The sequence below is a fragment of the Platichthys flesus genome, chromosome 7, assembly GCF_949316205.1.
Source record: "Platichthys flesus chromosome 7, fPlaFle2.1, whole genome shotgun sequence".
Classification (NCBI taxonomy): domain Eukaryota; kingdom Metazoa; phylum Chordata; class Actinopteri; order Pleuronectiformes; family Pleuronectidae; genus Platichthys; species Platichthys flesus.
In genome coordinates this window covers 5,429,013-5,489,960 of record NC_084951.1, presented here as the reverse complement: position 1 = coordinate 5,489,960, position 60,948 = coordinate 5,429,013, and the positions used below count along the sequence as shown (strand labels likewise).

The following is a 60,948-nucleotide window of genomic DNA, read 5'->3' as shown; positions in this document are numbered from 1 at the left end:
CAAGAACGTTTCCACCCTCCATCTACGTATTTCGCTGTTGTGGCTGTTGTTCGTTTCGCTGTTGGAGGGCAGCAGCACTGCTGTCTCAGGGAAGATTAGCAGTGAGGCCAGGAGTCCAACAGGAGCATCACAGCTGATTAAACCGACTACTTACTTGCAAAACTACAACATACATTTAGCAGATTCTACAATCCTTTGATATGTTCCCTCTTACAAGTCCGTGTCATTAGTTTCACAGAGATCTCTGTCCTTCTGATCCTGTGTACTTATGTATTGTGTATTTCGCAGATAAAGCTGACTCACTGAGTTCATGCCTTAAATCCGCCACTGAACATAAATTCTATTTGTATATTTCTATATATATATTTGTTTCTAGTAAAAAAGCCCCATCTTAGTACATTTTTGGCTGATTTCCTCATCTATAGCAATATATAAAAGAACTTCCCCTTTTGTCATATATCCTTATCACTTCATCTGTTCTTGGAATCCAATGTTTACTTCAGCGTCAAACCGGAAACCTGCTGCGAACTTGTTTGACATTGTTTATCTACACATCATTATAACAAGCAAGTAAAGAGTCAAAGGTTTCATATTTAAAAAAATATTTATTGAAATCGTATAAAAATAGTTTCTAACATAATTTACAATTTTCTAATTTAGATGGATGAAAAAGAAAAACATGCAACCAGTTTTCTCATTCTCACATCTCTGATTCACACATTCATTCACGCAAACATTCATAGTTCACTCGCTCCCGCAGCAGACAACATCGTAACAAAACCAGTTACCATCAGTAGATGTTCATTGTTTACATACATTAAGTTGGAAGTGTTTTCACGACTTATTACAAGTTATTTACATTACCAACACAAACAAACAAACACGCGTACATCTGCTCTTTTAAAATTTCAAGCCATAAATATGGTAAAAAAAAAAATCATCTCTTTTGTGTTTGTCTTTTTTTGAATAATCTGTGTGCCCTTCAGTGACTGTGGAATGAAATATATACTTACAGTCAGAATTCTCTCATATATAAATAAATAAATTCTGTGACCAAAAGCTTGTCGGTGTGAGAGAGAAGTCACAGCAATAATAATAAATATTGTTATTATTATTTACATTTCTTGTCCCCGCCAGATTTTAAGACCTGTGGGAGGCACTGTGTAGAGAAGAGCAGTGAAGAGCGGAGGATGATGTGTTTCTGTGTGGTATAAAGTTTTCGTTGTGGTGTGCATTCGGGTGGATGTCAATGGAGCAGTTGCCTAGACCTTGTGTGTGTATACAGTACGACACGTGAAGGAGAGGAAACAGAGGTTGTAGAGTAGAAGTGGGTGCTGTAGTAAAGAGCGTGAGGTAAGTCCAGTGTATCTTTTCTTTTTACGACTTGTTTGCACAGGTTGCTGCCAGAGCCATGAGGTTCTCTAGATGCAAACATTGGAGTAGTAAAAGTGGTGATAGTAGTGGTTATGAATGGCATAGGCTTTACTGATCTAGGCCCATGAGAGGAAAAAACTGCAAGAAAAGAAAGAAAGCCTTGTACAGAGCTAGAAGCTAAAAGGTTGTAGAGAAGCAGAACCTTTTTGCATTCAGGTATTCAAGTATTTTCAGGGTCCCCCCCTACAATCTCACAGAAGGCACTTTTTTGTTTTAGAATCACACTCCTCTTCGCTAATGCCTCTGCTCTTCCCACTCTGACCGTGGCCGGAGAAGGGAGAGAGCAGAGTACAGAGTGGCGAGAAGCTACATGACTCAGACTGTCCACCTGCCAATCAGCAGGATGGAGAGCGAATGCACTGTACTTGCTCGGTGCAGGTGTTTGTGCATGCAGAGCCATGTCCTCCTACAGGCTGCTGAACACCCGCTGCCTGGGTCAGAGTTCCGCCAGGACGACGTTCTGACACTGACATGGGCGGAGAGCTTCTGGCCTGTCAGGTTCAAACCAATTGGGTAATGGTTTTGTCGTGACCTCGGCGCGCGCTCTGGGTGTCGTCCGTTACACCTTGCCCTCGTCTGGGCTGGGACAGCTGGTCTGTGCGCTCAGCTTCAAGTCTGTTACACAAGTCTCTTTGTAATGGTCTCTTGTGTCAGTGCAGCCCAGTTAAGCCCAGGGTGAACTGGGCTTGTTTTCTCTGTCTGCACTGTGGATGGAACTACAGACGACGATGTGCCCTGCATCCACGAGTGGTTGAAGATGTCCTCTAGGACTGGACGGTCCGCTGGCCGAAGCGACAGACACCACTTGATCAGCTGCTGGCACTCTGTAGGGGAGGGGGACAAACAATAAGTGTCGAGCAATGTACTGAATATGACATATTTCCCATCTCTGAGCTAAAACCCAGGTGTGAACTTACCTGTGGAGATTGTCCTCCGGAAGAGGACCTGCCCTCTGGTGATCTCTTCATCGTGTTCAAATGGGACGTCCCCACACACCATATCGTACAGCAGGACTCCCAGGGACCACACTGTGGCAGAGCGCCCATGATAGCGGTGGAATTTGATCCACTCTGGTGGACTGTACACTCTGGTACCTATCATACAGGAGGGAAATAAAGAGAAACATCTTTTAATAAAACTGCGATCTTACTTAATGAATGTGCACACGTTTAAACTCAAACTAGCAATTAATAACATTTGAGTTGTACAGTGAAATAGAAACCGAAAGCCTTGCAGAGGGGAGTGAATGAGTAACTTTGTATGCAGCTTTATCAGCTGGGCCATGTTTCTCAGGCTATTATCAGGAATCAGGTGCCAAGGAGCGTGACAGGCTGTGTGTGTGTGTGCATGAGAGAGAGAGATAGAGACCGAGGAGGGTGTGTGTGGGCGGGGGGAACGGACATGTGACTTTGTTTACAAACTTTGAGTTGTAAAAATACCGCTTCCCTCCAGTGGGGGGCGTTCGAGCGAAGCCAATGCTGCTCGGGCTGTATTGCTAAGCTGCTCTCAGTGTGTAGGGAGGTAATGTAAAGGGCACGTATAAATAACACGGTGGATGCTGACTGTGGCGATGTTAACATCCACAGAATGAATCCACAGACAGGGAGCCAGTCTAATACACGATGTTTTCAGCCGCGACGACTCACCATCGAAGCCGGTATAGATGGTGTCCTTCAGCAGGGCCCCGGAGCCGAAGTCGATGAGCTTCATCTCGCCCGTGCGGAGGTCGATGAGGATGTTCTCGTCCTTGATGTCCCGGTGCACGACGCCGCAGTTGTGGCAGTGGCGCACGGCCTCCAGCACCTGGCGGAAGAAGCTGCGGGCCAACTCCTCGGGCAGGGCGCCCTTCTCCGTGATGAAGTCGAACAGGTCCTTGACGTTCTCGGGCCGCTCCATTACGATGACGAAGCTGCGCGGCCGCTCGAACCAGTCCAGCATCTTGATGACGCCGCGGGAACCGGTGCCGACCTTCTTCAGCAGCACGATCTCCATGGGCACCCGGGAGCCATTAGGCTGTGGGGCAGGAAGACCAAGATTAGAGACCAAAAACCTCACAGCAATACTCTGAACTGTGGCTGTATATCATTATAAAACACAACATGGTGTTAATTGCAATCATATAACCGCCTGTATGGATGAATCGTTTCTTACCAGCTCTCCCCACTCGGACACTCCGTCCTTGTCTACAACTTTGACAGCGACCTGGAAAAGCGAAGAAGAGATGGCGTCAAATCACTTGTACAACAAGATCCCACATGTAAACAAGCTTTAAAAAAAAACATGTAAGGTGTTGCGTATGATGTAAACACACGAGTCCTACTAACCGGAGTTCCGTCGGCCACCCTCGTACCGGAGTAGACGGTGCCGAAGCCGCCGCTGCCCAGCACCGGTCCAACCTGGTACAGCTTCTCGAAGGGCTCCCTCTCCTTCACTGTAAATACCAAAATACAACCGGTTAACACACGGAGACTCACTTCAAGTTGTTCCTCAGTAAACAGCGGTGCCGAGTATTGTCGGGAGATAAGAACAAGGCTAATATTATTGTTATGAAAGGCTCCGTCCTTGAACATGAGCATGCTGCTGCGTGCGAGGACGGAGCCGGGACGGGCACTCTGCAGCGGCCGCGTCCTCCATGACAACACAGCGCGGGGAGCAGAGGGAGGCTAACCTGGGTGGAGCTGGATCTTTGCCGGCATGTCTACGGTGGTGAGGTGGGCCTGGGCCAGAGCATTGAGCGCGGACAGCAACATTCCTTCCACGGTGTCCTCCGAGGTCTTCTCCTCTTTCACTTCGGGTGAGAAATTTTTATTCCGACACGACTTTCTTGAGTAGAGCTTAAGGTCCACGTTGCAGTCACGGAAAATGCGGTCGAAAGGTGAAATAAAAAGCCCGCTAGTTATCCAGGAGAACGAAGCGAAGAAAAACCAAACACGTCGTCCTGGATGAAGGAGTGTGCGTCAAACCCCAGCTGCTCCGCGGTGTTGTTGTAAACAGTTGTGTTGAAAATCAACAGACGCAGAGCAGCACGGACCGATGCATCCGTCAGACACCGGCTCATGGAAACTCAGCGCCGGGGGGGAGGACGTTATAAGGCGGTAGTAAGAGGGCGGCGCGCGACGTACCGACGTCCGCCCGCTGCTGCGCCCATTTCCGCCCGCTGCGCCAATGGGAGCGCAGGAGCGCACGTCAGTCTTCGAAATGTGATACGAGCCGGCCCTCACAACAACTACCGCCCCAGAGCCAGACACAGACGTGGCGGGAACCAAAAACGCGCCAAAGAGAGGGGAGACTAAAGCCATAATCGTGGACGCATGTTGGAGGGAGATGCAGATTCAAAGCCAAGTGCTCCACCCCGCACCCCCCCCCCCCCCTCTGTCTCCATCCTTCGCGGGAAACTGACCCGGTGCACACAGGATATGAACAGACCATTATTATCTATAAACATGAGGAGTGCTGAAAGTAGTAGGTAAAGTCTCTGTGTAGTTTTTCACTCTTCTCCTCAGGAAAAAAAACTCTTACAACACATTTTATATTCTTATCTTCAACAATATATATTTTTAGACTTAACACGAAATACAAAATGCTATTTATTTTCCTTTGTACTATATATTGGGATAGTGTAAACTTTGACCAAGCTGGAACAAGACTTTGCCTTTTGATCAATAAAATCGTATCTTATTATTCATGGTGGTACACGTGGCTGTATGTATGTTTTTGTTTTATGTTTTTAATATTGTAAAGATAATTGGACCAATAAAGGGAGGGTTAAAGATCTTCTCTTCTGTTGTTGTTGTGTCTGCCTGTGAGATCACAAACATTCTGTGTCTGCTGGCTGCACCCATCATCATCATCATCATCATCTCCATGGCCCAATAAAGACATTTAGAACGAACAGACATGTTTTAGGGGCCCATCCAACCTGAGATCAGTTCATCAGCTATTCTAAACAGTGGCCCTCCTCGGTCACTTACCTAATCATTTCCACATTAAACACAGAGGCTGAGTTCAGTGGCTGCAGAGCAGAGAGAGCAGGGCTGCGTTGGGGGTTGGAGCAGCTTGACAATGCGTCTCTACTGACTGCAGCATCAAAGCAGCAGGGGAGAATGGGCGCATTCCACTCATTCTTTCAAATTGGGTGGCCGCGTTTGCAGCCGCTCACAGGATGTGGGAAACTAGAGATAAAAAGATTCACCCCTCCTCCTCACCCACCTCCTCCCTGCGCCCCTCCTCTGCCCGCCACTTTTCCCGCGCATGCTATTGTTTGAATCTCTCTCTCTCTCTCTCTCTCTCTCTCTCTCTCTCTCTCTCTCTCTCTCTCTCTCTCTCTCTCTCTCTCTCTCTCTCTCTCTCCCTCTCACTCTGGTTTTCTATTGTAATTTAATGGATTATAAACCAACAACAACAAACAACACAGCTCGACCATATTTCACAAATATAAACTGGGGAAGGTGGTCATAAAGACATTGACGTTATTGTACTTTCTTTCCCTTTTACTTGAAATGTTATGTTACTTCTTCCTGATATCATGTTGCACTATGCACACACACCCACATCAAATACACACACACAGACATACACACTAACAAACACACACTACATGCATCTATCTATCTATCCATCTTTCTATCTATCTTTCTGCAGATGCACTTAATTTAATACTCATGTTGTATTATAAGCTGTTTTGCATGGGTCTGAGTATTTACATTTGTTTAAACACTTGATAAAAAAAGTCAGGGAAGTCTTTCTCAACCTGATCCCAGGTCACTGTGGCGGAGTGGAATGTGAGTGAGAGCAGCAGAGGAGTGTTCAGCCTCGGGCAAATTCCTGACATGTTTGAAGACAACATGCAAATCAGGCCCCGAACCACATGACTCCTTTTAACCAACCATTAATCACATCACATGTGTAAGTCATAGATATAATATTTAGATTATTAGTCTGTTAACACTTTGAATGCTAGTTTCTTATTTTTTGGGCATAAAAGTTTCTCAGACTTGAGCTCAGTTTAGAGCTCTCAATGCCACTATTATGGAAACTTAGACACAACATCATTTTTTCTGTTGCTGTTGTGTAACAGAAGTGTAAGAATGAGTCTTTACAGTGTCCTTGAAGGTCCAGAGAGGAGTGTGTGCTATGTTCAAGCTCCGTCAGGGGCATCGGAGAAGTGTGTGAAAATGGAGCGGTCCAAAGCAATGTGTGTGACAGTGACCGCAGGCCTCTGAAAGGCCACCGGTGAGCGCATCTCTCTGGGGCCGCACATATAACTGCCTGCATGATCAGCATGGCTCAAATGACAAGCCATCTAACCCCATCCGTCAGAAGGGCAGATTATTAGTCGTACCGCCCCACTTTGGGGCCCACCTGCTCCGTCCAATCTCTGGAAGTCTTTCCCGAGAGAAGACAGTAACAGGTTCTTACTGTACAGCCAGATATTCCGTTTGTTTTTATTTATTTTCTTAATGTCTGTGAACATCAGACATATTCAGCCTATAACGGGGAGCCCCGGTGGAGTCTTGGTCTGTGTTGTAGGCGTCTTTTCATTCGGGTTTCAGTTATACACTGCAAAAGCAAACATTCAAGGTCGGGGGGGGGGGGGGGGCAGTCGCAAAAGATTTGGTTTTCAAAATACCTTTATGAATTACTTCCTCTTTCTCGATAAATCGACACCCTGCCCACAGGACAGTTTCACAACACCTTTTTTTACACAATTCTCTGGAATTTAGTTTCTGAATTATTTGTCCTGAATTTGATATGAATACAGACTTATAGCGTTTATGGAAGCACTTTTCGTATGTATTTTGAGCAATAAAAGACTATCTTTGTAAATACTTCATTGAGTTAACAGCTGATGGGGTGGGATGCAGGTTAAAAATTGAAGATCTCTGTATGTTTATTTCACAAAGAAATTCAACAAGTCGATTGTGGAATAATCTGTGAACCACCACACTAACCAGTGCGAGCAAATGCTCAACTGAGCCTTGATGATTAGTTTCTTTTTCATGCAACATTTTATTACAAACTCCAGTGTCACATGAACTCGGTTATCTGCCTCACCATGCACTCTTGACCCTGTCCTCCAGCTCCACCCTTCTTCAGAAAGTCATAACACTTTCTGTGTAACACATTAACCCCTTCTCCTCTCAGGAGACATTTCACTTTCCCCCGTGTGGCCTCTTACAGTAGATTCCCTGCATAGCTCAACTCAAGGTTTGCTTCTTCAACCCCATTTATATGTCACACCTTTGTATTTTTGTTTTTCTATTAGTCATAGAGTTACACGCAGTAGTATCTCTGTTTGATAGAGGCTACAGTCTCCCTCCCTGTCTCTCCTCAGTCATCCTGGATGTTCTAAAAGGCTCAGCCACTTGTCTGCACACTTGTTCCTCCATCAGTCCTGACGGCCAGCCATCACCTCTCCAGCTGTACGCAGATCCCACCTGCTGCCCCTCTGTAGGTGGCAGGAAAAATAATTATGGAGGTGGAAGAGACAAGCGTGGGCTTGCATAGACTGTTGATGGCTCTCAATACTGCCAATGGATTAATGGATAGGAAATGAAATTTAATGTGCTTTAATAGCCTGAGTGGTAGTTCACAGGGAGACAGGGATATTCTCATGGCAAACTGTCATGCATGGTTATATAATCATAAGATCTGGTATCTCATGTGTTCGGGAATCAAATGGTTAGTCACTGGTTCTAGTCAATTGACACATGCCTTCATTGGCTACAACCATGCTACTAGGTTTCTGCTTGAAAATGGGGATTTTTAAATGAAAACGATCTCTGTTCTCATAAGCGTTTTGGTTTCAAATAGGTTTTAATTCCCGTCCTTACTAACGTGCCTGAAAACGCACATCACCTGGCCCCTCCCGTGCACTGAGCATCCCATGCTGGTGTGAACAGGAACTGCTTGAATGATGGCTCGTCTCCTACAACTAGTAGTGTCACTGTAAAATGCATGAGTTTAACTGCACAACAGCTGTTAGGAAAGTCAACGGGGTCACCAACACTAGTAATTGATTATCCATGTTGCTTTCTACACTGGTAGCCAAGGCTAACGTTGTTTTTTTCTTCTGGAAGGAGGTCATGTCATAGGATACTGACGATTGGCAAGTCCTACTGTACATCATGACCGAACGATCCAATTAGGAAACATTTCCATTTCTATCTGTTCAGACTAAAACACAGCCCTGGAGTTTAAAAAAAACAACAGGGCCAGTAGCATTTCCAAACTGCTTCATAGCAGAGTTAATGAATTTCGTACGAAAATGTACAAGTATGCATGAAGCCTTAAAATATCATTCATTCACATGTCATTCACAGCAGCAACTTAAAATTGCAGTGCCATAGACGTGTAAATATTCCCAACTGAAGGATAATTTATGTTTTCATGTTATTACTGCTTGGAGCTGTGTGAGCCTATGGCCTGGAATAAAATGCCACCTGCATATATGGCAATGCAGATTAATGTTGCTCCCTTCGCAGCTTTTAATAAGCCATTTACCTTTTGCATTTTGCACCTTCTAAAAGCAGCAATTAGACTTCATACAATACATGCATTAGTATAATTCAAACATGCAACCAAAAATTTGCTGGGAATTTTTAATTGAAAATCTAGAAAATAGGTGACATTTGTCATGATGAAGCTTTTATGCTCATGAAAAGGCTGTTTCTCTCAGGCTCAATAAAATAGACCATTAAGCCATTATGTTCTTATTGTGCTAAATTACTCAAAGCACCTTACGAGTATTTAGTATGCTCTTCACTGACAGCCTGTCATCCTGGATATGTGATGGGCAGTGTGGTCGGCAGTAATGGAATGATGCCAGGTGTCTCGTGGAGCTGTGTGCGTTCAAGGTGACTACCCCATAATTAGAGGAGGGTAGTAACACTGGCCCACAGCTCAGCAGGAGGAGCAGCCTCACTCCTTTCAGACAAACAAAGCCTGCCCATGTCAGTTAGGCTGATTGCGTTGCCAGACCTGATGCTTGAAGGGTTATCAGGGTTGTCACGCGTTTCTTTGCATTCGATCATCAGGAATTTCATCGATGATATACATGCAGAGACAGCACGGAAACCAACGTTTTTAACCTGCTCTCATCCACATGTCTGCGACTGGTTATTACCTCATCGACCCTCTCAGCCATGACCTCACTGCATGAAAATGTCTGCGGAGAAAGTTGTGGTTGGCAGCTGTCCACCCCGGGAACACTGGACCTGGAGGTAGCTAACCTGAGTAACCCCGCGCGGCTGCATGCTTAAAAAAACCACACACACTCAAAAACACTGAAACATTATCTGTTATGCCACCAAATTAGCAGCAAAGACTTTCTAACTCTGCCCAAAAAAGGAAGGTGTCGGCATGCGTGGAAGTTTGTGTGTGCATGTGTCTGCACGTGTGCTCGTGGGTGGTGTGAGGATGAAGGATTATTTTTAGCAGGGTCTTGAAGGAATAGGGAGAAGCTGTGCGGTGGGTAAACTCCCGTGTGGCCTGACCTCTCCTCAGGTAGTAATTTGCCCCCTTCTCTACTCAGTTCCTGAAAGGTCTTGACCGGCGGGGCCATGGGAAAAGGCTCCAGTGGACATCAAAAGCGGGCCTATGTGGGAAAACACCAAAGAGGGTCTGCAAGTAGCCTAAAGGTCACCAAAGGGGTCAAATTTCATGTCCGCACAGGCCTGGTTTGGGGTCAGAGGTTATTGGCATACCTGTCCAGCGCCACTCAGACTGTTCTTCCAAGAAATTATCCCTACTTGTCTCAATTAGGGATTTGGTTACTGAAGGGCCCCTGTAAGGTTTATTTATGGCCATTGTTGAGGTTGTTACGGAGGAGTGATCTGTGTGTAAAAGGAGGAGGATGTTTTTAAGTTTGCCAATGGCTTCAATAATAGGAATTCCGTCAGCTGTAGACTTGTCCATATGGGGGTTCAGCTCACAGGAAATAACACTTCCTGGTTTCTCCCTGCGATCCCTCTCAACAATAATGCTGTTGACGGGAAGGTGACAGTGACCATGTTTCGATCCGTTGTCATTAATACTGAATTATGCAATCTTGTGGATTTATTTATTGTTGGTGTGTAATAGTAATGTTTATACTCCTGTCTATTTTTTATTCTGTATAATAATGCAAAAACTAGTGAATGGATTATGACGAAACTTGGTGGAAGAATGTGGTATGGGTCAGGGATAAACAAATTCAATTTTTGTCTTGACGTTTCCTTCTTAAACATTGTGAGGTAATGACATTTTATTTTATAAATTTGTTAATTTCTCTGCGAATAATTTTTGATCTATATGAAAAAAAATGAGGCATGTTTAGTGAATTTAAATGTATTGAGTGTGTGCAATTTGGTGCAGATCCAGATAAAAATCCACATCTGTTGAATTTAAGTGTGGTTACACAAGGGGACTTTGGACCTTAGTGGAGGTATGTGCTCTACTGAGTGCCATTCTAGTGGACATTAGTACTTACTAAACCCCCTCCCCAAACAGCAATCTTCCAATCATTAGCATATATGAAGACAGGCCTTTGAAGCTTGGAAACATAATAGCAAAACGGATCAACCCTCTTTGCTTGCTCTAGCTGTTTTTTTAAAACTATGTTAAACTATGTTCCATAATTGTGGAATAAAAAAAATGGTAAATCGCCCATCACTGGCGTTTACATACATGCTAAAATAGAACGTTTGGGGGTGTAAGCAGTAGCTTTGGGGGACTGAACCCAGCAAAGGGTCAGCTGTTCATCTGGCATTTTTGTTAACCCTACCCAGCCCACGGTGACGTCTTCTGCATTGCTGCACCGCAACGCAACTCTCGGCCGTCACACTCTCAATGGTGACGATCAGAGAGAGAGAGCAGGGTGGATTGGTTGGGGCATGAAACCATGTGGCTCAGGAACGCAAATAAGAGGTGGCGAGGAATGTGCTGGACCAGGAAGAAGGCCACTCGTGTCACCTTCCCACGGAGGGTTAAGGAGAGGGGTGGGGGGGATGGGGTGGTTGTTGAGAGGGAGAGGGGGGCTGTACACATTTATCCACGTGGGAATCAAACAGTAGTGACATATTAAACTGCCGTCACACAAACAGCCCAGTGACACTGTTGCCAGTCACCTTTCAAGAATGTTGGTGGTGGGATTATTTGAAACTTCCCACAGGGGTAGGACAGGGCCTTTCTTCACATTTGGCAGTCAGCTGGGCTGTTCTCATTAGAGCGCAGTGAATGGGCCAGTTATTCACATGAGAAACAACACTAAGGACAGGTTACACTGGTGGCACATATAAATAGCCCTGTCCCCAATGAATAAGGCTGTTCAGTGAGGAACATGTAAATACAAAATCCCCACGACTCAACCACAGTTTTTCTCTGGCATTTCTCTCCGTTTAAAGTTCTTCACTGCTCTACTTTGTTCATGCCTCTCGATGCAGCCCCCACCAAACAACCCAGCCTTCGCACTCTCATTCCCACCCCTCCAGCCCGGTGCACTGCTTACAGTTGATTTGCATTTTGGCCCAGAAAGCGAGATGGGCGGTTATTGTTGTTGTCGAGATGGCAGAGGGGGGTTTTCCCAGCAGCTTTTCCCTCTCCTCCGGTCGAACCATAATACTGCTGCCGGTGATGTCATGGACCAGAAAAAAACACTCAAAGCTGCTTCCCTGGGAAACCCCACATCAGGAAGTGGAAGACGATATTTTGCCCTGCTTGATTGTTATACCAGAGCGGCTTGGAAGAGACGGTGAGGTTTCTGATTAGGTTCCCATACTTTGCCGGTTGTGATAGCCAGCACGAACCCACTGAACTCAAACAATTGGACTAAGCGACTTCTTTTTTTCTTTTCTTTTTTCCTCTCCTTAAAAACTGATGAGTTTTGCTGAACCATCATGGTCAGCTATTATAACAAAATGTAGATTTTAGCCCCTGTTCCATAATTCACTGTTGCTACTACATTTGCACATGCAGCCTTTAGCAAATAGCTGCAGGGGAACAGAGTTGTAGATGTGTTGTATTGCAAAATGTCTCACAGTTTTAACATTCTAAGCCTTGTGTAACATTCCCAGCATTACAACCGGGAGGCTTAGAAAAGGAGGTACAGGTCAGTTTTGCATGAATAGGTTTCTAACAGCTCTATTAGATCAACTGTATATTGGGGATTTCCCATCCACATTTGTCATGTTGACTCAGGATGGGGGATTTTCTTCCTTGCGTTTGACTGTCAGCTGTCATGGAGCACTGCAAACATGAGTATATATATAAATATACCTTTAATGTTGAAACAAGACAGACTATGTTCACATGCCCAAGTAGCCCAAATCTGAAATTTTACTCCCTATGTGACTCGAACTGATTGTTTAATGACAGCGTGAACAGCACGAATTACACAGAATCTGACATTTTCAGATCAGGTTTGGGCCACTTTGATATGTTATTCTAAATCAGATACACATCAGATTCTCTGAAAATGTGACCTCAGTCTGAACAGCCATGTGACCCGTATCCGAATTCGATGCGACATTAACGTCACTATACATCAACATTACTCATCATTTTGTGCAGGCCAACGGGCGGGGGAAGTTGCTTGAGGGGTTGTATCGTAACCGGTCTGTATTTGAATGCATATCAAGAGAAGAACTTCAATGTAAACGCTCACATCTATGGCCTCCATGTTTATTACCGACTTCTTCTCCTTGCCTACCGTCATACACAGCGTGCTGCGTGCAGCCTTCTATGGATCTGAGTCACATCATTGCTATGAACAATAAACACGAAACATATGAAACAGAACAAACATGGTTGGAGATAACATTTTGCTTACCAAATAAACTCTAAAACTCAACCATTGGTTTAATATGTTTATAATTTAAAGGCTTTTTGTTCTTGTCCAGTTCTCGAAATATTCTTCTCTTACGTTTCACACATGAACAACGCAGCAGGATATTCTCAGCTTCCACGTGTGTGGTCATTAATAAATCAACTCGCTCGAGGTGAATCCTCAGGATAATCTCCTGCTCCGTTCTCAAGTCATTCGGACACTCAGAGGTTCACCCAGGGGGCTGACTCTGATATTAGCCTTCTCACTCTGGCTCGTTTCAGGAGATTGTCCAGGTTCAGTGTCAGTCTGAAAACAACATCATTAACATATTGTTTCTCATTTGTTTAACCTTGGGGTGTAAAAAGGAAACATGAATATGATTAATAGGGGTTTTGTTCTTATCCAGCCCTTAGAATCTTTAGTATATTGTCTTTCTGTGGAATACAATCATGTTGTTTGTGCGGTCAGTGTAATCGAAGTGATATAACATGTCACTTTTTATAGTATGTATACAACTACACACATTTACTGCACAATACTAACACTGTCAGTTTCATTTAAGTCTTCATGCCCATCGAGAGCACCAATGTAAAAGAACAAATAAAACTGTTTTTGTTTTATCCTTTTTTTATATATATTAATAACCATTTAGACTTGAAATGAATTTACATTTCAACTCGATGTTAATAGCACCAGTAATAAATGTCCAAACTCCATGAAGATGATAAACTCTACCTGCTGATTAAGACAGGATCATCCATTCAAATGTTCAGAGAAATAAAAGGTTGGGATTTAATGTGTCCCTCCATGACTAAATCTTCTTTAACACTAACAAATACTATTTTACCTCAGAGTTCCCATCTTATCAGTGCTATTCATGTTTATTTGTGATGGGAATCGCCGAATATTCAGTGTGCCCCTCTTCATTTTAGCTGCAACCGCTATTTTGTAAATTGACTTGCATTTTACAATGTAAATCATGAACTCTATTGTCAAGAGTCCCATTCACATTGAAGGGGCCAAGTTTGTGTACCTGAGGATTATCTCTCTCTTCCCTGACGAGTGGATTAACCTTTAAATGGCTGTAGACACATAACATCATTCTGCCGTCCTCACCCATCGTGGCTCCGGCCTCCAGTCTCTCCTGGCATTCCACACGTGGTGGGGCCGGCACATGCAGCTGTGTGTGTCTGTGTGTGTATGTCTGTGTGTCTGTGTGTGTGTGTTTGTGTGTGTGTGTGTGAGTGTGTGTGTGTTTGTGTGTGTTTGTGTGTGTTTATGTGTGCCATTAGGCATTAGCCTTGGAGGAGAAAGCATTAGGAATCTGGCCTTACATTCCCCGGAGGGAAGGGTGGGAATGCAGAGGAACAAATTCCTTTGCTGCTCACCTTCTCATCCCATTACAATTTACTTTAAACTTTTCTCTTCTCTTCTCTTCTCTTCTCTTCTCTTCTCTTCTCTTCTCTTCACCCCCCCCCCCCCCCGATTAAAATGAATGAAAATATCAGGAAACGCGTAAATAAACATCTCTTGCTAATTAGTTTGGGCCTCATCGGACATGTTGTCTTTTCTTCTTATGTTCAAAGCATGCCAGCATCCGGTATTCTGTAAACAAACTGTTGAGGAAGTGAAGATTTCTCTCCCAGCGCTCACTTAATTCGTCTATCTCAGAGGTCTTTATGAATGAAATGCTCATAGTTTTGGATGTTTGTTTGTTCAATCCTCTCTCTCTCTCTCTCTCTCTCTCTCTCTCTCTCTCTCTCTCTCAGTCATATGCTGTGCGTGGCCTTCACTCTTATCTCTTGGCCACTGAACCAACTTTTTTACAGCCCTGGCGACCTGGAGGGTCACCGTGGGATTTAATGATGGAGGAAGCACATGGTGACGTGCAAATTGTTGGGGCAATCCAATGAGCATACAGCAGCTGGCTGGCCGGATGAATGATGGGAGCGGCTGGCACTTAAAACTTAGTTTGTTTAAAGGCTGCACAAGATGAGGGACACATCTCAACATTTATCCAGAAATTGAAACAATTGCAGTTATGCATCTTATAAAAGCTATGTCTTAGCATAGCCCAAAAACGTCTGCCACTATTCAGATATTTTTTCCCCAGTAAAAGTAGAAATAAAGTATACAAATCCTCCATTACACTAGAAGAAGTCCCGCATTCAACATACTAGTGAAGTGCCTGTTCTTAACATGCCTGTTTGAAATGTTCTGTTCTCTTGTCCTGTGTTAATGCTCGGGAGCTACTTAGAATTATTCCTTGTCATTAGTGAGAACAGAGCTTTTTTATAAACAGTCAAGGGTGCAGAGAGAAGTCAGAAAACCTTGTGTTCATCCTATCTGGTTTATCTGCAGTGAAGATTTCAAAGCATTGCTTTTCATAAAATAAAACTGAATGTATTTATTCATACATTGCATATACTATTTCAAAGGTCTGTATAAATTATTACTGTAACAACCAAGTTTCCCACCACTGCTCTAGTTTATCAGAGGACGTAGTAAAAGACAGACTGACCAGCCCTTCTAACTGATACACAGCGCTGGTTTGTCAGTTTATTAAATTTGTATCCCTATCGAATGTATTGCATGTCCAAATTGCACCAAATTTGAGACTGCACTGCCAATTCTGAAGCAGATAGGATGAACAATTCAAGAGATATTCATTCCACAGACATACATTTGTGGAATTGGAAGACAGATTTAATAATATTTATATTATTATTACTTGTAGTGATTGCTTTATATTATATTACTGGAACTGTTACTTATGCATCATATTTTACTGTTGGCTGTGCTCTAGTGCAACTATTTTAAATACTTAATACCAAGCTGTCACACACTTAAATATATAACACCGTGCGTCCTTAATCATTATTATGTTATGTCATAGATGTCCTTTGTTTTACGTCAGAGCAGTTATTTGCTTTGCTCCTCTCCCACAAATGATCGCCTGCCAAACACACAGTGCTTCAGAATTTGGACAGTTCAAACAAAAGCTACATGCAAAACCACCGAGTCCCGTCACAGCACTCTCTGGCCGCCGGGTGAATCTGAACAACACACACGGATGTGGAACTTTCCTCTCAAGCTGCTCACACGCCATCCCTGCCACTTGTGATCTGTGAGACCGAATATAAACACTGGCCAATGATGTGAGTAGAACGTGGGATAGTCACGGTCTGGAGTCCCAGCCTTTGTTTACATTCTGGCCCTGACGTCAGCAGCAAGCAGAGGGCTTGGTGGATCAACACTGGCCATACAGGAGAGTCCTGTTTACTTACCTGGGAGAATTACTGTACAGCTCTACTACATCCTTAGCAAGTAGGAGATAGGGGGTGGGTGGTGAAAAGCGAGAGAGAGTTTCATCAAAAAGAGAGAGAGAAGGGGGGGGGCAGAGTGGCAGTACAGCAAGGAGGGATAAATCCCACAGTGTGGCCATGCTAAATAAATACAGGCCATCACAGCAGGTCCCGTCAGTCCAAGTCAAGCTTGTAACCTGAGACCCAGACAGACGTCAGCTGCTGACACAAGAGATTTCCATGTCGGTTTCTCACCCCTCACTCCTCTTTGTTCTCACCTGTGTCCTCTTTATCTTTGTCAGATGCCTTTTTTTTTACACATGCACACATTTTCCTTTGGATCTTTTATTGTGAATTAGGGGCGTGGGAGCAGCAGGAGAATCACACGACAGTGACCCATCTGATGCAATAAATGCTGACAGCTGCGAGCCATCCATTAACACACTGGTGTGCATTGAACTTTTACTGCAGGTGAGCTGTTAAGGAATGAATGCACTTCAGTCCTGCAGGCAAGCCCAGGCACTCCGCTGCTCTGCCTTCTCAAAGGTATAACTCATTCGGATTCCATACATTTCACTTTGTGCATTGTCATGTCAGTAGTTGAAGAAGGAATCCTGTGCAGGCAGGTGGGGATGGTTGCAAGAGCTCGAAGCTAATTGACCCTGGGCCAGTGATACTCCCTCCATACCTCAGCCGGCTTTCACAACTTTAGGCCCCAGAGCTGATCATCTGTCTGGATCTGAAACTTCAGTCAGGTCAAGCAGTAGAATATAAGAGTGACAGCTTCTGCACCAGCAGAGTGCAGAGTAAAAAAGTTAAAGTACATAACTATTATCAGTAAAAAAGTACCTAAAGTACTCCTCGCGGTTCAGAATGACCCATCGTGGAGTTACGACAAATGCATAAAACACTTTTTAATGGATTAGTTAAATGACTTGCTTCATTAGTTTCATCACTCAGCCAGATCTGTGAAAGGTGTCCTCAAGCAACAGCACAACCTCCGCACCCACATGTCACATCCTCTGTGTTTAATGAGTAGAAACTGAGAAGGAGGTGTTATTGTTCAGCAAGCAGCCGAACAACAGAGTGAAGAGTTCACTGACCATCAACAGCTGGCTCACTGTTAGCATTAGCCCTGCTGACAGTTCTTCAGAAGCCCTGTCCTCACATGTCACACACACCCTCCAACAAATTCTTCTTGACCTGTGTTAAAGCTCTGGAGCTGCATCAGAATTATTCCTTGTCTTTAGTGAGTGTAATGGAAATGTACTTAATAACTTCTTAGTTTGTGCATCAAGCAGACTTTTCAATCTAGGATACAGCTCAACATAAACGTTATGGTGCACCCACTATCTAGCATGTGAGCCCATTGTCTATTCATGTCTTGCAGAAGTTTACCCTGAGTTCACCTGAATCCTATAGTGAACTTTGCTTTACTCTGGTTAAACTGTGTTTGTCGATTGTTACAAGAACTCAGCTGACTGACACAACACCTTAACCACACATGATTTTATTTCCTCTCCAACACAGTGAGAATGCAGCCTATAAGTCACACCTTTGCAGACGATATGTTAAAGTTTTTGGCCACTTCTCTCAGAGCATCGTTTGTTGACCAAATTTCCACCACGAGTCCTCCTCAAACAGTTCGATTTTGAATTCATCTTGACATGAAGCATCGCAGCAACAAAACGAACATTGTGTTTCATCTTGAAGAGAAAATGCCAAAAAGATAGTGATTCTATGAATGTTGTTGCTATGACAGAGATCAACACCGGCGACTGCTGTGACTGTCTCTCCCCCTCTAGATATGAAGTGCCCTTCGGTGGTAGTGTCCCTTTTCAAACGGATCCACAGGGGACTGGGCTAGAGACACTTCCCCAGGGAACCACTCGTTATGTCATCAGCAGCCAATCAATACTATTACAGTGACATATCAACTGAAATTATTATATAAGCAACCGTTATCAACCAACGTTATAATATGATAATAAAATAATCTAACCTGACAGCTACAGAACAGATGGGGCAGATTCGGGAGCATGTTTGAATCGTTAAAACCAATGTAACGTTAGTCCTGTCCATAGAAACTTCTGCACCCCGATGAAAACATTATAACATAAACGGGAAAGTTTGAATAATTTGCAGCTAAAAACCATACTCTCCCTCAGAGGGATTTCACCGAATAGTTGACACTAAGATATTACGCTGGGTTTACAAAAAATGTCATGGTTAAGTTGTAAGATTTCATACTAACGTTTATGGTTGTTTTACCCTCAGTGGTCGCCATGTTGATGCACTTCGTCCGTTTGTAAACTATTTGGGAATTTCGGTCTACCCCTTTGATTTTGGGGGGTCTTGAATACACTGTGGTTGGAGGGGTGTTCGTAAGGCTAGAATGCCACTACCCCGACGTCACATAAGTTGCTTTCAGACATGCAATGGACTCCACAGTTTCGGTAATTTCCAATACCAAAGACAAAGGAAATGAAATCAACGGCAACCATTGTTTTTTCCCTGATACCTTCAACATTTTCAGCTAAATAAGTCACACAGTTTCGTGTTCTCACCAAGAGCTACACACATTCTGTTCCTGATTATTCTTCCCATGTAGAATGTGATACAGGAGTATGACACATTGTCCATTTCTCCTTGACCTTGACAAGGGTCTGTTTCTTCTTGAATCTAGTTGTCCTAATTAACCGTGAAAATCTTCATGCACAGACCCAGTGCAGGACAGTCTGTCAATTTCCCACTGTGAAAGCGATGAAACAGAGACTCATACAGTAGCTGGATAAGATAGGCAGTTGGATGGAAGAACATGATCCCTGTTGGAGAGCAGAGTGTTCCGGACAGGAATTTCAGAGTATTACATTTAATGACTATGATGACTTGCAATATTAGTGAGCTGAGATGAGCATAACTGTTGGCTGTGGTGGCCTAGTTAACGTTTAGTGCAGTTTCTAGATCTCTGTGCCCAGCAGGGAAGAAAGTGCTCCTGCTTAAGTAAAAATTTTACTTTAGCCGAGGCATACATAGTGGTGCACGAGGTAATCCTGATACTACTTGAACTACAAACTCAACCAGGTGAGATAGCTGCACATAAAGAACTTTGCAAGTGGAAACACACTTATGCAAAAGAAACATTTCAGATTTTATGTAAAACCTATGAAAGCAGAAATGAAGAAATATTATACCCAGTCAAAGGGCATTAGGGTAAATGCTTCTTATTATCTCCTCTACTCTCTGTGGCAAAGCAATACTGTTTGGTTCCAGGTGAGCTTTACACATTTAAGGTTACAGCTGCCTAGCATTTTCTTTTTTTGGACCACAACAGTGAGGCCAGTTCTACAAGCATGAATGTTCACGACCCATAGTGTAGGAACTTCATCATTGCCCCCTGGTCCTTTAAAAACTAATTGAGGCAAAAAGAGCGTCTTTTACATCATCTGGGGAGTGATCATCATTAGCATCTTAATTAGCATCTTTGTCACTAGATTTATAGACAATGCATCTCCGTTTAGAATTGCTGTTTATTTGACCTGCATATATTCTGGTTACAGCTTTCTTTCTTTCAACCGCTCTTGAGATGTGCGTTTCCCATACAAACCGACAGTGATCATTTTACATGTAAATATAGGCCAACTCACAGCAACATGACACACAATATTACCTCCTTTGGGTCTTGAAGAATTAGGTGAAAATCCTAAGCTGTTTGTGCTAAAGGGGAAAAAGAGTTCTGAAATCAATCAGCACAATTCTTTGAGTCATACAGGCAGGGCCATCCTGTTGTGTTGCATGGTTTGCTTATTGACAAAAAGTTTTGTGTAGTGCATGTCAGCGCGAGCAGGTGAAACTCATAACAAAGTGCTCAGGATCCCTCATGAGTGAATCATCGACTTCACACAACCTTTCACAGCAGCGGTGTCTGTGTTTTCATTCTTTTCTGAGCATAAGTCTACAGACAACCAACACCCAAGTGTCATCTCAGAGCCATATCATTGCAATGCTTGTCAAATTATAAGAGCTGTCACTGGCAGCCACTGGAAACTCCGTCGTGTTGAAATACTGGTTTTCACATATGCATGGCTGAGGAGGAACTAAGCCGAGAACACAGACATTAGCATGTGGAGGCCAGCACAGTAAGTCTCAAGTGCTTCAGTGGTAAAAATAAAGACAGGGAGGGAAGTCAGTTTTTCCACATGCCTTCACAGACACAATCAAATGTGCAGCATCAGTTTAATTGACAAAAAGCAAAAGCATCATGAGAACAGTGAGATGTTTGTTTTAACCTATGGTAGTGGAGGGGTGTGACTGTGGGAGCAGGGAGCCTGCTCTTAACTTGGACCGCCACTGAGGCAGCGAGCAGCCGCTGCTGCAGCGTCCTTCACTGACCACCGAATCTCTGTAGTGCTGACCCTCACCTCTGACCTCCCTGTGAACAAGCATTTCTCCTTCAAGGATCAATAGAACATCCACTGCCCCTCCAAAAACAAAAGTAAGTGAAATAAATAAATAAATAAGAGGGGCTGTTTCTTCACGGAAATTAAGCATTTCACTGGGGAAATTCCTTTTAGCCTCCTGTGGGTCGGATATCTCTAAATAGGTTCTGGTCCTATTACTGATAGATCCCCTCATGGTAGGATGATTTAATGAGCATGGCTCCCAGGGCAAGAGACTCATTTTATTACTGACATTGACTAAAATCTTCTTTGCAGATAAAAGACAAGTAATCATCAGAGCACACCAATAAAAAGTGATGGTATATTGTCTAACTGTTTGAGGAGGACTCATTAATGACAAGGGATAGTTCTGAAGTAGCTCCGCAGCATTAACACAGGACAAGAGAACAGGAGATTCCAAACAGTCAGGTTAAGAACGGCCACTGCACTCATTGTAAAAATAGTATATAAGTCATTCTGCTTTTGAGGTTGTTGAAGTTGTTTGTGAATTGCAGCCTTCTCTTTCTTTGTACCACTTAGTTATTTTCCCTGTAATTTGTCTAATTTTTTTCTCTCTCTGTCATCTAAGTGGGCGGTCGATTGAGGCCAACGTGCATGGCAGCAGATGAAGGGGCAACCCAGCGAGGAGCCATACAGTGTCATCCAGGGTGAGTTCAACCATGTGAAACTCTGAGAAGCTCCTCTAGTGACAGTGTGGTCACCGCACAGTCAGACCACACACAGGCTAACATACACAATGCAGGCAGGCAGGCACACAAGACCCTGTGCATTTGCCTAAATTAAAAAATACAAATAAAAAATATGTACATCATGTGCACATGCACCAACACAGTCAGTCGCACCTCTTATCCGACCACTCAGATACTGCAGCAGGGGCGGCAGGACCCTGCAGAGATGGAATGTGACCTATTGTTGCAGCGGCCATTTATTAACAATAGAGGATCACAGACAGTTAGCACCACAATGCCTCCATGCTGATCTGTGCAGAAGTCTCGGTGCTACTGGCTGCTGCTGCGTCCTGCTGAGCTCATTTAACAACTTGGGAATCAGGTCGCTTCTGCAACTCATCAATTCATAAAGCTTTTTTATTGCATTTTAGTGCATTTTTACTCCCAGATAAAAATTACATCTTTATAATATTACTATTGGGGCAGCTGTGTTCAGGAGGTATAGGGAGTTTTTGACCAACCAGAAGGATGGCTGGATGCATTTTTACAGTGATACAACAGGTTTCTGTATGTATGACAAAGGGTGAAAACAAAGTGGCGTGAACATAGCCTAATCAATAAGAAAGTGTTTTAGTACACAGTGATTTATTAAATATCAAAGAAAAAAAAGGTTCTTTAATAATCTGGAGTTTTGGTTCCATGTGCATCACTCAAGGGAAGAAGTTGAGGTGACACGGGTCAAATATTGCGGAACGGCTGCCTTCCCGTCAACACCCTCGCTGATGGGTCAGTCTCCTCCCAGAAGGCCCAGCATGAGGAAGTGACTCTAAATTTGTGTGAAGGGAACTGGAAAGATATAGTCAATGGGGATTTTTTTGAACCTACATTCCACGTGTTCAACAGTCATGTGCAGTCTGCGGTTAAAGGAAGTTTTATCAGACGTGACACTGACGCTCTCGTCGAGGTCAGGTCTACGTCAGAACACACGTGTATAAACAACTGGTATAATTCAACCCCATCAGGCCAAGGTTGACAATACACACAAATTGGTGGTTCAGCTCTTCAAAAAGTGCAGACAAATAACACAAGCTTGGTGCCGTGAGAACAACGTGTTCATTGGCAAAACATGATCCTATCATTTCCACTTTGCCTGGAAGGGTGCAATGTAAATGGTGGCTCATTAAGTGGCACAGACAGAACTGCTGTGTGCTCTTACCATCCCTAATAAAAGACAGAGATAAACAATAGAGAAGAACAAAATGCCCAAAGATGGTCTTTGTAAGGAGATGAAACCAGGAAACTGAAGAACCTGCTGAATGAAAATAGTGTTCAGTGGAAAACAGGCCTGGGGGTTTTCATTTTATTCCAACAAACATAAACAGAGGTGAAGAAGATGGAGAGTGAGAGAGAGAAATAGAAAGAGAGAGAAATAGAAAGAGAGAGAGAGAGAGAGAGAGAGAGAGAGACGGACAGATGGAGAAACAGATAGAGAGAGAGAGAGAGAGAGAGAGAGAGAGAGAGAAGGACAGATGGAGAAACAGAAAGAGAGAAAGAAACCGAGATGACTTAGGGAAAGCAGGTGCCTCAGAAGGTGCTTTAAATTCATGCTTTTACACCCACAGCTACACTGGAGCTTCCACTTGTAGAAGAGGATGTGACTCATTCACAACCACCAGTATGAAAACAGCAACAGCTACACACACACTCACACTTGTCTCTCTAGAGTTGTGAGGACAGTCATTGGCATAATGCATTCCCTGTAGCCCTTCACCCTTCTCCTTAGCCATCACAACTAAATGTCTAATCCTAAAACCAAGTCTTAACCCTCAGACAGCCCTTTTTGAGGACGACCCAAAATGTCCTCACAATGATGGTATTGAACCAAAACTGGCCCTCATAACTATAGATAGACATGCACACAAACAAACACACACACACACACACGCCTACACTAGCACAAATAAATACACACCTTTCGTTTTATGAGTCACAGACCAACGGTGAAAGTATAACACCAGTAATCAGCCATATTGAGCCACAGTCAGCCATGTGAAAAGGACTCAAAGTGCATGAGTTACACAAGTGAATAACTTACCTTTTGTTTGTGTGTGTGTGATGGGTGAGGTGTGACTATACAGGAGTCAGAGGAGAGAGAGGGTGCGGCACATTTTTAGCCAATTTGGATAAGCACTGGGCTTTAGGCCACTTTAGGACAACAGACGTACACGCACACACACACACACTCACACACACACACACACACACACACACACACAGACTTGTGCATGCTGCTGCACCTGCACATCTGCTTTCAGGATAAACTAGATTCATCTGCACTATGAATTGACTTTCACTGAATTCTATTTTTGTATTTCTTGGTTTCCCTGGTCAGAAAGTCTGGGAAAACTTCAAAGTGACCCTTTGTTTTCCTTGTGTTTAGGTTGTGTGCTCTTCGTCTGAGGAAAGTGATGGGGGGAGCTGAGTCGGGGTGAGAAATGGGACCGATGTCCTTAGTTGGTATTTTGTGTATCACAAAATACACAAAATATGTCCTTCTTTAGTCAAGTTATATTTGATTGCAATCCCTTATAGTTTGGACATGCTCGTATGTGTGTGTATTTGGAAAGATTGTATTATTCTTGTTTTTTTATTTAAAAATGGCTGAGAGTGAGTCAAACACAAGAACATATTAATAATTTTTGTTAGGTATTATTGTCATTAATAATGCACGCTGGAATAACCAGAGCATGCACAAGAATACCTCAGTGTTGGTTGGTCACATGGTGCGGCAGGGTTTAATCTGCCATGGGAGGGCCACCCATGCCAGACATGTGTGCAGTGGTGATAGCATGAGAGCGCCTTGGACACAGCTGTCAACTAACTGACATGTTGGACACCTCAGGTGATATTAGCTCTGGTACAACTCAGGGTTTTAATGATTGCAGTAGATGCACAGCCAACTATTACATCCACAGTGTCATATCCCCCCAGTCTGCAGGTTATTTTCCTGCATTCTACCGGAGGTCCTAGGGTAATCCCTCCCCTTTTACTGCCCACCAAATGACGAGGACTAGCCTATTTATATTGTATGAACCCAGTAACCTAAATGAAAGGTTATCAGTTTAATACCATAGTAACTGGCAGCTGCAGTAGAGTTCTGGGGATGACTCCAGAAGCAATAAACGGACAGGCTGTTGAAAGAACACTTGTGTGTGTGTGTGTGCCACAGATGGCATGCTGACTTTGCCACAGACTGCAGTGGTGGAATGTGAACACTTTACTTGTTCTGAGGGACCACAGTTTGAGTTCATGATATATACTATATAGCCTCTTTGTATATGCATGTGAAAAAACACACATTCATTTGCATGTGATTTTGAAACTTATCCCCTGAAAAAAAACAACCATGAGCAATAACTTCAGCACATGAAAATTCAGTATTGCACAGGCAAAACAATAAGAGAACAAATACTAATGAGAATGAGAAACTAGCTCCAAGTTATGAACATATTACAGTAAGATCCATAATGCTATGCATAGTATTAAATAATGGTATTCTTTCATTAAAATGTGTCTCTGTTGTACTGAACGGTCCATTCCCCACAGTCTGCAGTTTTTACATCATATAAAAACAAAAATTCTGGCCACTTAAGCCGCAACTGCAGTGAAACGGAAACAATCTTGCTGCAGATAAATATTTCTCATGCATGACAGCTCGTAGGATATATGTATTTTACAGCCTGGGTCTTAGTTTTATAGTTTTAGTCATTATTTCACCTTTCTCTTGGACTCCATTAGTGATGTCACCATGTCCCTATATCATAGCAATAAAGTTGGTGAGTAAAAGGTGATCATCGGAGTAATGGCTAAAAATTAGACCATAATAGTATATCAAGAGATTAATCCTTCCTGAACATTGGTACTCCATGCATCAACCCGGTAATGTAGTACCTCTAGGAAGGGTGCAGCGACAAGGTGGATGACACTTTCAACTAAATGTCAAAATGATAACATGATAAAATGACAATACTAAGCTGCTCATATTTAGCAGGTATAATGTATACCATGAACGCTATCATAATTTTAGGTATTATCACGTTCTTAGCACTTGCTAATAAGCAGTAAATAGCTGAGCTGTTGGGCAAAGCATTAGTTAGGCAGACTTTAGACAGAAGACATAGTATTGCAGGAAAAATTTACCGGTAAGTAACATCAAAGGAAAATTCAGAGAATGTTCTAGTCTGGTAATCATGAATTTGTTAGCAGAGATTTTCTGGTAGAGATAATATTGTGTGGCTCCAAACTGTTGAGTTACTGTATTTCATAGGCCGTATGAAAGCTAGTTTGTTAGCGGTAGGGTCGGGGGAATCACCAATGTCAAGCAGATTTGATCATCTAGGAGACACGGACAAAAGTCCACGCAAGAGATGAGATATTTCAGTGTGGGCAAGAAGGCCAACCAACCAACAAATGCTATTCCCTCAGCCATACCTTTAACAATGACACGAAGCTATTTAAATATGCCTTTTATGACATTAATTGTTTCTGGCAAAATAATGATTGATAGAGAATTGCACTGTTCAGCTGTAGGTTACCTTTAAACTAATTTCTAACCGACAATAAAAACATCCGCCTAACATTGTGCAGTTTTCCCTCAAGCTGCCAACAGCTCTGACAGATCAAAACATGAACTTCACAAGACCTGTGAAGGTGTCCTGAGGTACCACCAAGATGTAAGCAGCAGATCCTTCTGTAATTTGTTAGGTGGTGTTTTCAAGAGACTTGTTTTTCCATCAAAGCCCACATGTGCTCATTTGGATTGATATTTGTGGTCTTTGGGTCCACTGTCCCCCCTCTGCCATCAGAAAATACCACTGCCTCGAAGGGCTGTACTCTTTTCTGTAATATAGATAAATGGCCTGTGAAAAGGTGAGATCAATAAAAAAGCCATGACTTTCCACACAGATGCAGGCAATCCACAGTACGCAAAATAAAATGAGATTCATCTGACCAGACTACCTTCCTCCATTGCTCCATTGCTCCATGGTCTAGATCTTGAGCTGCTTTAGGTGGACAGGGGTCAGCTAGGTCATTCTGACTGGTTTGCACCTATGCAGCACCATGTGCATCAAGTGGCAATGCCCTGTATTTTCTGACGTCTGTCTAGCCAGAACTAAGACTGTCTGCAGGTCCAGTTTTCCTTCCTTGGACTTGGATGCTCTTACTATCTTAGATTGTATTGCTTATTCCCTTTTAAGGGCTTTTAGTAGTTTCTCATCAACCTAGTTGAGGATTAAGAACAGAGGATGTCCCAACATGTACACATTGTGAAGCCCTACGAGAAAAACTATGGACTGTATATATAAAATTAGAATGGATTTTGTAGGTGTGTGTGAGAAAATGAAGCATGCAGACAATTGACCCAAGTGCTGAAGGCAGAGTGTACTCAGCTTTTATGTTCAGTAAAGCACTAAATGCAGATACAAGCTGTATCATGACACAGTTATTTTAAAACAAGTGGTTCCATCTATGATTAATTTTCAGTCACATTGGTAATGATGGTGGGAGTGCAAACTGTGGTAGAACGTGCATTGTTCAAAGCAACTTAATGAGTGATTGATGTTGTAAAAGACAACACCATTCAGTTGCACTGTTAACTGCAGTATGTGTCTGAACAGCATGATTTGAAGGTAAACTCTACTGACAAGTTCAGCTCAGGGTTATTCACATAACATTTTGTGACTGTAAACTGTGAATGTAACTAATAATGGAGACAGTGAGCATTTTAAACAAACCATGAGGAAGCTCCAGTGAACATACTGGCAAACACTTCGGCCTCATCAGAGGGTGTTTGCTCTATGTGCTCAGCAAACAGTGTAGAATCTTTCCAGAAAACCACTCACCACTGTCACCACAAGCAGCTCCTGGAGGTCACATCCAATTCCCCCCCCCCCCCCCCCCGCCCCCTCCACCCCCTCATGTGAATGCATCATGACAGTTCCATGGAAGCCCCAGCCCATTCTTATCTCGCCCTCCCTCTTCCTCAGAAACCAGCTATCCACAGAGGGTGTGTGCTTGTTCCTGTGTGAGGATGTGGACATACTCCACTGCATGCATTTATGTGTGTATTTAAGAGCCTGCACATGTGTGTATATGTTGACACAGAGAAGGAGGGGCGGTGACTTTTATTGCACATCTTTCTTATTAAGAATATTGCAGCTTCTGTTCATGTGGCCTGCAGTCAGCTCACTCTAACTGGAAGACTGTGTCAAAGGCGCTGCTGTGACACTGGCGTGTTTCTGCCCCTGCCGTGTTCACCAAATTGAAAGAGATGAGCACCTCTGAGCGCTGGTGCCAATTGTTTTGATTAAGCAGTCACACAGGCAGCATCTATAATGCATAATGAATTTAGATCCAAAATATTAATAAAGGCAAGAAAAAAGCTTTTTTTCTCTGCTTCAGAACAAAAGAAGCAAAGAACGGGGTGATTTAGGTTCATGACTTATGAACAATATAATTCCTTTTCTCATTGGAAATGACTGTGAAAAACATCTATAGGAAATTATTTGTAAGCGAACACAAATTTCTGCCTACAAAGGGAAACAATAAACTATTTTCTATTTCTATCTCTATTTCTACATGACAACAGAGGTCATACAGGAATGATCTTGACTTAAGCGGTACTTTCTTTGTTATTTTTTTTTAAACCATCAAATAATGACTTCCACGGCCAGTAAACTAAACTCAGCAGTTCACACCTACAGTCTAATGCTATAAGCTTTTCCAAGGAAAGCGTTATCTCTCTTTGCTCATATATCAGCCCTGTGTAGTGCCAAAAAAAACATGTGTATGTCATAATGTAGCATGGGGAGGACACTGAGGAGATCCAGTCAGCCTTTTACTTCAAGCTACTCCCAAACCGTCAGCCCTGGCAAAATGCTAAACAATGATGTCAGTGCATTCCTCAGGCTTCAGAGACATTCTCCAGGCAGCACCAGTGAGCCTAAAAGGATTTCTCACAGAATTAAAGCCAAAATCCACACAGACATCCAAGTTCACATTTATTTTTTTGTTGTTATCGACTGTATGACAAGTGAAAGAAGACTGACACAAGTAAAACCCTTTGAGGCACAGCAAAGACTAAGGCTACTTCCATATTAATATGTTTTTGTTTGAAAACTGTCTTTGAAAACTAAAACTATCTCTGTTCAAACAAGCATTTGACTCCACATCACTTTTAATCCATGTCCAACACGCCTTTAATGCCTATCACGTGACCATACACGTCTACTTGGCATGCACGTGCACATGTACACAGGTTACTTGAGTAATGGCTTGTCTCCTCCACATGTAAGCAGTTGTATCATTGTATAATGCAAGACTTAACTGTAAAAAGGCGTTAGCAGAGACAACAGGGTCAGCAACACTTGTTATTGATTATCCATGTTGTGTTCTACACAGGTAGTTGTTATTTTTTTCTGAAGGGACCCAATCAGTATGCAGTGTTGCGTGTCTGCGTCGGCGTTACATCTCTGTTAACGCCGACGCAGAGATATATGGACATCTCTGTTAATGTCCATACATCTCTGTTTCTGTCCGTCTAGACAAAAGAGCAGCCCCAGATTCTTTAAACTCAAACGGGGCCAGCAGCGTTTCCAAAGGGCTCCAATTTGGTGTGGTGTGGACGCTACGCGTATCCGCAGCAGTGACACATTCTCAAATGAAAAAATAGTAGTGTGTATGTAACCGAATATGGTCTGGAATCCAGTGCAGGTTTGAATGAAAGTAAGGGTGAAGAGAATGGAGGCCAGTGTTTTGGCTGATCTGTCATAAACAATAGAACAAAGACATGTTTTCATTGTGTGGCCTCTTTTGTGTTCCAAAAGGCTAGGATCAGTTTAAAGGTTTCCAGTAATACGGGTGTATCCTCTGTGTGATATTGGGACATTTAAGCTTCTTCCTCAGGGAAAGTGAAAACAGTTTGCATCACGTTTGAGCGCCGAGTGTGGGAGGGTGAGTGGGTATTGTCAAGTTGTGTCAGGGAACTGTGGTAAATAACATCCTGAATAGGTTGGTGCTATCATGGCGTCACCATGTGTCAGCAATGCATCTAATATTAGGACTCTGTTAGTTGAGCAGGTGGTAAGTTCCAATCGTGGGTCATTTATTTTTCTTTACTCCTGTTTCTTTTGTATTCCTGAAAAAACGTGACAACTTTGGGTGCTATAGAACCTGGGGGGGGGGGGGGGTTAAGGTTCAGACCATGAACCGGCCTTGGTTACTTGTCAGTCTCCATCTCCCGCCACAATTACATTCTGTTGTCCTTCTACTCTCATAACTGAAATCTATACTTTAAAATGATCAATATGAAAATCTTCAATCAACATTATATTCTTTTCCTTTCTATTCTATTATAAGAAATATAAAATATTATTGTAGTAAAATATATTGTAAAACTGGGGCTTTGGGGTTTTCTTGTGACTCTACAGTATGAAGTTGTGCATTTTCCAGTGCTGCAGCTATTTCACAATAAAAACCTTGTTAAAACAAATGAATGGATCAAGTCAACAGATAAGCCAGAGTGCTTTAGATGGTGTATCATTTACAATGTTGTAGTTTCTTTTAGTGAGTATGTTTGGTCAGACTTTTATACAGAAACAACCGTTATATTATGGAATTTACAAGAAGGACACATGTCGACATTAAGGGTCTGTCCATTCTTTTTCCAAAAGAAAAGATCATAACAAAGTGGAAACTAAAAATCTCTTGACCACCCTATTGGATGTCTAATTAACACATACATCAAGTACCTGGTCTGAATACACATTAAGCTCAGGTAAAAAACATCAAACCTTTATATTAAGCAGCAAGGAATAGACTGAATGCTTCATAAAACAGGTCCTCCCTCACAACCACTATAAATAATCTGCCTACAAACTACCACCGTACCAGTATCTAGCCTTAACTGTGAGGGGGAATTCTTAGAAAATGTCATATTTCTAACATTCTTCTCTGAGATTCATCCCTCGAGCCGCTCTTGGTACCAGGGAGCTACATGAACATGGCCCCAAGTGCTTGGCACAGGGAGGACGGTCAGAGGCATATTGCTCCAGGTCACATTCTTTCCAGGAAGATGCAGCATCCCAGAAGCAGCGGGTCTGCTTCATTGCCATGTCTGGTTAATACTGCAGTTCTGCTCTGTCTCACCCTCGCTTCAGGCCTCAGTGACTCCTTACACAGCTGATTCAAACACACAAACACACACACACTCACACACAAACACACACCAACACACACACACACAAGCAGGAGTGCAGGGCGGTCTGCCTCATCCCTTCCACACCAACTCAGTGACCTCCTTTTCACTGTACAGCTCTCTCTTTCTCTCTTGCTCTCTCTCTCTCTCTCACACACACATACACACACACACAAGCACACACTCAGTGACCCCTGGCAGCTGATTCCCCTGGTCCTTTCCCAGAATTTAGTGAGGTGATGAAAACAGCTGTTGCGCTGAGATCAGTCCAGACTCAAGTCTGGAGCAAAATTCCTCTGACCACAGTTGAGATGTTGTGACTCCATGGAAACCCCATCATATCATCTTCCCGTTAATGATGACGGTAGATAAAGGCAAGTGATTAAATATGTACTGCAGACACTGAGTGTACTGGTCGCCCTCTTGAGCAGTAATGTAATCGAAAGCCTCTGCTAAGCAAAAGCTGCTCAACTTCCCATCAAAGGCTCCTTGTCTCTTCTCAGTCATAGTGAAACTCAAGCTACAAAACCAAAATGATTCAGCTCTTACTTTCACATCAACTGTGCTGTCCCCCGATACATATGATAACCCAAGCTATGCTTATCACACACAGTCCCCCAGACGTACACTCACATGCCTTAGACTTATGCAAAAGCAACAAATGGGTCAATGGAAAGCAAACGCATCTAGGTACACTAAAGGCGGGAAACACATTTCAAACGTCTCCATCGTTCATCTGTGCTGCATTTTTCAGGCAATTTCTTCTGGCGATGGAGATAGAAGAGCATGGAAAAATGTCTGATGAATTCAAGTCTGCAACTTTTACTTAATAATAACGTAGCCAAATATATCAGCCAGATTCTCTTTTCCCAGGATCTGGGTGTCTGAGGATTTGCTCTCTCCCTGCTCTCGTCCTACCTAAGTTCACTCACACTACTCCACTCCTCCGCTCCCTTCACTGGTTACCGGTAGCTGCCTGTATCCTTTTCAAAACACTAGTACTTGCGTAACGTGCTGCGGGCGGATCGAGCCCAGCCTACATCCAGGACATAGTCAAACGTTACACCCCAGGCCGTCCACTCCGCTCTGCATCTGCCAATCTGCCTGCTGCTCCCTCACTGCGAGGGACAGCTAGCCACTCAACAAAATCATGACTGCTGGCTGTCCTGGCTCTTAAATGGTGGAACGAGCTCCCCATTGTACTTGCTTGATTCTTGCTGTTCTGGGTTTGTACTCTCATGGTTAAATGCACTTATTGTAAGTCACTTTGGATAAAAGGGTCAGCTAAATGAAATCTAATAATGTAAGATAATCATCTGTTCATGCTCCAGATATAATGCATTTTGGTCTTCAACATTATCCAGTCCAGCTTTTTTTATTTTTAACAAAGACAAGCAGAAAAAGAAGGAAGATCTTGGATGCTTGAGTCTGTGCAAGGAGATCCGGTGATAACCTAACTTTGTACAACAATTTTTTTAAGGAATTTGAGGACAATTGAGGAAGAAACTCGAAATCTTATCTTAAGTTGGTCATGACCTGATATTAACAAATACCCTTATTGCACATCACCACCAGTGGAATATGGGATCAGGCACGCATGCATGAACACCTGACCAACGTGGACCCTCATTTTCTTAGAATGAAACCGTGGGCTTGTACATGTGATCGGAACAAGAATGCAACTTTTGGCAGACATGGATCGCTGAAAGTATGATCAACCCTTGAGGATGTGGTTTTGCTTGCTGAGAGTCAGAAGAGGAGCCTGATATCTATCCACGATGATAACTAACCAGAAACAAACAATCTACCCATTGCCCTGTTTTCTTACTCTCGGCTGTGTGGATGAATACGGTAGCAGTTACCTTAGATGAACCTTGCTGTGGTTTAATTTCTCAAGCTGTCTATAGCGACCGAGTGGCTTTCTAACACACTCATCTGCTTCTCTACATCTCCTTCTGCTCCTTTGCGCCGTCCCTAAATGACTCTGTCTTTCTCTCGTCTGTCTCCATCTGCTACCAAGTAGTATTGTTTATTCCTCTTCTTCTCTTCTTTTGCCACCACCATCTGCTCGCCTTCCTTTTTTTCCCTTCATTTTGCTAGCAGTTCTCCCCCATGCTCCCCGCCTGTCCGTCTCTGCCGCGTTGTGTTCTGGATTTTTCCCCGATACTTCACTGCATATGCATTCCTCAGTGATACCGACATCCAAGTGACAAGTATGTAAACACGGATGCTTTCGGAAAGCTACAAGCATATTGGCTTACTTATTGATGGGGCGGGATGCCCAGACCATGGAGTTTGGATGAGGTTAATAGTAGACGGCTAGAGACATTTTACAGATGCAATGCATTCCAAGACCTGCATAATTGATGAGTACATGATGACTGACTCCACCTCTGAGGATCCTCCACATTAACCCCTTTGACTATGAAACCACACAGGAACCACGCTATGGAAGCAACAATGCCATCAAAAACAACGACACCTTCCATCGTAACCAGATGCTTATGAAATAGCACTGCTAGCTCTGCTATGTTTTTATATTTTTGTCATAGATGCAGATTGTTGTCTGCACAGACGGGGACCAAAGGACTGTGGCCGGTTGTGAACAACTTTAATGTTTCCTGAGTCGCATATGAGCTCTGGGCTTTGGGGCCCTGTGATTAGGATTCTGTGTGGCTCTGTCTGATCTCTGACACACAGCTTCTCTTACACACACCTACACACACACAATGCTGCACAAATCTTACAAAATATGTTTTCTCTATCTTCATCATCAGACTAAAGGCTGTAAGTAACAAACGATTGCAGAGTAGACAGGATATCATAATAATACGGATGATGCCAAATACGAGAACTGATCTGATGCATCGCCGTTTCCATGGTGCCAAACGCCTCCCTGTTGGTTCCTGGAGGAGGAGAGGGTAGTAGTGGGACCAGTAGTGGGACCAGCGCCAGGATGGCAGCATTACAGCATCAGCAACCACGGCAACAGATTCCCTGAACAGATTTGGATCTCTGTTTAGAGCCAGAGCCATTGAAGTAAAGAGCTTGACCCAGATCTAAGTAATAGCTGCAAATACCCCAATTTTTGCAGCACAATCGTCAATGTTACTACTAAGTTTCCGCTTAAAGCTTCCTATGGAGAATCTATCTAACATAACAGTTCAACATGAATCATGACGATGACTACAGGTGTCTGCATTTTAACTGCCAAATATTTAAAATTTCATTTTAGAAGATGACAACAAGCTCAGAGAGACAAGACCATGTAAAACCTTTACCAAATTATGAACCATAATAATCAGAATATAGATGTTGCATGCAGTAACCAGAAGGTTTGGTAGTTTGATTCTTGGTTCTTCCAATGTGAATGCCAAAGTGTTCTTGAGCATAAGAGTGAACCCTATATCTCCCCTGATGGCTTTGCCAGCAGTGTACAAATGGCATGTGATAGAAAATGTGCTGCGTATAGATAATGTGACTTGTAGTATAAAGCACTTTGAGTGGTATAATGTCCATTTACCATATGAAACATTACAAGAATATTTGATGACTTGTCTGCCACTGCCATGGTTCAGGCTTGGTTATGTTGACATGGTTGAAATTACTTTCTCTCAAATGTCAAAGTCAAACAAGCTCCTTCTTCCTTAGAGGCCTCCCCCACTACAGAAAACTATTTGTAATATAGAGTGTAGCGATTGTTACAGGTTCAGCCTTTGTCACCACGGTACTTCCCCCACTATGGGGTCATGTTCTTGGAAAAACATTTTGACATTGGTGATGTGTGTCAAAATAAATGTTCTCACTCAGAAAGTCTGATGTGTCTTTTCCACTCTTTGTATGAAGAGGGCATGCCTTTTTTAATGGTACTGTATGTATACATAATGGTATGCTTTTGAAGAGGTCTGTTGAAAAATAAAGCAGAACCAAAGTAAAGGTTGTGAAAGGTTCAGGTTATGGTTATAACTTCACTCGTCCAAACCAGGCTGTCCACAGCTCTGTGCGATTAATCATAATTCATACTCTCAGCTTTGAAACTCTTATGATGCACAGTGGTCATCTACACTGGAGGATCCCCACAAACCCTCCTGACAGTGTCAGAGAGTTGCTGGATAAAGAGAGGGGATGTTATGTTAATCACAGCATCGCTCAGGACAAGTGTTTAGCAGATGCTGCAAAAAATGATCAGACCTAATGAGAGAAAGGCTTACAGAGCCACTTCAGTTCATGCAGGGTCAACATCAAAGTTGTAACTCTCCCCATAATCCAACCAGATCTAGGTTGACACTCAGAGCTGGCTTCAAAAGGTAATCACTCCTAATACCAACAATACTGAATTCTCAGAACCTTATCCTCTTTCCCGCTCACTTGTTCACCTCATTTGTCTTCCTCTTCTCACCCTCCTCAACCCCCACCTGCTTCAAGTCCCCCCTCTCCCTCCTGTGGTTCTTTTCTCTTGTTTTTAGGCTCCTTGCTGAGTGCGGACGCCTCGGCCAGCTCTGACCTATGATGATTTATCTCAGCATTTCAGTCAGCCCAGCACAACCAGTAGGTCATCCAACTGTACAATCAGCCATTTATAATGCGGGTAAAAAAAAATGTTTCCCATAAGCCCACATTAATGAACACAAATCTAACTGGCCATGCCATTTTAAAACACTCTAGAATAAATGTGAAAATATAACGTTATATTGAAGGTAAAGAGTAAACCCCGAAAAATGTTGCCCTACTGGGACCAGCCAAGTGAGCCCAGTCCTGGAACAGAAACACAACACGCTAAAAAGAACAGAAACTGAGGGACTGAAAGGACCCAAAAAACTAAATTTGTTTACCGACAGGAAATTGTTGACAACGTACTTTTCAATATTACTGTGTGTTTTACTTTGTCTGTGTCAAAGTATCAAGGTATACTTTGTCTGAGATTCTGGTTGTTTCTCATTTTAGAGAATAGTCAGCAGTCGCCAGTAGCCTTGTTGCTAGGCTTTTGTCATCTTCAGCAGTTTTCATGCACGTTTGAATTTGCATATTCAAAAGTTGAGCGGAAATGCTGGGAATTCCCCTCAAAAATATTCAGATTTGAAATATTGCTTACGCTGGATCGCTGAATTGGGGAATTTTTGTAAAACATTTTTCAGAAAGCTAATAAATAACTCTATTAGGCATATTATTGTATGTTGGCCACAAAATCATGGAAAACATCTGATGTTATTGGAGTGGTGAAGAGACTGTTACCTTCCTCACATTAATACACAAAACAAACGAGTACGGGCTTGTATCAGCATAGGTGTTAGTAGCCAGTGAAAAGGACAACCAGTCACCCAGTCTGCCATCAGTGAACTATTAATACAGTCAGATCATCAGACCTGAGAGACATCAGCAGAGCCGCAGCAGTCTGTCCCACCCTGCAGGAGGACATCAGCATGGGCCGCCTGACAGCGGGCTACCAGAGACCCGTCAGAACACAACAGGCCGATCGGCTGATTCACAGACGCACACTCACACACAGCTGTTTGTTTTGGAAGGATGAGGAGAGGAGCAGAGATTGAGATGTTTTCCACCTCTCCTCAGTGGGTGATTCAGATAGGAGGGTTGGAGAGGAAGGGTGAGGTATTGTCTCGTGGTTTTTGGAGAATGAACTCATTCCCCCGCATGAAAACACTTTGAGACGGAGAGGTAGTGGAAGAGGAGGAGAAACAGAGGAGAGACTGATGTAGGTCAGGATGATGTGACACGCAGGGCCAGACGTGGTTTTTCAGACAGACTTTGAAAAAACCACCAGCGGTGATGGAAACGATGTGTTGCGACTCGGTCTCTAAGCCACAAAAATCCTGCTTACAAAGACTCGGCACACAGGGGCTGTCGGTGACTCTGCCTGAAAAATATGCGGGAGTGGCTGTAAACAGCTGTGCCACTTGTTATTCTCACTTTTCTACAGTGTTAAGACACCCTTTCCGTGGAAGCTCATTTGTAATGTTTTTTGTAGAGAGCACTGATGCTTCCCAGCACTTGTAGCGTGTTTTTTTGAAGATGAACCAAAACTGCAATCTGAAATGAGGAGAGCTTTTTTTTGAAACACTTAAGCTCCAATCCTCAGTGTACTCGCACATGTGGAAGGACAGAAAACAACACATAGGACCATATCAGTCTGTGTTGAACATTTTGAACAGGGTACACAGGAGGAGAAACTAATGAAATCAGCTACACAAAAAGAATACAGTTGCAAATTTAGCCATTTACTGCAACAACTTAAAACTCTTTCTTAGCTGAAATGTGAAATCAGCAGCTATGCAGCCTTTGCGTCCTATGCTGCTCTCGCTTCTTCCTGTCGCCTGTTTGGGCTCTAAGAGGAAGAGGAAGGATCGCAGAGGATGTTGTCCAGGACCACATGGCATGTTTGGTGACCTTAAGTGAGATTAAAAAAGCCTAGACGGCAAATTTAGTTTTTGATCCTGTTTTACTGCGGTGTTGTCAGTGCTGTCTGCAGCAATTGCTCTCATGACACTGCACTGGTAAAACCAACTGCCAATTTGTATACTTTTGTATACTTCAATGCCTTGATTTAACCTTCATGAATGGCAGCATACCTAGGACATGTTGAAGAAAATGTTGAGATTTTAAACTTTTGATCAGCTGATGAACAGCCTACTTCAGTTAAATTGTTGTTTTCAATAAATTGCCTGCTCACAACTTTTAGGCTCTTTTTCCCATTTCTTCTTTTTGCATTTTGAAGCTCTACTTAGAACCTTCCTAAGATTCAACAGTGCAAAATGCAAATTCATGACATTTTTTAACTGGTCTTAAGATTTTGATCAGGAGTGTATCTGTCTATCTATCTATCTTTCCAAACACCCAACAGACGCCGAACTGAAAAAAGGCTACAAATATCTCTCTCATATACTCGAATCAAACAAACAAAGTAAATGTCAGTACTTTACGTGTCCTAATAACTTGTGATCAGTAATGGTGTTAATTGTTAGAGTGTAAAGTAAGCGCAGGTCAGAGGAGTTGAGGAGGAAGCAGACTCCGACAGAGACACAGGACGACCGGAGCTTTAATGTGCATCTGATCCTGAAGCAGCGCTGGTTATAATTAATATGCAGAGTCCACATCGCGATGCATCTTAGAGAAATGTCCACAGCTCTAGTGCTCAGCTCTGTGCAGGACACGTGACTACATGAGTAGTCATGTTGGTTTGTGACGTGATGGTAAACACGGGTGACTTGATCTGGCTTGTTCACACAATGTTTGGTTTGTGGGCTTATATGCCCCCTGGAGCTTCGGAGAATACTAACGGCTAACAATGTGAATCATATGCTGACAGTTACATTTTAAACTCAATTTCCAATGATGCACCCTGTGCATGTTGTTAAGTGTTATTAAACATGCATTCACTTAAAATCTGGGTTATAGTGTCACTTAATATGTATTATGCAAACATCTTAATTTGAAAAGTAACTAGCAACTAAAGTTAAATAGAAAATAAAAGTTGAGTAAAAAGTACAATATTTGCCTCTGTGATCTAATGCAGTAGATGTTTAAAGTTAAAGGGAATTGCAACACCCAAGTAAAGTAGTTCATTAAATTTGTACACAGTAATTGAGTAAATGTACAAGTTACATTCCATCATTATTTACCCCACAGAAGTACAAATAAACAACAACAATGACAATAAACTGCTAATTTATTGGTCTATATGATAAATTTCAGTAGTTCTAGTCTCCTGGGCTATATACAGTCTCGTATATGGGTGACTGAAGACCATCCACCTTCTTAATAATGGCGCAGGAGTGCTGCCCAAAAGTTACATTTAACCCACCTTTCTTTTAACACTGCAGCACTGGACAAGATATGTGTCAGACTAGTTCTAGTCCAGACGTAGGCAGCTTCTTGAAGTGTCCACCATTCCACTGGCAACCTTCTGATGAGTGACGAACACAATCCAGGATGTCACTGCGGCCGCCAGGAGACGGTTTTGCTCAATGTAGCTTCAAATGTAAAGCGCAGATATAAAATGCTTATATAGCAGTACATACAGCAAACATATTTGTAAAGGATATATTGGCTTTTCACAACAAAAGACCCAATTGACAACCATTTAAATTGTTAGTGTTAACTGTTGGACTTTCACATCAGGATGACCCTCCACCTGTTTACCCACTGGACCAGCACCTAATAAACTACATGAATAATAATACCCTAATTAACGAGTTTCTATACAAATGAGACACACATGCTCTCAGCGATGATAACATGAAAAAAGGATTTGATTCATTTGTATGTAACTTGGATTAGGGCTTAAATGCTATTTATACTCGCTGACGGGGGCCGAGAGAGGAAACCCCTGGCCCTCATTAGCTGGCTGGTGGTAGTCTGTGTTAATCCAAGGTAATCCTGGCTCCGTCTGGCCCTGACCTTCATCTCACTGCTGAAATACAAACACATTCATATGTTTGATTCGAAAACATCGTCTTATTTCACTAGACAAAAATGTACATGGATGCTTTTGAATAAAAAAAAAAAATTGTATGAATGATTTGCTCTGCTTTGGCTCATCTAGTTTTTGTGCATATGTTATTTTAGTAATTTTGGTATTTAATAACTACATGTAAAAAGCTGACTGCAGCTCATTACAGCAGTGGGGATTTGAAAACTGTTACATCATGATGAATGAGACACAGTGACCTTTAGATAATCCAATAACAATATCAAATCCTTTGTGATCATATTATCATCAATGTAGGAGCCAGATGGATGGGATGAGGACAGTGAAGCTGCGGCCTGTTGTGTGCCCGTGTGCGACACGCTGTGTGGGGTCAGAGGTCACCCACCAGGCGCGTTGATGTGGATACTGTTTGGGTGGCCGGATTAGTCAATGCTGCTTTCCAGGATGATACACTGGAAGGAGTGCATTCTGGTAATTTGCAAAGATAGAAATCACACAAATGTATTCCCACACACACAAACACACACATTCAAGCATGCAGACACAGAAACACAAACACCCGTACATCACTCAGCTCAGTAGGGAAAAGAGGAAGACGGGGGTGGGATAAGTGTTACATTTCGAGACTCTACATTCATCATATGAATCACTTTAACTGGAAATTGTGACGAAACGCAGTGTGCTTCACTTTGGATTCCTGGATGCACAGTTAGCACACATATCAGGCTGGAGATAAAACTCAGTGCATTAATTACTTCCTTTTATCACGTCCATGACAGCTCCCCAGGGTTTCATTTCCCTCTTTGTGGACTCTAGGAAACATTTATTCAGTTGGTTAATGAACGGTTAGAATAATTTTTGCTTTTCATTTAATAACAGTGTCCAAACATATACAGTAATATCAATCAAATGTGACTGCCTCCATCTAATGCTACATCCATATTAGTGTGTTTTCATTTGAAAAGGCATCTCTACTATGGACATGTCTGCTGTCCAAACTACTGTGGAGTTTAAGAGCTGCAAAAATGTAGATGTTTCAAAATGCTGCTGGCCCCGTTTTAGTTTTCAAACCTGGACTCAAACAGATATGTTTGGAAACGATGAAGTAGACAATCAATTACTATTTGAGTCTTTTCAGTTATGACTTAATCTTCACAGATTCTTCAGCCTCATTACACATGACCCCCTTTTGGAAGAAAACAACTAGCATCAGCCTTGGCTGCCAGTGTAGAACACAACGTGGATAATCGAGTATTGCTAACCCTGTTATCTTCACTAGCAGCATACATTTTAGTTAAATAATAATACAACTGCTTGTATGTGTAGGAGACAAGCTGCTATTTGAGCACTCTACGACAATTTTGCAACCAACACCCAAATGCTTCCTGTTTCACCAGCACATGCACGCCTATTGTCTGTGAGTGGTCATGTGAGATGGACGGGGATTAAAACTGATGTCTGGCCAGCGATCTGTTTTAGATCAATTACCTGGAGTAGTTTGGATGTAGCCTAAGGAAGCTTTCCTCCAGTTGGTGTTGATTCTCTCTCTACCTGAAGATGCACAGACTTTGATCAGTGCTTCAGGGTGTGGTTCATGTCAGCTCTAAGTTGCACCGAGTTAACATGCAGTGTCTCAGAGGTCGACGGGGTCTGAAATCCACCGCAAAAAGGGCGGTCTCACTCTACACATGCATTCCTTATGAAAACATACGTATGTGGAATTAATAAGCCTGATGATTTACTATGCACAGATAATGAGAAGCTGTGGAAGGGAATATGAAGGCACCGACACATTTACATTTTTAACAGGTGCGGTAGGCAGTCAGGCTCACTGCACATGCATGTGGAATGACATATGCATGCACACATATACTGTGAGTGTAGAGCAATAATACAGTTGCATACTGTGAAATCACAATCGAATGACTCAATGTGTTGGATACACCTCCCCCATCATGGACACATGCTTCGCGTACCATGAACATAAAGGATGTTCAACATACATTTTCAACATCAAAAGCTGGGCTGCTCCATCATAATTGCTTTCCCTTTATGAGCGGAGTGCACTGTGAATAATGAAATCCCACTGGTAACAGCAGGCACTAGTATATATATGTGTGTGTGTGTGTGTTTGTCTCTTATACATGCACACAAATCTGTACACCTCACTATATATGTCCCCCACCCCCCCATCCCAACAGTATACTAGCAAAAGCCATATTCACAGCATGGTGCATGCGTACACTTGCATATTAATGCCCCATTCTGCAACTCATTCACTCTCATTATGCTTCTCTACTGTAAAGACAATTCCCTTTACACAGCTCATTGCAGAGGGAAATATACCTGAACAATACATTTGTAAAGAAGAAAATATGAACTTTGTCATTATGATTCAAATTGATTGGACAATTCAGACGAATTAAGCAAAGGTTCAGAAGAAGTCGGTGAATATGTCTACATCCATACTAGTACGTTTTCATTTCAATGGCATTTTCAAAATAAAACGATCTCTGGCCACACACACGTTTTTTGCTTTTCTCAGTTTGAATCCCATCCATTATAACACACCTGAAAATCCATAACCCATGACATAAATGTGCTGGTGTAAACACAAAGGTGCTGGTGTATGCTGGATACAGGAATAGTCTCAGATTGATAAATAATAGTTTATTTCCTATGCATGTAAACAGTTTTATCATTGGAAAACATCTGTAGCAGAGTTGATGTGTTTTCAAACAAAATCATGATAGAAAACACATTGACCTATTACATCGAAGATATCCAATGAAGTTACAGGGAACTTTAATATGTATTTTAAATACATAGATTCAACAAAAATCTTTTTGAGTGTGCAGCCATCTTAAGATGTAATGCACCTTTTTAATGATATTCTTGCTCTTAATTCTTGTTAAACTATCTGCCTTCAGGAAGCGAAACGCAGTTGACACGGACTGAGACTGACTTGGCCTCTAGAGGTTGATTAAGGACAGAGAATGTCACACCCTGTTAAAGCCCTATGAGATGAATTGTAATTTGTGAATATGGGCTAAACAAATAAAATTTGATTGATTGATTAAGATTAAGATGCATTTAGAAGTCCCAAACACATGCCCAGACATGCAAAGGCACACCCATGCAGGTAGGGAAATTTAATCTCTGCTTTTGACCCATCTGGTGCAGGACACACAGAGCAGTGAGCGACCATGTACTGAGCTCAGGGAGCAGATGTAGGGGGAGTAAGGTGCCTTGCTCGGGGGCACTAGACAGGGTAGGGAGACTCTTGGATTTTTGGACAGATCAATCCTGGTTCGTCTTTTTGTTGTCTCTCCGTGGAGTCGAACCGGAGACGAACCAGAGACCTTCTCTGCCCATAGTCCAAGTTTCTGCCACTAGACCACCGCCTCTCCCCACCTCTTCACCCATTTGGCTGAAACTAGAGTCCGGCACCGGGTTGGGTACCCAGGCTTGTGTAACAGCTTTATAATGAATACAAATTTGTAGATCTGGGTAAGGGTAAAAATGACCGAAACGCAGCCGAGGAGCAGATGAGAAGTTCAGATGGTTTCTTATCTGGGGGAATCAGAAAATAAAATGAATGTGTCACATTGTAAATAACACAACATGTAAATAGAGTAAAAGGTATTTCGCGAGACAATATTTTATTCTGTAATCCTTCAACACATTTGACCAGCAGCCATCTAGCAAGATTCAAAATGGATCATATAAAGTCCAGTGGTGAATGCGTTCTCAGTGGCTTTGCTGCATGTTATAATTATGTCAGAAAGTGTTTGCTAGGCGATTCGGCACAGAGAACAGCTGCTGCGACAACTTTTCTTAGATCACAACTCATCCACCCCAAGGTGGAGGAAGACCATATGATGTGGGTGACTGTGTGTGTATCTTGTGTGTTTATACACAGGTTATGGGTCAGGTCTGGTACAGAGCTTTGCAGGTCCGTGGCTGAAACTGACCATACTTGCCAGTGCAACCATTAATGTTAATAAAATAAATTCATCAGATAAACATTAAAGGAAGGGAAGATCATTTTCTCTGTTTATTCTGCCCTGAACCACAATGTTTGTCTGTCTATGTCACAAACATATTCGCCAGCGTTTCACTTTCGGACTATTCATTTTTTCTAACCGGGCTTTAAATGTTCTGACAACTGTCAGAATCTAGAGCGGGGATTAACACTTAAGAATGTTGTGTGTGTTTCAGAGACGAATAAAAGTTGGTCATTCGTCTCTGAAACACATTTTTATTTTATAATAGCCATCAATGAACAAGCCTGTCTGACCCCCGGTATACTGTACAGCCTGCTCTCATTAGTTTTTTCAGGATTACAAACCCTTTAGCTTTAACTTGCTGTGTACTCATACATCAAAGGTGAAATATGTTACTTTTATCATTTTTTTGAGGAATGGAAAATCCACCAGTTACTGTGTCACTACAGTTTATCTTTAAAAAATGCTTTTGACTGAAATAATAGTATTGTACACCAATGAGTCAATGTCTGTGATGTGTAGACTAAAAGCCCTGAACCACGGCATCCTGTGTAGAAAAATCAATGCCACAAACGATGCTAGATATTTAACCTCTGAACCGTCATCATGATGCTCCTTCTCTTTGTGACACACGCACACACACACATACAAACACGCACACACACACACACACACACACACACACACACACACACACACACACACACACACACACACACACACACACAGTAAATTAATGTCAACCCGTGTCGACTGGCCCTGAGTGCATTGTGCTGATGTGCTCTACCTCACTGTAATATCAGGGAGCATGTCAGGTCCGGGGCTTAAGAGACTGAGAATAATCCTCCTTTAACCTTTTGATATAAATGACAGAGGTAGACAACAGGTTGCAGCAAGTTAGAGAGGAGGAGGGGGGGGGACTTAACCAGAGATTGAGGACAAAATGGCCTTTTCATTCGAAGCGAACTCTTTGAAATTCATGATCACATAAAAATGTGTTTTTTGAAATGTTAATGTAAAACAAATTAAAAATAACTGAGGTTAACCCAATTCTTTGAATTCACTTCAGTTCACAAGAATTCTGTGAGGGGATGTTAATAAACCACATACAGCAGGTTTAGATAACCAGCCTGCAATGATTATAGACAGTGGAGATATAAGCAAAGACACAGAGAAGGCTCTTAACTGCTCGGTTTGATTTAGGACACAGACTGGATTTTAATTTTATGCACGGGGTCAATTTATCCACTACTATTTTTTCCCCTGAAAACAGTTGTTCTTGTCTTTTATGTCTCTGGAGGAGCTTCTGTAAAGTTTGAGAATCTAACCCTACTGATGTCATCAGGGTCACCTTGACTTTTAACAGAGATCCTGCCTTGGAAATTGGCAGCCCATATTGCAAAAGTTTTTTGGGCCACATCCGGTTCACACCCTGGATTCATGATGCGAGGGCAGTCAACTCCTGTTTGCCAGATCTGGGCCACAAATAAGCCATAGTAATACTGAAATCAGAAGCCAAGCTAACCCAAACTGGTTTTGTGCTATTTGGGCCTGACCTATTTCACTATTTAACACACCAAACACGTTCAAATCAAGATTACACCTTGTCAAGAGCACTTCACGTTTGCCTGAAGTGACCGTAAGCTATCTGGGAGTGAGGAGTTAACACTAGTAGCATTTTTTGCATAATGAGAAATGAACGTTCCAGCATTTTAAGATAAACTTTGTCGCAACAAGAACAAAGTCACAGCAGAAGCTTAGAAGCATCTCGTCTTCGGGGCAGTTCGCATCTCCACGAGATGCATTCAGTCACAGCATTAAGAACTGCATGAACCCAGGTTCTAACCCCCCAAAAGGCCTTTGAAGAAATGAGAACTGGCAAAAATGCTCTTACACCACACTAATATAGTGCAAGACCACACACAAAAAACAGACACAACATGACAATGTTTAAAACAGAATTTGTAACCACATTACGACACCTTGTGACTGTCCGTCTTTCACAGTTGGTGTTCGGCGGAATGGGAGAAACTAAGCCTTAGACTGTGACGAGCTCAAGCTATCATGCCTGCTACAGCTAATAAAAGCTGATCGCTGAGAGACAGCAGACATAGCAACATAAATCAATCACACTGGATAGAAAACCCTCACAAGAACACATCGTGAAATGTCTGACTGATGCTGCAGTTATATGAGGATGCTCGCTTTTTAACATCTTTTCAGTTCAGGCTTTTATGAACCGTCCATCTGTTCAAGCTGCTATATTATTATATACATGGATTACCATTATTTATATATTATACAAATTTGCACATATATAAATGTATCTACAAGCAGAGGCTGCATCATACATAAATAATGCACTAAGAAAGGAAGTTGATGCTAAATGATCCAGACTGACTATGTACACTTCATGTGCGCTAGAGAAACTGCCTTTGCATGTTTTTCAACTGACTACATGTCTCAGACGTGACAGTTCTGTGCAGGGTTAGGGGTTAGGGTCCACCTCCCATCCGGAGGTGGACGTTTTCTCTTATCTTGTGGATTATATTGAAATCAAACAGATGGCTTGGCATCTATGGTAGAAACATCCATGGTCCACAGAGGATCAATCATTATGCCATCGTTGTTCTGCTGACATTTCTCACAAGGAACAATGACGGTCTATCAGTTAAAGGACGTACACAGATTTTAATACAAAGACTAATATTCACCGTTTGATTGGTCAGGGAAAGGTCCCTGATCTCAGGTGCTGATACAGTTTAACACCTTATCAACCAGTCTCCCTCTGGTTGTTTGGTCCCCAGCACTGTTTAATTGACAGCTTCCACGTCCAAAACGAACTAAATGAGTAAACACAGTGAACAGAAAACAACAGGTAAAGATGTAAATTTACACTTGAGCTGATGTCAAACGTATTGTTTGTCTTTAACTAATGAAGAACGCAGCAGGATATTCTTTGGTCAGACACATTCACAACAACAGAACAATCTCAGGTTAGGTGTGGCGCAGCAGGTTAGAGGCAGGACATAATGTATTGATTCACCTGTGGAGATCATGTGAATTTATTTCCAGCACGTCATCCCCGCGGTTTGCCCTTGCACCAAAACCTCTGTATCTTTTATGTGTAGGGCTTCTATTTTAATCTGTTAATTTCTGTCAGATTTGCGGACGGAGCCACTTGCTTCCTATGGCCTCACTCTGCTATTATTCAGAGTTTTTACTTTGGGGCTCACAGAAGAAAAACTTTGGAGAATGTCTTGAACCTTTGACATGGACATTTGCATTTTTCTACTCAGCTCTAGGGCTCAGTGTACGTCTGAAAGCAGTTTATGGTAGATATAGAGTTCAGCCCAGGCCTCAAATGTGTCGATAAATACATTTCCAAGGGAGACTGGTGGTGTTGTTTCATTTCAGATATGTGTTGGAGTTAATGTTAGTATTTCAGTTGCTACATTTCATTGAACTTCAGTGAATGAAAGGAAAAAATGAAAAGAGACTTTTGTGAATAAGCTGAAAGTTGAATGAACCTGATTTTTTTTTTCAGAATCAAGGACGGCTTCCTCACATTGCCTCAGTGACTGTGTGAGATGCTTTTGCTGAGAATATTTAAAGAATCTTTGTGTGTGTGTTTAACGTCTCAATGTCTGATGTCACATAGAGTGAAGCAATTCATACTTTTATCAACAGTGCTTTTCAAAGAATAAATGTACTTCCAACAGCAGCAGAAGAGGGTTTGTGATGTAACTGGCCTCAAGGTTTTTACATTTTCTTTAAGAGCCATTGTAATTATCCATCTTTACAGGTACTGATTCATCTTATTGTTCTGGTAGAAAGCATTCTGTGGAGTGACAAGACTGTGTGCGGAGGTCACAACTAAGATTGGGGTAGTCTGCAGCTATACGGGCTACTGGGGATAACAGAACAAGGACAGGGGTTAGCAAACGGTCAGACAGAAAAGGGTCCCATTTTACTAGAAGGGTGATGAACTGTCATCTCACGTTTATTCCCATACACGGATATAAGAAGACTTGTTTAAATAAGAGAGCTAAGATTTTAAAGGCTCATCAGACTCAAGAACACTACCCAGGAGCTTATACTCAAAGACAGGATTTCTATTGGACAAATGGATATTTTTGTAAAATGAAAACAAAACTAAAATGATGTTGGCACAAAAGGAAAAGTCCCACCAATGTTTTCGGGCTCATGAGTTACCATGAATTTATTAACCAAATTGTGTGGGAATTAATATCTCAATATAACATTCAAGGAATCACTAAATTTATAAGGATCCATCCTCTGTGTACCAAGAATGCCTGTACTAAATCCACCCATTCATCATCCCCTCTGTACTTTACAATCAAGCTACATTTCCTCTATGGCTAAAAACATCACAAACCTTCACACAGTGGACAAACTGGAAGTATCCACTTCTAGACCTGGAAGATCCATCTGTCGAAGTACATTTCAGACGATGAGGGAACACCATCATTCGGTACAAACAAACAGCATCACACACACTTGATTTCTATCACACCAGTCTACCCACGAGGTGTTTACACACTACCCACAGGGAGCAACAGAACATTAGAGCAACTGGGGACACAAGAAGGAACACAAGATGAACCAGTGACAGTCCTCAGCCACATTTAGATATATGACCCATTTTGGGATTCAACATTAATGCTGTGTAGACGCAGTGTTAGCAGAACTTGAACCACAGATAAAACACCCCTTATTCTGAGGCATTAGCGTGCAAGCATCCAAGGTGGTTAGCATGTGTGCTCATTTTATAGTCACACCAGACAAACAGCCTAACACTACATAAGCCACTTTTGATGTTTTACAGGGAAACAGCACATTGCTTCTATGCAATTAGCTAAATCGATTGTATCAGTGTTGATAATGGGTTTACATTGACATAACTGCCAATTGTGGTGCATCTAGAGCCATTCTGCCGACCATCTGTTGACACGTCAAAAGCACTAGTGGGAGATATTGTCAGTGTCACACAATCACAATCTGTCCAACTCAGGAGTAAAATCAGTGGGTGATGGAATGGTTGGTCCCATTTAACTGCTTCTTGATTTCTCTGTCAGTCAATGGGTCCAAATAAATAGTTTTGACTCGTGGTTGATGATTTAGCTATACTATTTGACAATCTTATAATTTAATCTACACCGGCTTCCTGTCAGTCTGCTTTCTAATATTCTATGAAAAATCCAAGAAAAAAGAATCCAAGAGCAGAAAAATCCAAGAGCAGGCGCAGGCACGTAGACAAGTGGTGAGATAGAGCACAGGCAGACCAAATCTGTGCAGAAGCAGGGCCTATTGAAATGGGAGTGCAGGATTTTGATTGAGAGCTTTACAAAAACTGCATATGAAATCAATAAGTTCCTGCTCTCAAAGTGAAAGAGAAGACTTTGAATAAAGAGAGAAAAACGAATCAGTGAATCAGTCACTCGTAGGGTCCAGAATCTCTCCTCTCCCTCTCCTCTCCTTGTAGAGTGGTTCAAAGACGAGCAGCTTGCAGCGTTGACTCGACTGGTTTTTCTGTTTTCCATCGAGACCGAATCAAAGTGCTGCTACTTAAGCGTTGGGAAAATTCATCTTCTAATCCTTTTGCACAAATATGACCCGATACCATCTGCAGTCCTCAGAGATCAAAGTTTGATCCTGCATTGATGAATTATACATGGTCAGACATGTGGCGTGTCAGGGGTTATTCATGTATGTAAGCAGTGGCGATCCACTGGGTGAGCACAGGCAGCCCGATCGCAAAGCTCTGCAGCATTTGCAGTTCAGCATGGTTACGCTGAGATTTCGATCAGATGAGCTTGTTTAATGTCAAACTGAAGATTGGTAAGGCACTGCCTCACGCACAGATTGAAATGAATCTATTTGTAGATATGTCATTAATAAACTGAAAGGAAAGTGTTGTTTGTCATTCAATAATAGAAAAGTACAACAAAAGCAGCAAGGTTGAATGACAAGTGCAACGGTTTTCTGTTTGTACTGAAAAGGAATATTCTTCAACATTCATTTCATTTAGTTGCTTAACCGAAATGATTTGTTTTGGTTCTTGCCTCAGGAATTTGAAGGTTTTCTTCTTTTCTCCCTTAAAGCAGTTGAATATATTTGGGTTGCGCGTGTTGTTATGAAAAAGAAATATTTGAAAACATCATTGCTTTTGGAAAAGAGTGATGAGCATTTTTTCATTATTGTTTCACATGTTACAGACCATCTATTAGATCTATTGTATGAGGTGTTAATGAAAATAATCATTAGTTGCAATCCTGCCTTTGATCAGCCCCTGTTTAACAACATCTAGTAACAATATCTCATAGATGTAAAGTCCTGACTGATTTATGATATGATTCTGATAAACTATAAAGAAATCAACAACTTGAAGATACTTCAATATTTATATCGACTAGACTTTTATGGAACTCTCAGGTGCTGTCAAAAACCAAGAGGATGAGAATGAGTCATTAAATGGATTAACCGCTTAAATATATTGAAAATTTGAAAGTTTTGTCTTTGTTTTCTATATATAATCAAATTTAAATCTCGAAGCAAGACTTCTGGATCTGAATAATATATAATGAAACTCCTCCCTCCAATCATCTTCTCTTCAAAAACCATCAGAGACCCAGACGCCAGGAAGAAGAACCAAGAATAATGATGAGGAACAAGCTAGAAGAAAAAAAAGATGGCACCTGCTTTGTGTAAGGAAATCCATCTGACGTCTATGTAAATCCATTTACACACTGCAGGATTGATTGCTTTGAGCAATACATGTGAGCGTCACCTGCACAAGAGGAAGAAGAGGAAGTGCTGGCACCTTTCCTCAGTGGCTGACTCTCCATGCAGGGCTTTCCTCTAAAAAATACTGTGCTCGGGAATGAAGGTATTGACCATGAAGCGGTTTCACCTGAGGCCACTCTGATAGATTTAAACGCTGGATGCTGCACATAATGAGAATTGCATGTAGATATTCAAACACATATCGACAAACACACTTGGCACAGGCGGTTAATTGGCGTGGCCCAGAGCGCAGCCTGCGGACGCCGCCCCAAGTCGAACCTTTGCCAGCTGCTGTTTGCTGTGACGAGATTAAAGCTTCTCATATGTGCAAAAAGCAAACAAATTAAATGCAGAAGCTATTATAGCTCTGTAGCTCAAAGGCTACGCACGCTAGAAGCTATGGAAGCTACGCCAAATGTGTGGGCATGTGTTTTCGAAGAAGTGTTGTGTGTGAGCATATCGGAGTGTGTGTGGGCGAGAGAGGTGGAGGGAAAGAGCGAGAGAGAGAGGACAGTGATAAAGAGAGGTAGAGGCTGGGGGGGGGGGGGGGGGGGGGGAATCTGACAGCACAGTTTAAACAGAGGCTCACACACTGTGCCCCCGGTGGGCTAGAGGAGTTTCTGTGAGCCTGCATGGATGCGTGTGTGTGTGTGTAAAGCTTGAGTGGTGTTCTTTTTCTGTGTGTCAGCTCCATGGGGGGAAAGCCACATGCTAACTCCTCACGCATTGACCACTAACACGTTTTTTTCATGTGTGTGTTTATGCTTCATATGTGCAATTCAGCTTTTCTGCTTGTGTTCATCCTGCACGACAACACGGGGCGTCTGAATGAGCAGTCTTCAGTATGAGAAGAGGGAGACGTGATGAAATGGAAAGCTCAGGGTCCTGCAGAGGAATTCACTCCTTTTTTCATCAAACAACCGGATGTTAACTTTTCCAAAAATATGTTAATGTCTTTTATATCCTTCAGGTTGGAGCGATATGTTCGGTTCATGTATTCAGACGTTTTATCATCCTGTTTCCAATGTGACAGAACTGTCAGGATAAAATGAACCAGGGTGTTCATCCATCATAACTGATGACACAGGAGTATCTGGTCTGTATGCTGACAATAGCCCATTTTTCACGGCAGCACACTTCATTTTGCAGGAACGTAGAGAATGGAATTTTTCTACATTTTCCACCCCCACCCACTCCCCCAAAAAAGCAATCTCTCTAATGGATCAAAGAAACAACACAGACATGTATTTGCCCCTTTAAGCTTTTCTTGTGTTCATAAAGAAACATGACAAGTTTAAGCTACAGTCCTAAGAGCTGCTCCTGTTGCTCAAAACATGGCACATTTCAGCACCTAGCCTAAACACAACAAACGACAACCTTCTGCGTGAGCACCGGACTCTCTTGAGTGACCACAACTTGTAATTTGATTGGAGAGGAATTCTATCCGAAAAGCAGACAGACACTCAAAGGACACCTCCACCTGCTCTTGTGTTCTTCGACGACGCAAATCTTGCTGAAGTAGTCAGATGGGATTGATACAAGTGCTGGTGAAGGATGATCGGGGGGGAGGGGGGGAGGGTGTGTAAAGACTAGTGGCAGAGAGCGATGATGGCGAATTAAGGGGGGAGGGGTGGAAATGAGCAATTGAAGAGGGTGTTTGTATGAAACAAATGGGGGGTTGTGTGTGTATGTGAGTGAATATGAGTGCTCGTGTATACGTGGTGGGGGTTGGGTTGTGTGTAACGGGGGGGGGGGGGTGATCAGTGGAATAGGTTAGTGGGTGCGTGTGAGATAAATGGGCAGGGAGGCGTTATTGATGATAATTAATAGAAGACGAAGGCGATTTATGACCAGTCACTCCCCATTTTGAAACACTCCGATGTCAGCAGCGCTTCTCCTCGTCCCAGTGGAGCCTCTTCACAGACGGGACAGAGGCCAGTGGCAGGGCTTTTTAAAACAAACACATCTAAATTGGCCTTTTCAATGTGTGTTTTTTTCCTCTCAGTGCAGTGGACACACTAAACACTTGCAAGGTCATTGACTGAAATCCACTCATTCGTTGTGATGGTGATGTGCTCTGCTGCTTTCTTTTCACCTTCTCATTTCCTCTGTGGCAGTTATCTAAATAGTTTACATATCCATCAATCAATCAAATCGTATTTGTACAGCCCATATTCACAAATCACAATTTGTCTCATAGGGCTTTAACAAGGTGTGACAGCATCTGCCCTTAACTCTCAACAAGAGAGAGGACAAACTACTCAGAGAAATAAATAGCAAGTGAGTCATTCAGATGATTTCACTTGTTTCAGTGGAGTCATTATTTTGACCAAGCTTCTTCTGAATGTTGTTTAAAAACCATGCTCTTTCAGAATAGCTTTTGAAAACAAGGTTTACGAAGTCTTCATGTTCAAACTTCAAATGGACGCGGATCATTGTGAGGCATAGAGGTGACTCAGAGAGCACCTCCATGTGTACCAGGAGAGTGATCTGAGATCTGTGAGCTAAGTACTCCTCAGGTTTAAAAGATAATACACAGAGTGAGACGCATGAGAGAGACCCCAGAACAAAGAGACTAAAGAAACTGCTGGCAAATTGAAGTTCAGTTGGGTGAATTTATGTTTATTCCTGATAAAGTGATTATAAAGATGCTGTCAACAACTGGTTTGTCTCTGGCTGTTGTTGGGAGACCCCGGTGGCATCGTCAATAATCGTCACGCACAATCATCATCGATAATCATCACACACAATCATCGTCAACATGGTGACAGTGTAAATCTTTTTTTATCGAACAAAGCAATACTCGTCTTTTCAGGCTGTAATATTTTCACAAACGAATTTGTAAGAGGTTGTCTGTGTTGATATGCAAGTCAATGGTAAATGGTTTGTATTTATATAGAGCTTGTCTTGCCTTGCTTTTTACGGTTTAATCGTTTTTACCATTGATCCATCCACACACACACCTATGTGCAGCATTTCTAGTATTTCAACATCCCTCACAGAGCAATCAGGGGTAATTTGTGGTTCAGTATCTTGCCCAAGGTCGCTTTGGCACGCGGGATGGTGGAGATCAAATCACTGACCTTCTGGTTAGTGGACAAACCCCTCTCCCTCCTGAGCCACAGCTGGGGGGGGGGGGGGCACCTTCTGAACTGTTGTTCTTGAAGGCATCCATCATGTAGTGCATATGAAAAGTGCCAGAAGTAGTTTGTGTGTAAAATAGCAACAAAAGTTCAAGTCCTTGTCAGACTGTGCAACGGGTTTCATATTAGGAGCAGGCTGTGTGTGTGTATGGGGGGGGGGGGGGGGGGGGGGGGGGGCAATGAGCAGCTTCATTGCTGCTCAGTGCAGTTTGTAATTATAGACCATGCTCAAAAAGGCACTTCAGCTTGTGTTGATGTGGAAGAGCCAGGCACTGCTGTTTCACTTTCAACAGCCATATTCATCTCCTGACCTGGAGTCTAGCTGGCAACTAACAATCTGTACAGGTACAGCTGTGGTACCAGGTTTAACCAGAACGTTATGAGTTGTCTGTTGTGGTTCAGGATGTAGAGTGGGTCGTCAACTGAATAGAAGGTTGGTGGTTTGATCCTGTCTGTGTTCCAAAGTCTCATCGAGCAAATTGAACCAGTGTATGAATGTGTGACAGAGAAAGTGCAGCACATGGATCTGTATGAATGTGACTTGTACTGTAAGACCTTTGAGTGAGTAATAAGACTTAAAAAAAAAACACAAATAATGACTTTTAAGTATCAAACAGTTTAAAAATTAATTCCAGTGAATTATTTTCATAACACATGTATAAATATATATATGCAGTATTTCTTCTTTACGGATATGAGCCCTCGATAGACCTCCCAATCTCAGCACACTGAGCTGAACAAAGACGGAAACCCTCTAATGTGTTTGTCACAACCCACTGATTTTAATGTGTTTGAAATCAATAAGTTGTTTAGGAATGTATGTGTGAGTACATTAGAAGTGTTTATAGCAGTTATGAACAGCCACAGTACAGCGCTGCAACAGTGGATCAATCCATTGATTTGTGAATCAACATAAAATTAAACGGCAACTGCTTCGATCGATTCATCGTCTCAAACCTATTCTCTGGTTCCAGCTTGAATATTTGCACATTCTTTCACTTAAGTCTCGCTTTGGGATGTGGATCGTGAACAAGATATTTGAAGTTGTGACCATGGACTTTTCACCATTTTTTGAAATGTTAAAAAAAATTATTGACAGATTATTTGAGGATGAGGATAATTGCTGGTTACTGGCTGGCTGCTTTAATTTCAGGATGAAAAGATGGCCTTCACACAGACACAGAGAAGTGTGCGATATGATAGTTGCTTAAATGGAGTTGGAGATACACACTTTCCTTTCTCTCCTCGAGTCGTCATTAGACTGTGCTCAAGGGAATCCAGAGGAATGAGAGCTTCTCTGTTCAAACCTTTTGTTCTTCATTATTGCCGCACAGCTGACAAGTGTCTGCATGAAATAGGCGTTTTTGTCGGCTCTTGAAAGTTTTTGTTTTATCGAAATTGTTGAACACACTCACAAATGTGGTAACCTTATCACCTGAAAACTCCTTTACTCTTTGCCACATCAGTCCGTCTTAGAATATGGGAAAAAGTTTCAACCCGGCTTCTTACTGTGAGATTTACAGTAATGTTAGTGAGGAACAGAGTGTACTGTCAGTTTTCCTCCTGAACCAAAATAACAGAACATGAACTCACTGTGTCGCCGCTGGCACTGAATGTCCAGACCTTGGTAACTTTGACTTCATTGCACGATCATTTGGATTCTTATCTTTTTATATTATGTTCTGTGCTTGGGAAAAAACAAAAATGTTTTCATGCAGTGCTCTCATATGAGGTGCAATGTGGACGGTTGTGACAGAAGCACCTCATAAAGGGGAATTCTCTTGGTTTCCATTCACTGCGTCTTGATGTTGAGTGATATTCGAATGACTCTAATTTAAGATATTCTGTGTGGTTGCCTCCAATTTTATGTTTAAATTGTGGCTTTAAGATCTGGCACATGAAATCCCGCTTAGTGTTTGTGCTTTTCCCATCAGCATGCACAGTTTCCCAGTCAGGTTGAGTGTATTTTCTGCGCGCGCATCTGATTCATGTGCCTGAGCGGCGTCACTGTAATTGAGATCTTTTAGCCACGAGTGGCATTTTATGAGGGTGGTGGGGGTTGGGGGCTGGTGAAAAATAGGGGACGTATCTGCATCAGGGAGATTGTGAGGACTTGGCATTAGATAAACATGTGCCACCTGATCTACATCGTAACACCTGTCAGTGCCATCGCCGGGCGTCAGAGACCAGCTTCACTCGTCTCCAGTTGTGCATGATCACTCAGAGGAGGATATTGAGGTTGACTTAAATCTGTCAGACTGGGGGAGACCATAAATAAAGCTCATTTGACTGGGGTGTGGCCTACTGCACCGATGATTCCTGTGTGTGTGTGTGTGTGTGTGTGTGTGTGTGTGTGTGTGTGTGTGTGTGTGTGTGTGTGTGTCTGTATGTGTGTGCAATCCACGGTCAGCGGTTTGCTCTCCAAACTCCCCTGTCCCCACACATATAAATCTTCCGGCGTGGCGGGATGACAGAGAAAGACTCTGTTGGCTGTGGAAAGATGGCCTTTCATGAATATATATGGAAAGGGCGTGCGTGTGTCTTTGCCAACTCCCCATCACAGGCCTTCTCTCGCTGACATGATTGAGGAGTCGGTGCTTATGTGATGCGGGTGGTGGCCCATCTGCTGTGGACAGGCACACACGTGAAGAGATGCGCACTCGACATGCATACATCGGAGACAGGGTGCGTGCACGTGGAGACGACGGAGGGAGGGGCTGAATCGGACTCGGGTCCCACACTCAGCGGCTCTCACACACCCACATTTGCGATCACACTCGCATTACAGCGGCTGTCTAGCGGCATCGGCATCATCCATCTTCCACCAGATCAGGGAGAGTGACAGATTGCTCGTCGGGCTGCTGATCGCAAGGGCCCGCCGCTCCCAGTCAACCGATCACAGCAGGAGAGGATCGAGCCAAGTAGCCGGCCCCTCCACACCACCACACACACCCTGCACCCAGGTTCAACCCGCCTGTCCTTTATATCCAAAGCAACATCTGGGGTCAAGTGCTGGGGTACTCAGGAGTCTGGTTTTCAGCCGCCGGTCCATGAAAATGCTGTAGTCAGTTAGTAGCCCAGGTTTTGACATCACTGGGATTTGTTTCTGCAGACAGAGAAGCTTTGAATAATAAGCAGTGATGTTGCTTCGCTACAGACGGACAGAAAAATAGAAAATTGACTTTGAAGCAAATTTACTCCCGCCTGATGAAAAGGCTGTTGAAGCTCTGAATATGTAAATATTGTTCGTTTTCAATGTGTTGAGGGGGAGTTAGGGAAAATGGGAAACAACTGTTGATATTTGAAAACAAAGACACCCCTCCCTCTCTTGCTATTTTGTTTTTCATCTTGGATGAGCTGCAGTCGCTGGTGTGTCAACGCTTGGCTTTCACTCTGAGACAGTAGTGTCTGTGTTCGTTGTATGACGCCATTTATCCAGGTTGTTCTCCCATCCCTCGATAGAAAGAGAGGAATGATCAAATTAAACCACCTTTAAAAACTCAGATGCGAGCAAACAAATATAAGAAATCGATGGTGATGATATATGGAACATAAAAAGCACATGTTTAGAGCAATGACGTTCTTCTGTGAAAACTGATTCAGAAGCTGTGTAACGAACTTGCCTCAGTGTTATCTTTCCATCCACAGAACAACATGCACAACGATCAGCCACATTAAAAGCAGTTGCTGGTGTCGGTGTTGTGGCTGATCCATGTATTCACTCTTTCAACCTCAATCTGCCCATCTTCCTGTAATCGAGCCCCCGAGCAGTTCTCAGTGGATTCTTCAACTATTCACCTCTTCTTCTCCTCCTCCCTCTTAACTTCTGCTTCCTCTCATCGTTTTCATTTCAAATCAATCTTTTCATTATTTCCATCCACTTTTGTACTTTTTCATTTTACCGTATCTCCTCGTTCTTCTTTTTACCATCTTGCTCGCCTATTTCCCTCGATTGATTCAAGCTCTGCCATCTCTTTCCTTCCCTCTTCCTTCCACCTCTCCTCTCTCCATTCCTCTACCCACCCTCTTTTTTCTATCTATTATACCTTTTTCTAGCTCTTCTATCTTTCCGTGTGCTGGCTCTTTATAACGGCTTTCATCATTATCAATCAAATAATAATCACCCCATCCCTCATTCACTCCTTTAACCAGTTTTACAGCAAAGTGATCCTTTCTCACTTCTCCATCACCTTCCTTTTCTCCTTTCCCTCCATCCCACCGCTACAAAGCCATCATCATCATCAGACTCCTCCTCATCGATCACTCAGAGCAGCCATCTTGCCTGCGTCGTCTCTCCATCTTTGCTCTTTGATGCAGTGCACTCTTTCAACCATCGTCCCTCTCTTACTTCAACCCTTCACCTCCGAGCCATCTTTGCCATCATCCGCTCCCCCACTCTTTCACTTCGCCCCTCGGGGAAGACGCTGCTGTCAGGTCGCCACGGCAACCACTCAAACACTGTTGCCGTGGCAGCCCTATCAGCTAATTGAGGCAATTATAACCATAAGCAGCAGCTGCTGTACCGTTCCATCCCCTCCCCCTCCTCCCTGGTTCCTCTTCTCTCTCCATCCCCTTCCCCCTCCACTTCCCATCCCTCCATCTTCATCTCCTTCTTTTTCCACCCTCCCCCACTCCACCATGGCTCTCCAGTTCCTATTTGCGAAGCTCATCATCAAATGTTTCCTCTTCCAGCTATTATTTTTTGAACTCCCTCTCTATCCTTCATCCTCTCTTTTCATTTTCACCTTTCAGAAACCAGTCTTCATATCCAGTCTTGTAACTTCCAGGAAACCTAGTGTTTTGATTCAGTGTGAGCTAATAGGGAATTGACATGAGGCATTGCTTAACGACTCGGCTCAAGCTGTCACTGCTGGTTATGGCTGTTAAATGAATTCTGCCAACGTTTTTTTTCAGGATCAATGCCTCGGTGATGTTGTGTTTGTGGGGTTTCACTCTAGGCTTCACCACTGGGTGACAGGTGATGGAGTTTCAGACCTTTTTTAGGTTTGTGATTTCTCACAGAGGAAGAATTAAAAAAAGGTCTGTCCTCATGATCAATTCCAGAGCTGATCAACGATGCTTATCACATGGAGTTCTGCTTGTGGCCAGAACGGCTCCACTGGGTGGTGTGTGTAGTATGCCAGCAGTTAGTGTTAATATAAAGAGTTAACTCAGTAAGTTCTCCTTCTCACCTCAGTCTGGTCACTATGTTTCACCATTTCCTGGATCTGTATTTTTCAAACAAAAAGCCGCAGGATGTATAATGTTTTGTCCCATGTAAGGGCAAAAAATAACATTTTTAAATATGAGTTATGTAGTGTATGGATTGTGCTGGATTATTATTTATTATTGAATTTATCTTGTTTCCTAAGAAATCTATCTTCTTGGACTGCATCACAATATTCATGTCCATCATCAGTTAATTTACCTTCACCTGTTCCTCCTTTAATTCACTGAGGAAGCACTTCAGGTGCCCCCCCACCCGCACCCACCAGGGACCACAGGAACTGGTGTCAAAGGAATGGGGGGCTGTTGCAGAGTACAGGGTCGAGCACACACATCAGCACAGATGCACACTCAAATTAAACAGTGTACATTCAAATGTGGACACATGGATGCACATGCACATACTGTACATGAACACACACACACACACTACGAATTCCCTGGTGTGCAATAGCTGTGTAGCGTGTGATTCAGTGTGATTGCTGAGGGGCGAACGCTGGGCCCTTGGCTGAGAGGAAGAGCATTGACGCTTTCAAGATGTTTTATGTTCTAAGGATATTTGCCTATGCAAATGTTCAGGTTTATTAAAATAAGCTGTCTCACATCCCAACGTGGGGCGCTTGTATTAAATATCAGCCACTGTTGTGTTACTAAATTAGTCTGAATAGTGCATGCTGAAAAATATCCATCGTAAAATCCACACTGTTGGAAAAAAAACAAATGTTTACACATTCAAATTGAGACTATCTATCTATCTATCTATCTATCTATCTATCTATCTATCTATCTATCTATCTATCTATCTATCTATCTATCTATCTATCTATCTATCTATCTATCTATCTATCTATCTATCTATCATCCATCCATCCATCCATCCATCCATCTATCTATCTATCTATCTATCTATCTATCTATCTATCTATCTATCTGTCTATCCATCCATCAATCCATCCATCTATCAATCTATCTGCTAATATTGAAGTTATAGTAAAACATTTTTTTTGCCTTTTTGCTCAGTTTTTTCACCCAATGCAATTTTTAGCTTTTTCTGCTTCATCTTCACTCTCAGGATTAAAGTGCTCTTTTAAAAGTCAGCCTCTTGATTGCATTTCCATTTAACCAAGCTTATGATTTACATGCTTCTATAGAGATTTCGATCTATATGTGTGTGTGCGTGCATGTACAAGATTACAAGGCATCGCTGAAGCAATTCAAAGACCTCAAAAGTGCGGAAAAAATGTGTGTTCTCTGAGCCTGTTTGTGAAACTAATGCTTCTATAAAATCAAAAAGAAAGCTGTGGGCGGAGTGTAGGAACAAGAGGCACTCATGTTTGGGTTGTTTGCTCATAAATGTTCTCTAAATAAAAAAATGCTTATTTACTCAGATGCCCCAATGTGTGTGCATGTCTTTGTGGGCCACTGCATATGTTTCAGTTTGTGTTTTTTTTGCACACGCAGCAGAATAAGGGAACTCTGATTCGTGAGCAAATGTATGCCAAACTACTAACGTTAAGGAGCTGCTTGCATGCACACTCAAGTGACTCTCCCGGCCAATTACTGGGTTCCGGTGAGGCGTGTTGAGGAGGGTACCCATGCCAGTGTGTGGTAAATACATTGGCATGCCACACAAATGGATGGCTAAATGTGCAGCGCTCTCTCTCTGTCTCTCTCTGAGGGTTGAGTGCAACGGGGGAGCTTTAAAAAGCTCACGGAGGAAGTGTCACATCAACAGGGACTCTCTCCAGTGAAGGGCACTTGGCTAAAATGAATAAAGGGAAAAAGATCAAACATAAATGTGAAGTCAAAGGGAAAAATCTAGTGTCAACACGCGAGGGTAAAAGAAACACTTGATTTGTTATGTAATTTCGATATAATTCACATACTGCAAATTCTGATGTGGTTTACCCACAGTTCCACTGAGCGTGATTGACAACGCTCTCCAAAACCAAATGTGCATTCTTGGTTGAACATTAAAGAATGCCTGTAAGGGAACGTCAGCAGGAGACATTTGAGTAACTGAGATAGATGAAGCTGGAAAAATCTCCGGAGGAGCGGTGTGCATGTGTGCGAAGCGTGACAGGGCGGGTAATGTGTGTTTGAAAGTGAAAAGAGGGAGGGACAGGGGGTAGTGTGCATATGAGTGGCTCTTGATCAGCAGTGGTCTTATCTACCTTGCACAGATGTATTTCTCTGCCTCTCTCTGTGTCTCCATTCAAGCTGCTGTCCGTGCGTGAGAGCGTGCCTGCATTTGCATGTGCATGAGCCGAGCTTATATCTTTGGCCTCTCAGCTGGAAGGCACCCTATCACACGCGAAACACAATGCGGGAGAAAACGGCAGATCGGCTGCCTGTAGCTTTTCTGCTTTACGCTAGGATGATCTGAATTCAGCCAG

General features: G+C 42.6%; 1 protein-coding gene across 1 annotated transcript; it reads right to left on the bottom strand.

Annotated features, from left to right (window-relative positions):
• Window positions 1-585: 585 nt before the first annotated feature.
• LOC133956847 (serine/threonine-protein kinase pim-1-like) lies at window positions 586-4,507 on the bottom strand. Its single transcript, XM_062392191.1, has 6 exons — window positions 4,103-4,507; window positions 3,759-3,865; window positions 3,586-3,636; window positions 3,081-3,447; window positions 2,352-2,528; window positions 586-2,258 (listed from the first exon to the last, which is right to left on the bottom strand). The coding sequence occupies exons 1-6, from the start codon at window positions 4,182-4,184 to the stop codon at window positions 2,053-2,055; spliced, it is 990 nt and encodes a 329-aa protein (XP_062248175.1). The 5' UTR covers window positions 4,185-4,507; the 3' UTR covers window positions 586-2,052.
• Between the last annotated feature and the right edge of the window lie 56,441 nt (window positions 4,508-60,948).

What these genes read in the sequence shown, in the direction of transcription:
- LOC133956847 (XM_062392191.1), bottom strand. Translation starts at nt 4,184, where the DNA reads ATGTTGCTGTCCGCGCTCAATGCTCTGGCCCAGGCCCACCTCACCACC. An exon ending in CATCTATACCGGCTTCGATG is followed by an intron (nt 2,529 to 3,080) that starts GTGAGTCGTCGC and finishes CCTGTATGATAG; the next exon opens with GTACCAGAGTGTACAGTCCA. An exon ending in CCGGAGGACAATCTCCACAG is followed by an intron (nt 2,259 to 2,351) that starts GTAAGTTCACAC and finishes CCTCCCCTACAG; the next exon opens with AGTGCCAGCAGCTGATCAAG.